Raw genomic sequence first — 72,089 nt, 5'->3', positions numbered from 1 at the left:
TAAAAGAGGTACTCTGATTTTTATAAAGCATAAACAAAATCGGTCTTTTCTGGCCGTGAAAATTTGGATGTCACAGTTTAGACTTAGCTAATGAATAGTGTTTCACTATAAGGCCCTTAACTAAGGTACGTGACTTAGCCCTAACTTATTTGTGGATAAGTTACTATGCATAATGATTTGTATAAAGTTTATAAAAGCTAAATATGTTTGGTATATGCAGTTTTGCAGAAATCATAATAAATTGTATAAAGATCGTATAAATGTGTGCAAGTAGTCCCTGAAAAGGTACCGATCTGAACTACATGCATACAAAATAGTTTTGTAAACCATAGGGTTTAAGATGGGAAAAACAGGTCTTGAATGGAACATAATTTTTCACATAAAACCATAGCATTTTGTAGTATGTTTTTCAAGAGTGTTTTTGTATAAATGAAATATGTGAGCACATGTATCCCCCCCACACCGAAATATGTAAAAAATATACAAAGGTCCCATAAGCACTCACCTTAGTTATGAGAAGTCGGTTTAGATTTGAGAATGTGATTTCTAGGAAGCATCGCGAAATAACACCAAAATAGCAACGACTTCTAACCCGATTTGGACTTGATTCAAACCCACAAAACAACACCAAAAACTTGAGTTTTGAACTAGGAAATCACCACAAAAGATTTGCAACACCAAAAGGTGGTATAAGGTGGTGGTGGCCGAGAGGTGGCTAGGGGTGGCAGTTTCCGGTGGTGGAGTGGTGGTCCTCGGTGGGGTGTTTCTTAGCCGAAAATGAGAGAAATGGAGAGGGGAGAGTAAGGGAGAGGTGAGGTCTGATGAATTGTGAGGAAATGGGAAGCCAAAGGATTCTTTTTATAGCCTAAGTGAGCTCTCACATGGCCATGCATGCCATGCTTTGTTAGAAAGTCAAACATTCAATGTAGCCATACTTTGTCCTTTGGAAGAAGAGTATACACAAGATGGTAAGGTAGAAGAAGAGAGGGGGGAAGGGTACTCACATGGGTAAGGGAGAAGGGGCTCCCTTGGCTGATTTCTTCATGCGCGCAAGCAAGGGTGGGCCCTAGTGATGTCACTCTCTCAAAAATGGCCCAAAAATGCTTCCAGATTTGTGTGACAAAATCCTGACACCTAATATTTTTTTTTTGGAAAGTTTCGTATGAAAGAGTAGAGTTCAAGGATTCCAAAAACCTGAACGGATTAATTTTCCGAGTTATAGAACTCCGGAAAATCGCGTTTAAAGATTCGCGTCTAATTGACACGAAACATCCGATTTTTCGACTTTTGAAAATATTTTTATTAAAAATATTTTGAGTATGGAATTAAATATTAGACCATAGTTTTAGTCCAAAAACGCTCTTGAAATTTCCATATGAGGTGTGCAAGTGCATTAACGGATAGAAACGGTTTTTGCAGTTTTAAGAAAATCAGTATTATATTGGTTTGGTTTCTTATAACGGTTATATCTTCTGCATACGAACTCCGTTTTGGACATTATTGATATTTCAGGAAACAGGTGAACATGTACTACGAGACTAGAGTGTTTGCTTTGTTCACAAACTCTTAATACGAAATTTTAGTTTTTCAGACGTAGTAAATAGGTTAATGTTTGAGCGTTTTGATTCGTTTGAGATTTTTCACAACTGAAAGTAAGATTCCGTATGATGTCTTATTTTAATTTAATTGCCACTTTTTATTTTTCAAATGATGCATTAAAGCTCAATAGGTCATATTACAAAGAGGTTCGTGGTGAACTGACTGTCTACAATTTTAGACCTAAATTTCGGGATGTCGCAGTATATCACGTTGGTGGGGAAGAAGACGAGGAAGAAGAGTGGGGTTGATATTTATTTTCTTTATTCTTTGTTTTAAAATAATTTTATTTGAAAATGCAAATATAATTAAAAATGATAAAAAGGTAGTTTCATACCGTTAAGGAACCAACCACGATAGAAATTGAAACACAGATACTATTTTTTAAGATTTATCTACATTTTACAACTTTAAATACTAAACTATATGCAAACATGTATCTAAAAAAGCCTTGAAATACTAAACTATATGCAAACGTGTATCTCAAAATTCCGTGGTGAAATTGGTCATGTTAGAAAAATAGGATCAAAATATCAAAAGTATATTGCATGATTTCAGGAACGGTGTATTAATTTTTTAAAAGAATTGTAAGTTCAACCTTGTTTGTCTCAAGGTACAACGAAACAGATTTGGAATAATCTAAAAACACAGGGTATTGATTTCATGCAGAACATAAGATCAAATCAGATAACATCTTGCTTTTGTTCTATGTTCTTGAAGTAATATTTTTGCAAAGAAACGTTATATTATGAAGACGATACTTTGCAAGAACCAAAAACATGAATGTATACACAAATAGGTAGTACCCCACCAAGGGTACTACCCTATGTTCTTCATATTCTCGATGTCACTTTAGCTTATATAAGCTTGCACTATGAACCTCTAAACTCGTATTGTAGCTAAAGCTCAACTTTGCTTGTCTCAAGTAAATGCCAAATATACCTAACAATTTGATAACACTAAAATCAATAGCAAGTCATCAATTTCTATTTCATGCAATTACATTGATACTAGGTGAATGCCCGAGAATTGCGCGGGTTAAAAAAATATTATTAAAATATTAAAAAATATGTATTACTTCAAATAGTTATGTTATTAACATTAATATTAAAATAATAGTTTGTACACTAAGTTTATATATTTAATCTCAACTGCTTTAAACAATATTACTGAAGGGTTTCTACCCGTTACTTGCACATAAATAAATCTGAATACAATTCTCGATTTAGTATAATTTTTTAAAATTTGTTATGATTGTTTAATAAAAAAATTTACTTATGTTACCATCTTTTAATTTTGATTATATACATAAATATTAATAATTTTATGTTACTTTTTAATTATTATTTTTAATTAATTTAAAAATCACTTTGAAAAATATTATATTATTATAAAAAATAGTTTTTAGATATAGTTTTAGTTAATTTGACAAATCTATTGAAGTTGTATTTAAAATGTTTAAACATATTAACTATTTAAAATTATATTTGATCATTTTTTAAGTTTATTGAGATTTTGGTTTACGTTTTTAATCAATACCATATTTAAAATAATAAATTAAATATATTATATTTAAGATTTAAATGTTGAATATAAAAATTATATTTAACACAATTACTTAAATTAAAATTTTAAGTATATTATATAATAGTTCTAATAATCGACCATATTAATTATATTAATTTATATTTAATGTAACTGAAAGTTGAAAAAACTAGTAGTTAAAAACATATTAGTTTATCAAAGTTGATAGATAAGTAAATTTAGTTAACATTGTAAAAAATAATAAATATATTTTAAACTATATAATTTGATTTATTATAAGATAATATAGTTTTAACACTTATATAAATAAAATAAAAGAATACAAATGATATTTATGGTGCTAAATTTTATATCTTAATAAACGAACAATAATAAAATATGTAGCTAGTATTAAAACTATTATCGTTTAGGCTTATTACTAATAAAATATTTTAAATCATGACATAATAAATAATAAATAATAAAATTCTATCACACAATGTTAAATGTAAAGAAATGAAAACATTGGGCGATTAGTATATGTATTATGCAACTTATAAATTGTAGACTTCTTGGTAATGAACTAACATTCGGAAGAAGTTAATGCATTGCAATGCATTATTATTTTTACATTATGAAATTTTAATTTATTACTAAAAACATAAACCAACTATAATTCAAAATACATAAGTAAAACATTGATTAGTTGTATTAATTTATTATTTTAAGTTTAAAAGTTCTTAAACTTTCTATTAAGATCATTAAACGACTATAAATTTTAAAAAAGGTCCCCTAATTGTATTGAAAGATTATTTTAATATAAAAGCTCGTAAATTTTCGACTAAAAGTTATTTAATATCAAACCATTACCACTCGAGATACACTATTAACTTATATCACTCAATTGATACATATGATATTTATTAATAATATTTGTTAACATTATAACATTATATATAAGAAAAATGATGATTTGGTATGCAAAATAATGAGAGTGGTTATGAAATAATATACATCTACATTAAAGTTTAGAAAGTTGATTAGGTTTAATACTTTATATTACGCTTTGAGTTTATAATTAAAGCAATATGAATGATTTTTTACAGTAAAAAGAAGGCAATGTAACCATAGTTTTATTAATACTGTGACAATTTTATTTTTAGATTTATTGGATATATATATATATATATATATATATATATATATATATATATATATATATATATATATATATAACAAATAAACCAAACATATATTGATTTTTTCCATGTATAACGAATAAAAAAAATTATGAAAAAAATACTATACCATTTAATAACGTAAAAACACTAAAAATCTATTATGACACTTGTATGAAAATAATTATTGAACACTCATAAATCACACATAAATAATATGTAGAAATGTTTGATCGATTGAGAAAAATCATCAAATTCTCACTCTTTCCTAACAATCGAGGATATTAGTTTTTCGTATTACCTCTCATCTCAAACACTATTATAGCAAGAAAAAAAATTCAATTGCAATAATCATTGATGCAATAAAATTTATTTCCTCATATATATATATATATATATATATATATATATATATATATATATATATATATATATATATATATATATATATATTTGAATCAATAACCCCTTCAAAATGGTAAATGGCTTTTATGAGAAAGTCTTGAGTGTCTTTTGTGTGAAAATTTCTCTATATATACTACTAATATGGATACTACATGAGGAAGTTAGTAAGTCATTAGTAATGTCATTAATTTTAGAACATGAAAAATCATTTTGTTAAAGCCAACTAACTATAAAACATAAGTTAAAAAACTTTTGAATGGTTGTGATTAATTTCTTGAAAGTTGAAAGGTTTTTGAGGTTTCAAAAGAATGTGGTGCAAGTATTTGACATATCCTCATTTATATTAATTTGAATGCCTCCTTTATAAGATTACAAAGATAAAGATAAAAATAAAGATAAAGTTATAAGTTTTAGACTAATGATTAATTTAAAAAATAATATATAATATGTGATATAATATAGTGGTAACCCACCCTCTCTTGATAACCTAAGTTGAACCCGTCTCCCAATATATATATATATATATATATATATATATATATATATATATATATATATATATATATATATATATATATCATACATACTTATAAAGTTAACATTTTTTCTTGAATCTCATTCATTTGAAACCCCCTTTATTTAACTAATGCAAACTCAAAAGTTTTTTTAATTATGATTTAACACTCAAAAGTTTTATAACTTATATTATGTTTAATTAGCATTTAGTGAAAAGTTTACTATAAAAAAGTCAATCTTTTGGGAAGAAATGCATACAAATCATATACAAATTTCAGAAAGAAAACAAACTTAAAGGTTTTTGTGTTGGGTTGAGGTCTTATGACCACTTTTGGAGATATGCTATTATATTAGAGCTTTTAATTTGTAAGCTTGTTATAATAATTCGTTTTTAAATTTTCTTCATTTTTGGATTATTGTAATACAGTCTTTGTATATTATGGTTTAATCGTTAATATATTGATCATATTTTATATAGGGTGATGTTGAAAATATTTAATTAAATATTTAAATATGTTTTTTTTGTAATTGTACCGTTTCAAAATGATAATTAATTAAAACTCATACATATGTTATACTTTTCATCTCTCTCTCTCTCTCTCTCTCTATATATATATATATATATATATATATATATATATATATATATATATATATATATATATATATATATATATATATATATTATCATAGAGGTCAAAATACTTCAACCAAAATTCATTTAAAATCTAATATTTCAAATGCTTTTCAATAATGATTGTAAAAATTTTAACACGTGTTATTTAATTGATTGATTAATAAAAATATTAATGTTTTGAAACTCCTAACTCTTAAACTTATATTATTTAATTTGTTAGTTAACTAAAATATTTTCCTACATAAAGATAACATTTTTATGTTTAGTTACTCATATTTGTTTATGTAATTAGAAAACAAGGTGTACATAGAATGACTATTTCAATTTCACATAGGAATCGATACCACTAGAGATGTATGTTGTCTTTAACCGGTGGTAGGAGATCCACATACCCTTTTTAATTATTTATATTAATGCTTAGTAATATCTATTTTATATTCCTATTCACCTTAATTTTTTAGGTACAAATTAAGGAAGAGAATTGTTGGCGCACCAACATAAAGTCAAACGTACGCCTTACAAAGTATGTAATTAAAATTAAATATAATATTTACTAATCGACTTATTTTAAAACTCTTGATGACATTTATGTATAATGATATATTTTGTATGACTTCATTCTTAATTTCAATGTTTAATATTTGAAAGTTCATATATGAAACCTTGGTTGTTTTGGTGTAATATAAATAGTATAATACAAAGTTTATTAGTTCAATATTGTTTATTAATAGCTCATTCAAAACAAAATTTTTCTTATTTTATCCAAAAAATATTATTGGACATAAGAAAAGTAGATTATATTAATGTTATACAAAAACTTATAATATATATTGGATATTATAAAAGTAAAAGTACAATTTATAAGGTATGAACTATATTATATAATATCAAAATATAAATTGATGGATTTTTATGTTATTTGATAATTCGGTTAATGCCCAAAACATAACTAAAAACGTAAATTTCAACATATTTCTATTTTTCCCTATAATTATTTTAACCACTTAAATGCATTATTGCGCAACGCGCGAGGTTACGCATAGTATACTTATAAAGGAAACATTTTTCCTTTCACCACATTCATTGAAACTCCCATGCATTTTTCCTTTCACCACATTCATTTGAAACTCCCATGACTTTTCAATTTCTTTCTAATAATAATTATAAGTTGGTTAATAAGATTAAATAAATATCAAACCTAAAGTGTAATAATATATAAACTAAATTTCAATATTAAAATAATACATTTACTTCTACTTGTAAAGTTATGTTTTTTAACTTTTAACATATTATACTTACTTTATTAGTTTTAATATATTGTTGGATGTAAACCATTATCATTTTAAAGATACAATTTCGGAAAAATTTGTATAAAATTATTAAATTATTAATTTAAATATAGCATTACATGGTCAACTTAAATATAATTTTAGTTTAACTTAAACAAGCCAAAAAATATTTTGTAAATAGTTAAAAGTGATAAATTGTAGTGTTTTTCTAATAATGATTATAAGTTAGTTAATAAAGTTAAATAAATATCAAACCTAAAGTGTAATCATAAATAAAAAAATTACAATTTTAAAATAATATTTTTACTTCTACTTATAAAGTTATGTCTTTAACTTTTAACATATTATACTTAATTTATTAGATTTAAAATGTTGTTGTATGTAAACCATTATCAATTTAAAGCTACAACTTTTGAACAGTTTGGACAAAATACTTAAATTGTTAATTTTAATATAATATTACAGTGTCAACTTAAATATAAATTTCAGTTTCACTTAAAAAACCAAAGAATATTTTGTAAATAGTTAAAAGTGATAAATTATAGTGATAAATGCAAAAACTAAATTGTAATTTCAGTTTAACTAAAATACTTGCTAAATATAATTTTATAATCGTTAAAAGTTTTCAAATAAGTAGTTTAAAATAACTTATAATAACAATAGTTAAAAATAACTCTATATAAATGATTATATTGTTACCTTTAAAATCGAAAAACAATGTTTGATGTTTTAAATAATTATAATGATAGGAATTAAAACATTAAGCAAATAAATTTCAAAAAATTAATTAAAAATAACAACAACTATAAATAACATTAAACCATATATTATATTTAATTTTATTCATGTGTAACTCGCAGGTAAAAGTCATTCAAAGGATTGAGATTATGCAGTTATAATAGATGTATATATTATCATACAATTAAAAATAATCAATATATTATATCAATTTAGTATACAGATTATTATATCAAATTTAACAACAACGTTATTGTTATATTTAAAAAAAAACATATATTTGTAAAGACTTCAACTATATAGGTATTTATGCGCAACGCGCGGACATTCGCCTAATATACTTATAAAGGAAACATTTTTCCTTTCACCACATTCATTTGAAACTCCTATGTCTTTTCAATTTCTTTCTAATAATAATTATAAGTTGGTTAATAAGGTTAAATAATATCAAACCTAAAGTGTAATCATATATAAACTAAATTTCAATATTAAAATAATATCTTTACTTCTACTTATAAAGTTATGTTTTCTAACTTTTAACATATTATACTTAATTTATTGGTTTTAATATATTTTTGGATGTAAACCATTATCATTTTAAAGATATAACTTTGGAACAATTTGTATAAAATACTTCAATTATTAATTTAAATATAACATTACAGGGTCAACTTAAATATAAATTTTAGTTTAACTTAAACAACCCAAAAAATATTTTGTAAATAGTTAAAAGTAATAAATTGTAGTGTCTTTCTAATAATGATTATAAGTTGGTTAATAAGGTTAAATAAATATCAAACCTAAAGTCTAATCATAAATAAACTAAATTTCAATTTTAAAATAATATCTTTACTTCTACTTATAAAGTTATGTCTTTAACTTTTAACATATTATACTTAATTTATTAGATTTTAAATGTTGTTGTATGTAAACCATTATTAGTTTAAAGCTACAACTTTTAAACAGTTTGGACAAAATACTTAAATTGTTAATTTAAATATAACATTACAGTGTCAACTTAAATATAAATTTTAGTTCCACTTAAAAAACCAAATAATATTTTGTAAATAGTTAAAAGTGATAAATTGTACTGATAAATGCAAAAACTAAATTGTAATCTCAATTTAACTAAAATATTTCTTAAATATATTTTTATAACCGTCAAAAGTTTTCAAATAAGTAGCTTAAAATAACTTACAATAACAATAGTTAAAAATTACTCTATATATATGATTATATGTTACCTTTAAAATCAAAAAACAATGTTTGATGTTTTAAATAATTATAATGATAGAAATTAAAACATTAAGCAAATAAATTTTAAAAATTTAATTAACAATAACAATAACTATAAATAACATTAAACCATATATAATATTTAATTTTATTCATATGTAACTCGCGGGTAGAAGTCATTCAAACGAATGAGATTATGTAGTTATAATAGATGTATATATTATCATATAATTCAAAATAATCAATATATTGTCACAACTAGCATTCTAGGGTTAGGTTTCCTATCCATGTGCAAGATAGTTCCTTGTTGTAACTATGTAACACTATGTGTAGTATAAGTTAATTTCAATACAATACGAATTTATACATCTAAAAATTTGTGTTTCTAGTCAAAACTTCCTTGTGTAAGCCCAAAATATAACCCAATAAGCTATATTCACTCAACTTTGGGCTTTAACCCAAACTCTCTCGTTCCAAACCCCCTTAATGGGCCAAAAGTCTCTTATTGGGCCTAAAGGGCCGATAGCCTCTCAATTTGGTTCTTTTGGGCCGAAAACCCACTTTGGGCCATAATTGGGCCAAAAATATTTACTTAATACTGTATTAGGCCATAAGACCCTTATTAGGCCTTATTGGGCCATGAAGGAATTATTTCAAGCTTCTTGGGCCGAAAACCCTTGCCATTTAGCCTTATTGGGCCGCAAACCCGTGTATGGGCCTTCATGGGCTGAAAATCCTTATTGGGCCAATGTGTTCTCGGTTGCACTTCAAATCCAAGCCCAAATTCTCTTCTTTCTCCCCTTTCCAAATCCGATCGGCCCTTAGATAGCGCGTAGCATGTCCTCGAGAGTCTGTATCGTCCTCTCGCTCTGTATGTCTGTCTGAGGGTGGAAAGCGGTGCTGAAGTGGAGACGAGTACCCATCTCCTCGTGAAACCGCTTCTAGAATCTTGAAGTAAAACGGACATCTCGGTTTGACACCACCGAGACAGACACTCCATGTCGTGCCACTATCTCGCGCACGTATATATCGGCCAGCTTCTCGGCCGAGATACTCTCCTGGATCGGGATAAAATGAGCGTTATTGGTCAATCGATCCACGATGACCCATATCGAATCTACTCCACGTGCGGTCCTGGGAAGCTTGGTAATGAAATCCATAGTGATATCTTCCCATTTCCACACGGGAATGTCCAGCGGCTACATCTTGCGGTGGGGACGCTGATGTTCGGCCTTAACCTTCCTGCAGGTCAAACACCGCTCTACGAACCAAGCCATGTCCCGCTTCATGCAGGGCCACCAATAATCAGGGCGAATATCCTGATACATCTTCGTTGCCCCGGGATGGATGGAGAACCTCGACTTGTGGGCCTCATACATCAGAACCTGTCGTACTCTGCCCCAGTACGGATTCCAGACCCTCCCATGTAGGGTCAACAACCCTCAGCTGTCATAATCAAACGAGGCCACCCGGCCTACGATCCGCTCGCACTTTTGGCGCTCTTCCTTCAGGCCCTCAACCTGCGCCTCTCTGATATGCTCCAACAATGGAGTAATCACTGTCATCCTCAAACAGATGTCTCTAATCGGAGCCGCTACTGCCTTGCGACTTAGGGGGTCGTCCACCACATTGGCCTTGCCCGGGTGGTAAAGGATCTCACAGTTGTAGTCCTTCACCACATCTAACCATCGACGTTGGCTCATGTTCAGATTCGGCTGATCCGTGAGGTACCTCAAATTCTTGTGGTCCGTGTAAATGGTATAACAGACCCCGTAGAGGTAATGCTGCCAAATCTTGAGGGCGAAAACCACAACCCCCAGCTCTAAATCATGCGTTGGATAGTTAGCCTCGTGAGGCTTCAGCTGCCTCGACACGTAAGCTATCACATGACCCCGCTGCATCAACACTGCACCCATGCCTATGATCGACACGTCACAGTAAACCACGAAATCATCGACGCCCTCTGGCAAAGTCAGGATCGGTGCCTCGCACAACCACTGTCTGAGAGTCTCGAAAGCTGCCTGCTGCTCAGGCCCCCAGCAGAAGGTCACCGACTTCTTGGTCAGTCTGGTCAAAGGAACAGCGATCTTGGAGAAATCCTGGATAAATCTCCGGTAATAACCTGCTAGACCAAGGAAACTCTGAATCTCAGTTGGAGACCTCGGAATCTCCAACTGCATCACGGCCTCTATCTTGGCCGGATCGACTAGAATGCCCTTCTGGTTGACAAGGTGCCCAAGAAACCGCACCTCACGCAACCAGAACTCACACTTGGAGAACTTTGCAAAAAGTCTCTCCCTCTTCAGTGTCTCCAACACCTCCCTCAGGTGCTCCTCATGCTGCTCCTGAGTCTTGGAATAAACCAAGATATTGTCAATAAAAACAATCACAGACCGATCCAACATGGGTATGCACACTCGGTTCATGAGATCCATGAATGCGGCTGGAGCATTGGTGAGCCCAAACGGCATCACCACAAACTCATAGTTCCCATAGCGAGTTCTAAAAGTTGTCTTCTGCACATCCTCGTCCCTGACTCGCATCTGGTGATAACCCGATCGCAGATCAATCTTGGAGAACCAAGATGCGCCTTGTAGCTGGTCAAACAAATCATCAATCCTCGAGAGGGGATAACGGTTCTTCACCGTTACCTTATTCAGCTCCTGATAGTCTATGCACATCCGATGCGACCCGTCCTTCTTCCTCACAAACAGGATCGGGGCTCCCCATGGGTAACTACGATGTCTGATAAATCCTTTGTCTAGCAGCTCTTGCAGCTGCGTAGACAACTCCTGCATATCGGGAGGAGCCAATCGATATGGTGCCTTGGCTATCGGAGCCGCATCGGGGACTAGGTCAATCCTAAATTCAACCTGTCTCTCCGGAGGTATCACAGGTAAATCATCCGGGAATATGTTCTGGTACTCTCGAACTATCAGTACATCATCGACTGTCACTTTACCCTTATCCCGTGTATCTAAGACAGAGGCGACATAACTCGCGCAACCCTGCCGAAGGTAGCGCCTCGCTCTTGCTGCTGAGCATAGAGTCAATCCACCCTGCAGCCTCTCGCACGGAATCACTATCCATCCCCCACTAAGGGTCTGAATCCTTACTAGCTGCTGCTCGCAGTCAATCACATTCCCCATTGGGGCTCAACCAATCCATAGCCACTATAACGTTATTTATGTTGGGTTTTGAGCATTCTAACATTCCTAAGGTGTTCATGCAACCCTAAATACCTTGAATCTATGTTTTCACTAATATACATGCAATGGGGTTTCCAAGGTATTAAACCTATGACTAGTATACAATTATCATATACCACACAAGAATCTAGTTAGGATAACATACCTTATAGTGGAGATTGAAGTCTTGATGTATCTAGCCTTAAGAGCTTGGCTCCAATAGTGTGGAAGCCTCAAGCGGAATCACAAATCACCATCAACAACTTGGAAGAACTTGAGAGAATATGGAGCTCACTAAAATCGGCCACCCTTTCTTTCACACACACTAGTGCCAATTTTGTGAGCCAAGGGCCCCTTTATATATTATGGAGGATTAGGGTTACATCCATGTAAACCCTAATACCCATGACCTTTCATTTACATAGGATCCATGGGTTAAAAGCTCCATGGACTATCCATGAACTTCCATACACTTTTAGCCCATCCTAAATAAACTTTGGCCCATTCCATATATATATATATATATATATATATATATATATATATATATATATATATATAAGAGTCCATATTTAATTTGCCTCTTTTGATCACTAAATTAATTCCAAATTAATTCTTGATCAATACTAATTAAATAATATGATTTCATATTAATATATTATAACTTATAATATATTAATAAATCATAAATATCCTTTTCTCATAAGTCTATCCATACAAATTGTTCCGGTGAAGTGCAACCCAAATGAACCATGCCGGGTCGGGTCAAGTCATACCAATTATAGTTATGGACATAGGCACTAATCCAACAGTCTCCCACTTGGATAAGTCTAACAACTATTATTGCAAGTACGACTTCATAACCCGACTAGCAATCGTAGTTCTTAAAGCTGTTGTCGAACTCTGAACAAATCAAATGACGCGTCCATTAGATAAGTGATCATATATTCCTCCATTCTAGATATCATATGGACTGAGACATGGATTATAATCATTCTCTCTGTGCATTTGTTGTTTCCCGATTTTCGATTTATGACAACCGACTGATTGAACAAATCAACTCAGTCCAGGCTTGGCCAAGCACTTAGGGGTGTCATCACTAAATCATCGAGGGGCCCACAGATATCGCTTTTATCCTTATGAGATAAAAGGAATGGATAAACTTCGACTCATATGTTTGTACTAACTACTTGTTGAATCGTACACAAAGGCACGTTTTATAACATCAAGTTACTGATGCGTTTTCGTACAATCAATGTATAACCAACTTATATCTCTAGGTTTGAAGAATATAAGATATTATCGTCTCATGATTCACTCGTGATAAAATCCATGAAGTGATTCAAATGAGTGTGGGTTTAATCCAATACTCAGAACTTATGAGCACTCATGAATGTTGTAGCAACCATTGTTATGTCTAATGCATCTTAGACAAATCTTACAAGCCAGATTCATGACAGTCTTAATTCACTACCTACTTCCAACGTATGACCAACTGTGGAGAGTTTGAATAAAATAATTATTCTGGAAGTCAAAACATGCAAAGTGAAACACAAGAATAATACTAATCCTATATGGCCCCAACACTTTGAGAGTAAATAAAAAACACATTTTTATCTAAGCACCATATTGATTACTCATTATTCATGTAATGTTTCGAATTATCAACTTAACACTTGAATTAAAACAATAGTCATGTCATGCTCCAAGCATGCACACTATGTTTACCTATGGTCCTTTCTTTTGTGAAGTAGATTAATTGAACACGACTCCAATGATGCTCATTTCACAATCCCAATCCCTTTTGTAAATGTAAGAATACCAAACTCTTGCCATTTACTGTAATATGTTAGATTCTAAACTTATATGCAATGATTCTCTTGTAATGACTATGCACAAAAGTCACAAAGACTTGGCAACAGACATTACAAAGTATTCCAATGGAGATCAATTCCATGGAAACGAAGTCTCATATTCAAAGTACATTCCTTTGAACATCCTTATTTGCATTAAGTTTTCTAATCTTACACAGATTCAGAGAATAACTTCCACCTATGGAAACAATTCCATATTACCATTTTGACTATCACTTTTGAACAAGAGTTGCCTCTTTTCAGAATATGTCAATATGGTCCTTTCCAAAGTTTACATTATACTTCCAATTGTCCACGAGCAACCAATCTTTGGTAAACCTCAGATTGTCCTCGACAATTGCTTAATCATTTTAGTCATATCCAGTTCTATTCCTTTTTCCCTCTTAATGCCCTAAGCATTTGAAAATTTAGAATGGATGTAATCGATCCTATACCCGAAGCATATGGGACACGATTCATGCTATAAAAAAAATTTATTTGCCATGTTCTCAAAATTCGAACTATGAAGAGGGATGTCGTAATCATAATCGAATTTTGAGAACACAACATATATATAATTTCCTTATGTTGAACCATTCCAACATAACATTCATATATATCTTTGACTAAAGTTGATTAAAATCTCAATCTAAGCTTGTAGAATTGGAATGAAGTATAAAATCATCTCCCTTAATTATAGCAAAACAACTTTTCAAAACGATTCGAAACTTTTGTTTTCTATAATTAACATTGCTAACTTGCAACACTTATCATAAATATCATGCTCCCACTAACATGATGATTATTAGCATAACACTTATGCTCCCACTAGCTTTGACATGTTCCCAGAAATCAACTGGACTTCTAGAAATCAATACTTTATTGACTTTCTTACCAAAGTTCATATTTTTGATACGAGATTGCTTTGATAAGACTTTATCAAAATCATACACCTATCCTTAGATAGCTCACATGTGTGTCTAAACAATTTTAGAACTATGAAAAGGGATGCCGTAATCATAGTCTCAATTGTTTAGACCTTTTCCATTTCTCACAAGTCCATGTTAGTGTGCCGGTTAACTACACACGCTCCACTAACGACTTTGAGACTGCAAATATCATAATTGCTATCTACTTAAAATCTACTTAGTGAAAGTGTTTCCTCACCATCATTTTCATGAGTCGGAGAGAAACCTTATGACACTTAGATTTTATGGTGTATGTGTTCCTATCCATGTGAATTTGTCAAAACCATAATCACAAGACAAGGTTAGTGACAAATCCAAACTCTTATGGATTGAACTTGTGCAGTCTTAACTTCTTGCCACCTGGCAGTACAAGGGTCTGCCATTGCTTCCAAGTTGTTATGCAACCAATTGAGAACTCTCAGAACTCATATGCAAAGCCAACTTTATCTAGAATAGGCACAAAAATAGGAATATGTCAACACGATAGGCTATAAACCTCAAGTCGTGAGCTAGAGATAAACTACAGGTTTTATTCTTGATTAGATCTTGAAATCTTTCAGGATCTTTTAGACTCCCACTGTCCTCTTGACATATAAGACTCTCTTGCCAAATATTCAAGAGATAGTGCGGATTCTTATCAAGAATAACACTTCACACAATTGGCCTTAGTTGGTCTTTGTTTTATCCAAAACATCACAACTTACCAATTTCAAATGTACAAGAGTAGAACACATTTTACTCTTACATTTGACAAGTGTTAATAAACCTTCTTTAAGATGTGTCACTCAAGTTACAATCTTGGAGTATGACTCTAAGAATTGTTTTGGAACGAAGTATGACTCATCTTCGTGATTTAACCATTTCAAAAATTCGCGATTCCTCTTCTTAGCCATAGGAATGCACTAAGATGTCTTTAGAGGATCAAATGTGATATGGTTTTATAATCACTAAGATAATCATATAACAAGATACTCAAGTACTCTCACATCTCTTCAGATTGGAGAAACATTTATCTGTCTGCCTAATTTGATTCTTCTCATTCATTCTGCAAATCATTGAAACCTTTCCAATGTTTTAGAATTACACTTAAACTTGTAAGCATAACCATATTTACTAAACTTTAGTAAATCATAATGAATAATCTTATCGATCTTTGTGGTGGACCTGACCAGTGCACAACCAAGTGTACCCGGTCCCTTTTTCCTTCACTTGACTCACATATACATGTGAACAAGGAATTAGTCTTAAATTTCCAAAGATGAAAATTAACATTCATCATACAATACAACTTGCATGATTCCTAGTTTTATCCAACTGAAACTTGGGTGATGAGAATCTTTCCTTATTTGGTAAAGTATGACACTACCACAAACGAAAGAATCAAATCCATTTTCCAATGTTGCTACCAATGGAATCATATAAACAACAATTTTTTCACAAATGCCATTGTAAGGATACTTAAAATAAATAAAATCAAAAATTTTTCTTTTATTTTAAAACTTGCGGAAAACCTTATCCTTACAATGCAAATGCATAAGAAAAACTATGTTGTTATCTATTCCTAAGCAATCTATCATAACTCTTAAGTAGCAGCTCAAAATTCTGATCATCGAAATCCATCTATTCGCGATCAGAATCAGCTTACTCTTTCTTTAAGCTTCCTTACTTTTCTTTGATTCTACAAAACATCAAAATGTAATTACATTACATCATGTATTAAGAATCTCCAAATAAGAACTTAATAGAGTTAGATAGTGGACTTTACCTGAAGTAGAGTCAAACCTTTTTGACTTTACCATCCTTATGATCTTTCAGGTAAAATGGGCAGCTTCGCAACCAATGTCCCTTCTCTTGGCAATAGAAACATATGGACTCTTTGGAAATGGTGCACGAGACTATCTCAAAGTTAGCCTTTCTCTTTACCATTAGGTCAAATGACTTGACCATGGCCGATCCCTTTCCATTGGGAAGAGAAAGCTTTTCTGGACTTTCAATGTTACCATTACCAATGTCCATGGAAGCATGGGAAGTAGATCTTCCAATCAAATTTGTTTTACCATTGCTCAAAATCATTGCTGATTCAGTAGCATCGAGCAAATATGTAAGATCATTAAGGGTCATGTCATGGTCTATCACATAGCAGTCCTTAAAGAACTCACTATATGACTTGGGAAGTGATTGAAGAACCCAATTAACAGTCAACTTCCTTAAGACTTTGACATCCAACTCTCCCGGCTTGCCAATATGTGACTTAATCTCCAAGGTGTAAGCACATATAGACTTTGCATGCCAAATAGGGATTGAGTGACCTTGAACTTGTGGGTCAGGGAGAATTGTTGGAGGAAGTGGAGGAAGTGAAGCTCTATCCAAAAGGATGAGGAAGACCATAGTTGTCTGAACTTAGACATCTATGAGGGAGAAATTCAAGTTTCAGTTGATTTAAGTCCTTAACATAACACCCAATATGAAATATTAAGGCTAGGACCCAACAAACTATTTTATAACTTGGAAGAGGGATGCCGTAATCCAAGCTACAAAATATTTGAAGGTAGGTAAATGACGATTTACCAATTTCTACCATGAAAAACAAAATAAATTATTAAGTTTTAATTGGATTTGAAACTCCTAGATCTTTTGAGATTCATTGAACTTTCAATGGCATGTTTAAATCTCGATTGTGCCCTCTCAAGTTTGTGACTGGGATGTCGAGGATCACAAACAAGGTGTGAATAACCATGCAAATTGACTTGGTACGCTTAATTTTATCACCCAATCGATGTGCCGGTTAACCACACTCGCTCTACCGATCTATGATAAAACTTAAGTCACCCTTTGCCACACATTGTCAGTCCCATGTTAGTGTGCCGGTTAACCACACACGCTCCACTAACGACTTAATAAGGGTGCAAAGTGTAATTTCATGGGTTAGCACCAAATTCACATTTTCCTAAGTAACTAAGATTGGGAATTTATAAGTATTTAGTTACTTAGTATTTATCATTATACTTTTAATGAAAGGAGAATTAGAGTCCTATCCTACCCGTTCGGCTAACGACCCTCCACCAGTCAAGAAAGCGGTGGGTGAGAGTGGACACCCATTAAACTGCCATTTTATAGGCAGTAACCTTATACATGAGGCCTACTAACGGTAATATTGACTTTTCTCTTATACATATATATAAGTATTAACTTTTAATATTATAATAGTATAAGGGTGTATTTTACACATTTAAAATACTTGGTGGTTTAATCTTATTAATTAAACTATACTCTTAATTTAATTAAACTTAAACCATGTCATTATGGAACTATTAACTCTTTTAATTAAACACTTTAATTACTTTAATGAAGTCCATAAAGTTTGAATTTTAACTTTTAAAATTCTAGGGTTTGGAATTAAAGCATTAATGTGTGTGAGACTTTACAAATTCCAAAACTTGAGGACAAGTTTTGAAACTATTCAAAACCTTTCATTTTAATAACATATGAGTTTAATGTAGGTTTTTAAAACTTTTAATGAAGAGACTCTTGAACATCCATAAATTGAGGGCAAGTTATGGAGTTCATAAAACTATTTATGAGGAAAAGACTCTTCAAGTTTCTTAACCTATGGTTTTAATAACCTTTTTAAATGTGACTTTTCATATAACTTGAGGACAAGTTACAAAAACACATATTGTGAATAAATTTTAGATTAATTTGGATTGAAAACATCTATCACAAACATGTCTAGCAATATTCATAATCTTGATTAAACTCATATGAACAAGACAATTCAAATCAAACAATTTTCAAGAACTTAGCCAATAACAAAAATTAACATAACTCTTGAAACTTTGACAATTATCCTTTATTTGGATGAGAATAAACATTACCATAGTACCAAAAACAAATTTTATGGACAAAAACACTTTGTGGTAATGATTCTAATCCAAAATAGGCCAAAAAACACGAATATATGCTGTCATGGGGTCCAAATCGTCGAGTGCATGAACAAACTCGACGAGTTGGATGCATTTGTTCATGGACTCGTCGAGTCACACACTGGATTCGTCGAGTCTGCTGTCCAGACAACAAAAATTCGTTTTTTTCAGCTAGTTGCATCAAGTATAATTGAAAACAACCCATGGCTCTGATACCACTGTTAGGTTTTGAGCATTCTAACACTCCTAAGGTGTTCATCCAACCCTAAATACCTTGGATCTATGTTTCACTAATTATACATGCAATGGGGTTTCCAAGGTATTAAGCCTATGAATAGCATACAATTATCATATACCACACAAGAATCTAGTTAGGATAACATACCTTATAGTGGAGATTGAAGTCTTGATGTATCTAGCCTTAAGAGCTTAGCCCCAATAGTGTGGAAGCCTCAAGTGGAATCACAAATCACCATCAACAACTTGGAAGAACTTGAGAGAATATGGAGCTCACTAAAATCGGCCACCCTTTCTTTCACACACACTAGTGCCAATTTTGTGAGCCTAGGACCCCTTTATATATTATGGAGGATTAGGGTTACATTCATGTAAACCCTAATACCTATGACCTTTCATTTACATAGACTCCATGGGTTAAAAGCTCCATGGACTTCCATACACTTTTAGCCCATCCTAAATAAACCTTGGCCCATTCAATATATATATATATATATATATATATATATATATATATATATATATATATATATATATAAGCGTCCATATTTAATTAGCCTCTTTTGATCACTAAATTAATTTTGATATATATATATATATATATATATAAGCGTCCATATTTAATTAGCCTCTTTTGATCACTAAATTAATTCCAAATTAATTTTGATCAATACTAATTAAATAATATGATTTCATATTAATATATTATAACTTATAATATATTAATAAATCATAAATATCATTTTCTCATAAGTCTATCCATATAAATTGTTCCGGTGAAGTGCAACCCAAATGGACCATGCCGGGTCGGGTCAAGTCATACCAATTATAGTTATGGATTTAGACACTAATCCAACAATTTCCTCGCAGGGGAATAGGAACCAGATCCACTAAAAACTGCTCATCGAATAACTGTAGTGTACAACCTCTGTGAAGCCTCGCAACCCTAACGGTCCTGTCATCTGTTATCTCCACATCAAGTGGGCAATCCACATCCCCCGTAGCTCCTATGAATCTCTTGCTGAGCGGGAGCGACACAAAAGATCGGGTGGCACCCGAATCAAACAGTACCAAGGCTGATATACCGTTCACTAAGAACGATCCTATAACAAACACATAAACATAGGCAATAATCATTACAAATAAATAGATAAGGAGAAGATACATACCCGTAACGACATCAGGAGTTGTACATGCCTCCTCTGCTTACAACTGGAAGGCTCAGCTCTTCGTCACTGGCGCCTCTGCCCGGCCCTGACGGCCGTCTATAATCCTCAATGTAGCAGGGATGGTGTCACCAACTTCCCTGCTGCTGCCAAACTCGGACACTGGGACCTCTTGTGGCCCATCTGATTGCACTGAAAGAAAATCAGATCAGATGATGTGATGGTGGTGGTAGCAGTACAATCCTTGGTGACATGCCCAGTTCGGCCGCACTTAAAGCAGCCCGAACTACCAGCCCTACACGGCCCATCGTGCCCCCTGCCATACTTGCCGCAGTGGCCTCGGCCATGCTGTCCCTTTCCTCAAAAATCTACCTTGAGCTTTTTGCCCGAGCCCTCCACGCCAAACACAAACTCTAGCTTCCTCTTCCTCTCCATCTCTAAATTAATCTCTCTCTTACGAGCCCTAACAATCATGTACTCCAGCGTCTTGCAGCTGGAGCGGCTCACAAACTGGCGGATATCACTTCGCCACATCTCATGATATCGGGCCTTCTTCATCTCCTCGTCTGCCACATACTGCGGAACGATAAGGGCCCTCTCCCTAAACTTGGCGGTGATCTCCGTCATAGTCTCTGTCGTCTGCTCCAAATCCTGGAACTCCCTAGCTAGCTGTTGCACCTCAATCACAGGTGCAAACTCGGCCCTAAACCTGGTCAAAAAATCACTCCAGGTCATGGCATCCAAAACTGCATCATCTCCAATGGCTCTCCCAACCTCCTCCCACCAGTCACGTGCATTGTCCTTCAGAAGACAGGACGCAAATCGAACCTTGTCCCCTTCGGGACATCTGCTGGTGCGGAATGCGTTGGCGACATCCGCCAACCACCTGGTGCTCGCAATGGGGTCCCAAGCCCAATGGTAGTCGGGAGCTCCACAAGCCCTGAACTCCCTGAAAGTCAGTGTTCCCGATCCCATCATGGCCGCCACCTCGGTGCGGAAAGCGCTCAGCTTCTCATCCAGAAGCACCAAAATACCCTCCTTGACCGAACCAAAGATCGTTGGAGTTTGGTCTAGAATGGTACGTGTGATCTCAGACGAGATGAACTCCCTCGTCTGCTCGTCCAGCTGCCCAGCTCCAAAGCCCGAGCTTGATCCCGCACCGGCGCCTGAACTGCCGCCTGGTCTAGTGCGTAGTGTCACCATATTGAAAATACACCACAACAAACATCAGTATACTCATCATAACTCGAGGGATCTCACACATTACAAGTTTCCTAGATTTATCTCAGCCTTCCTTGATTCGAGTACGGATCCTCTACTTTCAGTAGTACGGGCCCATACTACCTTCCACATCTATCCATACTTTCCTCAAGAACTGCCTCGACTCCACCAAGTCCCTTCTACTACTACTATTGATCTCATGCTAATCTCATCCTAGGCTTGCCCTAGGGTAATCACCAACTCACTCTCCGCTATCAGCTGCATAAGAAGTCCCTGTTATCTCCCCCTAACTAGCTCGCGAATACCATTACATATCACTAAGACTAGATAACTCTTCGAATGAGAGATCCTACCCTACAACCGTTGGACTCAAATAAGAGCTGCGAAATAGAGCTAAACCTAACCTTCTGAAATTATTTAATCCTTGCAATATGTAACTTAACATATTCGTTTACTAGTTAGTTAAAGATAACTAAGACTCCTAAAAGCACAAAGCAAGCAGCATTCAAGCATCAAGTAAACATAATCAAGCACATCCTAACCAGGCCATCATATTACTGACTAATATGTACTAGCATGCAGTTCATAAAGCTGATACACATATAACAGGCACATAAGTCATCCTTCCTAGATCCTTAGTCCTAATCTAGCATGCAATTCTCATAAAGCCGATACACATATCATAACTTAAACGTGTATGGGTAATTTGGGAGTACTTCCTTGAGCTCGGCTCAGTGCATGCACCACACCTTTTTCTCTTTTCAAAGTTATTTTTCTCTTTTCACAATTCCTTTCTCTTTTTCAAAATTCATTTTATAAAAATGATTTTCTTTTGAAAATTTTCATACCAAGTCCTCAGTTTGAGTCCAGACACACCCGAGAGTGTGCCCGAATCCCTCAAACCAAGGCTCTGATACCAACTTGAAACATCCCAAAAATACGGTCCAAAAAATTCGTTTTTAATTATTAATAAAACCATAGTTATCCTAAACACATGTTATAATATCTCAAACATCATATCAATGTATATCAAAATATCAGAGTATAAACATCCCAGGCTGAACAAATTTTGTGTGCACTACAATCTGTTGGATTAATGTCTAAGTCCATAACTATATTTGGTATGTACTTGACCCGACCCGGCATGGTCCATTTGGGTTGCACTTCACCAGCACAATTTATATGGATAGTCTTTTGAGAATAGTATATTTATGATTTATATTAATATATTATAAGTTCTAATATATTAATATGGAATCATATTATTTAATTAGTATTGATCAAGAATTAATTTAGAATTAATTAAGTGATCAAAAAGAACTAATTAAATATGGACTCTTATATATATATATGGAATGGGCCAAGTTCATTTAGGTTGGGCTAAGCTTTCATGGATGGTCCATGGAGCTTTTAACCCATGGATCCTATGTAAATGAAAGGTCATGGGTATTAGGGTTTACATGGATGTAACCCTAATCCTCCATAATATATAAAGGGGTCCTTGGCTCACAAAATTGGCACAAGTGTGTGAAAATAAGAGTGGGCCGATTTTAGTGTGCATACATATTCTCTCAAGTTCTTCCAAGGTGTTTTGGTGATTTGTGATTCCATTTGAGGCTTCCACACTATTGGGGCTAAGCTCTTAAAGCTTGAAGACATCAAGCTACATCAAAAGGTATGCCATCTAACTAGAACTTTGTAGTATAGGTGCTTCATAATATGCTAGTTAGGATGAAACCTTGGAATACTTAATATTTGCATGTATAATAGAGAAAACATAGATCCAAGGTTTATAGGGCTGCATGTACACCATAAGAGTGTTAGAATGCATAAAAACCCAACAGTGGTATCAGAGCCAGGTTGTTTTCTGTTATATTGATGCAAATGTTTTATTTTCAAGTTGAAAAAAAAAGGAAAAAAAACATGACGTTTGTCAAATTTTAAGATAATTACTTGTTTTGTGAAAAACGAATTATTTGTAAAATTTGAATCATTTGTTATATGAGTTGAATTAGGTCAAATTTAGTAAAAGATAAAATGATATGATTATTTTATTAGTTTTAAAAGTTTGATCTAAATGTTTTAAGGAGTTACATATTTTGTCATAAAATTTTGGAGCTCAAATTTTTTTTTAAAGTTGTGATCTTAAGGGTTTTTGAAACTTCCATAAGTTATGGATATGAAAGTTTTTTTAAAAAAAAAAAATTTGATTCAAAGTTTTTATGGTGTTACAAAATTTGGTGTTAATGTTTTAAAGAATTCCATAACTTGTTCTTAAGTTATGGAACATGGAAAGTTTCATCATAAAACACCATTAATTCCATAAGTTGTGGAATCCAAAGGTTTTCAAGAATTACAAAACTTGCCCTCAAGTTTTGGAATTTGAGAAAAGTTTTTTATGAAAAAAAGAATTCAATTCTAAAACTCTTGGGTTCATAACTTAAACAATTAATTAAATAGTTTTAATTTTGAGTTTAATAATTGGAATTATGATGTTTTGTTGAATAGTTCAAATTAACACTTATGGACTTTATTAATAGTTAATTAAAGCGTTTAATTAAAAGAGTATTATTAAATCCATAAATATATGGTTTGAGTTTAATTAAATTAAAAGTCTAGTTTAATTAATAGATTAAACCATCAAGTATTTTAAATGTCTAAAATACACCCTTATACTATTATAATATTAAAAGTTTAATATATTATATGTATAAGAGCAAGTCGTCTTACCATTAGTAGGCCTCATTCACGAAGCCGGTCTATAAGGGGGTATAAGTTTGTTGCCTATAAAATGGCAGCTTAATGGGTGTCCACTCTCACCCACCGCTTCCTTAACTGGTGGAGGGTCGTTAGCCAAACAGGTAGGACAAAGACTATAATTCTCCCTTCATTAAAAGTATTAATGATAAATACTAAGTAACTAAACCTTTTATTAATTCCCAATCTTAGTTACTTAGGAAAATGTGAATAAGGTGCTAATCCATGAAATTACACTTTGCACTTTGTTTAAACCGTTAGTGGAGCGTGTGTGGTTAACCGGCACAGTAACCTGGATTTAACAAAGTAGGCAAAGGGTAACTTAATATTTATCATAGTATCGGTGGAGCTCGTGTGGTTAACCGGCACATCGATTGAGGGGTAAATATTAAGGGTACCAAGTATATTTGCATGGTTACTTCACACCTTGTTTTGTGATCCTCGACATCCCAGTCACAAAACCTGAAGGGCACACTCGAGATTGAAACATGCCATTGAAAAGTTCAATGAATCTCAAAAGATCTAGGAGTTTCAAATCCAAGTAAAAAACCTAATTAAATTATTTCGTTTTTCCATGGTGGAAATTGGTAAATCGTCATTTACCTACCTTCAAATATTTTATAGCTTGGATTACGGCATCCCTCTTCCAAGTTATAAAATAGTTTGTTGGGTCCTAGCCTTAATATATCATATTGGGTGTTATATTAAGGACTTAAATCAACTTAACGTGAATTTCTCCCATTGTTGATGTATGGTTTAGACAACAATGATCTTCCCAAACCAAGCTTTCCTAATGAATATGACTTCCCGAGTTTGGCTCATGGAAGTCATACTTCTCTTCCTCCACCTCCTCCAATTATTCTCCCTAACCCACAAGTTCAAGGTCACTCAAGCCCTAATGGCAAGCAAGGTCTATGTGTGATCACATCTTAGATATGAAGTCACATATTGACAAGCCGGGAGAGTTGGGTGTCAAAGTCTTGAGAAAGTTGGATGTTCAATCACTTTCTAAGTCACATAGTGAGTTCCTTTGGGACTACTATGAAACAGACTATGACATGAACCTTAATGATCATATCTATTTGCTTGGTGCTGCTGAATCAGCAATAATTTGGAACGATAGTAAAGAAAATTTGATTAGAAGATCAACTTCCCAAAAACTTTATGGACAGTGACAATGGTGACACTGGAAATCCAGAAAAAAGCATTCTCTTCCCAATGGACAGGAATTGGCCATAGTCAACCCGGTTGACCAAATGGTAAAGAGAAAGGCTAAGTCTGACATAGTCCCATTACCAAAGGGTCCATATGTTTATTTTGCCAAAGGAAGGGGCGTTGATTGCAAAGCTGCCAAATTTACCTAAGGATGTTAAAGTCAATAAGTTTGACTCTACATCAGGTAGAGCCCATTATCTAACTCTGTTAAGTTCTATTCTGAGATCCTCATTACATGATGTGACTGGGTCACATGTTGATGTTTTAAGAATCAAAGAATAGAGAGAAATCTTAAAGGAAGTATATGTTGATTCTGATCGCGAAGGTGGATTTCGATCGCATCAAAATTTTGAGCAGTTGCTTAAGAAGTTATGATATATTGCTAAGGAATAGATAACAACAATTTTCCATGTGGATTGTAAGGATAAGTTTTTCCGCAAAGTTTTAAAATAAAAGAAAATTGTTTAATTTTATTTATTTGAAGTATCCTTACAATGGCATTTGTGTAAAATTGTTGCTTATATGATTCCACTGACAACAATATTGGAAAATGGATTTGATTCTTTCATTTGTGGTAGTGTCTAAATTTACCAAATCAGGAAAGTTCCTCATCACCCAAGTTTCAATTGGACCGAAACTTGGAATCATGCAAGTTTAATAGTATGATGAATGAGAACTTTCAAGCATTGGAAAATCAAGACTAATTACTTGTTCACATGGATGTGTGAGTCAAGTGAAGGACTAAAGGGATCGAGTACACATTCTTGTGCACTGGTCATGTCCACCACAAAGCTCGTTAAGACTATTTGATTTACTAAAGTTTAGTAAATATGGTTATACTTACAAGTTTAAGTATAATTCTGAAACATTGGAAAAGTCTCAATGTATGGCAGAACGAATGGGAAGAATCAAATTAGGCAGAAAGATAAAAGTTTCTCAAATCTGAAAAGATGGGAGAGTACTTTAGTATCATGTTTGTGATCATCTTAATGATTTAGAAATCATATCACAAATAGTCCTCTAAAGGTCATCTTAGTGCATTCTTATGACTAAGAAGAGGAGTCATGAATTGTTGAAATGGTTAGATCAGGAAGATGAGTCATACTTCGTTCCAAAACAATTCTTAGAGTCATACTCCAAGATTGTAATTTGAGTGACATATCTTAAATAAAGGTTTAAAACACTTGTCAAATGTAAGAGTAAAAGTGTACTACTCTTGTACATTTGAAATTGGTAAGTTGTGATGTTTTGGATAAAACAAAGACCAACTAAGGCCAATTGTGTGAAGTGTTTGTCTTGATAAAGAATCCGCACTATCTCTTGAATATTTGGCAAGATAGTCTTATATGTCAAGAGGATAGTAGGAGTCTTAAAGATCCTGAAAAGAATTTCAAGAACTAATCAAGAATAAAACCTGAGGTTCTTCACTAGCACACGACTTGAGGTTTATAACCTATCGTGTTGACATATTCTGTGCCCATTCCAGTTAAAGTTGGCTTTGCATAGGAGTTCTGAAAGTTCTCAATTGGTTGCATAACAACTTGGAAGCAATGGCAGGCCCTGTACTGCCAGGTGGCAAGAAGTTAAGATTGCATAAGTTCAGTCCATATGAGTTTGGATTTCTCATTATCCTTGTCTTGTGACTATGGTTTTGACGATTCACATGGATAAGAACACATACACCATAAAATCTAAGGGTCATAAGGTTTCTCTCCGATTCATGAAAATAATGGTGAGGAAACACTTCCACCAAGTAGATTTGAAGCAGATGGCAAAAGGTCTAAACAATTGAGACTATGATTACGGCATCCCTTTTCATAGTTCTGAAATTGTTTAGACATACATGCATGCTATCTAAGGAAAGGTGTATGATTTTGATAAAGTTTTATCAAAGCATCTCGTATCAGAAATCTGAACTTTGGTAAGAAAGTCAATAAAGTATTGATTTCTAGAAGTCCAGCTGATTTTTGAGTACATGTCAAAGCTAGTGGGAGCATAAGTGTTATGCTAATAATCATCATGTTAGTGGGAGCATGATAATTATTGTTAGTGTTGCAAGTTAGCAATGTTAATTATAGAAAACAAAAGTTTCAATTCGCGAGGCAGCAAGGATTGAAAAAGTTGTTTTGCTATAATTAAGGGAGAGGATATACTTCATTTCAGTTCTAAAGGCTTAGATTGAGACCTTAATCATCTTTAGTCAAGAATATATATATGAATTTCATGTTGGATTGGTTCAACTTAAGGAAATTCTATATATTGCGTTCTCAAAATTCGATTATGATTACGACATCCATCTTCATAGTCAAATTTTGAAAACATGGCAAATAAAAATATTGTAGCAAAAGACTGTCTAGAATCATGTCTTTATGTGAGACATCATGAATCGTGTACCATTTGCTTTGGGTACATGATCGATTGCATGTGCTATAATATTTGTCATTTCTAAATTTTTCCAAATGACCAGAGGCATTAAGAAGGGAAAAGGTCTAGAATTGGATATGACTAAAATGATTAAGCAATTGTCGAGGACAATCTGAGGTTTACCAAAGATTGGTTGCTCAGGGACAGTTGGAAGTATAGTGCTAATTTTGGAAGGACCATATTGACATATTCTGAAAAGAGGCATCTCTTATTCAGAAGTGATAGTCAAAATGAGAATATGGAGTTGTCTCCATAGGTGGAAGTTATCTGTGTAAGATTAGAAAACTTAATGCAAGAAGCATGTCCGAAGCAATGTACTTTGAATATTAGACTTAGTTTCCATGGAGTTGATCTCCATTGGAATACCTTATAATGACTGTTGACAAGTCTTTGTGACTTTGTACATATTCATTACAGGAGGGTCAGTGCATATAAGTTTAAAATCTAAACAGATTTCGATAAATGATAGGAATTTGAAATTCTCACATTTTTCGATAAGGATTTGGGAGTGTGAAATTAGAATCATTGAAATTATGTTCAATTGGTTTATTTCACAAAGTAAGGATCATAGACAAACATAGAGTGCATACTTGGTGTATGGCAAAGCTATTGTTTAAGAAAAACATAGTGTACATGCTTGGAGCATGGGACAACTAGTGTTTTTAATTCAAGTATAAAGTTGATAAAACCGAAACAATGAATAATGAGTAATCAGTATGGTGATAAATAAAAGTGTTTATTTATATTCATAGGGTTTGATACCATATTTGATTCATTTATTCTTGTGTTTCACTTTGCATGTTGTGACTTCCAGAATAACTAAGTCGCTCTTCCTGAATGATTAAGTTATTCAAACCATCCACAGTCGGTCATATGTTGGAAGTAGATATGAATCAAGACTGTCATGGGTTGGTTTGTAGAGGTCCAAGTTGGTGGACAAAGTGGTGCTACAACACTCATGAGTGCTCATAAGTTCTGAGTATTGGATTCAACCCGCGCTCATTTGAATCACTTCATGGATTTTATCACGAGTGATCATGAGACGATAATATCTTATATTCTTCAAACCTAGAGATATGAGTTGTTACTATGAGTTGGTTATACATTGATTGCACGAAAACGCATTTGGTAACTCGATGTTATAAAATGTGCCTTTGTGTATGATTCAACAAGTAGTAGAACAAGCCATATGAGTCGAAGTTTATCCATTCCTTTTACCTTCGGGATAAAAGCGATATCTGTGGGCCCCTCGATGATTTAGCGATGACACATGTGAGTGCTTGGCCAAGCCAGGACTGATTTGATTTGTTCAATCAGTCAGTCATCATAAATCGAAAATCGGGAAACAACAAATGGACATAGAGAATGATTATAATCCATGTCTCAGTCCATATGATATCTAGAATGGAGGAATATATGATCCCTTATCTAATGGACAAGTCGTTGACAAGGTCAGAGTTCGACAGCGGCTTTAAGAGCTATGATTTCCACTTAGGTTATGAAGTCATACTCAATAATAGTTTTAGACTTATCCAAGTGGGAGACTGTTGGATTAATGTCTAAGTCCATAACTATATTTGGTATGTACTTGACCCGACCCGGCATGGTCCATTTGGGTTGCACTTCACCGGCACAATTTATATGGATAGTCTTTTGAGAATAGTATATTTATGATTTATATTAATATATTATAAGTTCTAATATATTAATATGGAATCATATTATTTAATTAGTATTGATCAAGAATTAATTTAGAATTAATTAAGTGATCAAAAAGAACTAATTAAATATGGACTCTTATATATATGGAATGGGCGAAGTTCATTTAGGTTGGGCTAAGCTTTCATGGATGGTCCATGGAGCTTTTAACCCATGGATCCTATGTAAATGAAAGGTCATGGGTATTAGGGTTTACATGGATGTAACCCTAATCCTCCATAATATATAAAGGGGTCCTTGGCTCACAAAATTGGCACAAGTGTGTGAAAATAAGAGTGGGCCGATTTTAGTGTGCATACAAATTCTCTCAAGTTCTTCCAAGGTGTTTTGGTGATTTTTGATTCCATTTGAGGCTTCCACACTATTGAGGCTAAGCTCTTAAAGCTTGAAGACATCAAGCTACATCAAAAGGTATGTCATCTAACTAGAACTTTGTAGTATAGGTGCTTCATAATATGCTAGTTAGGATGAAACCTTGGAATAGTTAATATTTGCATGTATAATAGAGAAAACATAGATCCAAGGTTTATAGGGTTGCATGTACACCATAGGAGTGTTAGATTGCTTAAAACCCAACACAATCATCTCGAGCTCTTCCCCTTGCTACCGGAAGTACCTGAAACAAAAACTAAAAACTGTAAGCACGAAGCTTAGTGAGTCTCCCCAAACTACCACATACCATACACATAACATGCAACTAGGAGATACGGGCCCCACCCACTGTCGTGGAGATTCGGGCCCCGCCCACACTCGGCTGTCTAGGAGATTCGGGCCCCACCCACACTCCGCTGTCTAGGAGATTCGGGCCCCGCCCACACTCTGCTGTCCATGAGATTCGGTCCCCGCCCACACTCTGCTGTCTAGGAGATTCGGTCCCCGCCCACACTCCGCTGTCTAAAATGCATACAAGTATCACACAGACAACAAGTATATATGTTACTATCAAGCAGTCACATATCTATACTTAAATAATACTACGAGATTCGGTCCCCGCTCACACTCGACTACTATGATATTCGGGCCCCGCCCACACTCAGCTACTAACATATCACATATACAGACCGACCTTGGTGTTGTAGACCTGTTCCTACTGAAGGAAACTCACCTCGCAAGGCTGGCTACTGAAAACTCGAGTGAGGAATCTCTGAAGGCTGCTCCCACGACTCCCCGACTATTATTATCACAATAATACTTAGTCAAAACCTGATAATTCTCCTTAGGGTAAAATGACCATTTTACCCCTGGTCAAAGTCAGTGCTTTGGTCAAAGTCAACGTTCTGGTTGACTCAACTCGTCGAGTTGCTCCATCAACTCGTCGAGTCCTAGAAACTGAAATCACGATCTAACTCGTCGAGTCTATCCCCAACTCGTCGAGTTCACAGGCTACTCGTAGTCGCGATCTACCGAATCAACTCGAGTAGTCCCTTTACCGACTTGTCGAGTTCTGCATTAATCTAAAACGGGACAAACCAACTCAACTCGTCGAGTCCCTCTATGGACTCGCCGAGTTCCCCTGTCTGATTGAGTCATGTCAATGGATTAAGCTCCTACCTTTCAGATCCAAACTCCATACTTCATCTACACACTAGGGATACACTTTTAAGGGTAAAGTTTCCAACTTTAACCAATATTAGTCCTTCTTAATGGGTTTAGCTCAAACCCTAACTCTCTAGAACATAGATCTTGGTCCACAAGCCATAATACTCAAAACCAAAGCACATTATACTAGATCTAGGCTTTGAACATCAGCTGGACACGTAAAGTTCCTAGCTTTCCTTCCAAGCATGGCCTCTTAGGGCTAAAAAGGCCATATTAACACTTATAAGCTTGCATGGGGCTTCCATGGTCATAAAGTTTGCACCTTTATGCCATGGAACCCCTTCTAGATCCCAGATCTGATATTATAAGTCACCTGGGACGTCCAAATCCCAAAGACCAAGGTTCTTGCACCAAAACCCTCATAAAATGGAAGTAAGTAGATCTAAAGAATGAATGATCAAGTTAGAGACTTGATTACCAGAAAGTGATGAGGATCGAAGGAAATCCCTGGATCTACTATCTTCTGCTTGAACCTTCTAGCTCCTTCTTCTTCTTCTAGCTTCAAGAACACACCAAATCACTCAAGAATAGCTCACAAACTCAAAAAAATGCTCTAGGGTTTCATGGATTAGGGTTTAGGACTTGGAGGCTGGAAATAAGGCCAAAAGGTGGGGATTAAGATGCTTAAATAGGGTACAAAACCCTGAAATTAGGGTTTCACTCTGACAGACGTACTCGCCGAGTCGAGGGCTCTCGACCCGTCGAGTAGATAGCTAAAATCCCGTGTCCAAGACTCAATTCTACTCGACGAGTCTGGGGCTTCCAACTCGTCGAGTAGCTCTATAAAATGAATAATTTTGTAAATAAATACGTACCAGAAACCGGGCGTTACATCTTTGCCTTCAGGAACCATAATCCCTTCTTTCTCATAGACAAACTGTAAGATTAAACTCTAGTATCGAGCACAAGAAATCCCATCTACAACATTCGTGTGTACAATACTCTTGACAAACTCATCCCAGAGTTGAGTTGCATAATCTATCTGCAAAACATAGTAAATTCCTTCCACATTAGCATACACCTCCAATCAAGCTTTATCTAACCCCACAGTTCTTCCAGTCAAGCAACGAAGATAAATGCCAAATAAGAAATTCCACATAAAAGGCAAACTGGACTTCTTGAAATCACTGATTTTTGTAAGAATAGGTTGATAACCCATATCATTGAACATATGGATGAGTTGGGCATTCGTTACCTTATACAAAGGTTCAGCATTGGGGATATTCAGAATTTGAGAAAAGAGTTTCTAGGATAACCGGAATTTCTTGTCATTCACCAACTGAAACATCACGATCTTCATCGTCTTGCTGTAAGTAGCTGTAGATCCAGCAAGAGATAACCAGGAAAGTGGTACGGAGAATGAGTTGAACATAGCATTCGACAACACGAAATATTTGAGAGTAATAAAGAGCATCTGTAAACCCTCTGGATAAGCATCGACATCACCAAGAACTTGGTAGTTAGTGCTTTGAATATTCATGATTGTTTGGGATGAAACATCTTCAGTGGTTTGAGATGGATTACCCGCCATTGTAAGGGTTTAGAAGAACTTGAAGAATTTACAGAGAGGGAAGAACACAAATCGTTTGAGTAGATTAAGTGTGCGTAAAATTGGAATAGAATCCCCAATTCCCTTTTTATACGTACCCCATTTTTGAATTCCAAACGGTTTGTGCATTAAATGATAAACCACGTGTCACCTGAAAAAGCGGACCTAGTGTCGTAAAGATAGCCACGTCTAATGAAGTGATGATCACTTTTCTTTGAAACCCGTGCAGTAACTATAACGTCACATCCACCAGTCTGTTCGATAGTACCAATAGGATAAGAACCGTCAGAAACCTTCGAAATGGAGGTTGGGCTCTTTCACTTTTGGGTTTAAAAGCGAAGTCATATGCCAGACTTTTGAAATCATCTTTCTGAGTTGGTATTACTCAGAACCTCAAGAATTTCGTGAGTGCAATGTGTGCCAAAGAAAAAATATAAGAAGCAAAATAAGAAAATTTTGGTTCTGTGATGTCAAAAATATTTCGACACAAATGCAGTCAGATCCCAGGAAAAGATCGCTTCGTTATTCATAAAGAAAGATGACTAACTACTTGTGTGGTTTCCCGTGAGTTACAATCGAAAACTTCTAGAGAAGTATCGAAGGGCATATTTTTTTTATAGGGCTTCATGGGTTGGCTTGAAATTTCGTTACATATCACACCTAAATATAAGACTAATACATTGTAAACGAAATTACTTGTTTGACCAGTGTAGTCAGGGACAAGTATGGCTTGGAAAAATATTTGAAGTAACGAAGAATCAGATAGATACTCACACTGAAATCATATTCCACAAAACAAAAGTATGTATGGATCCTGTTTGGTAAAAATGTCATGGGTTTCGAACATTTTAGCAAGACCACGTAAAAAGAAAGAATATGATTTGGAGTATTGAAAAATGGTACTGAAACAAAAGTTTCGTTAAAATCTGGAACAAAGTTCCCCGTCAATTCCTTCAATATGTTTCGAAAATATGGGTTTCACCTCTTCACGGTCTTATGAATTGGGATCATTAACACAGAGTTTTGATATGTCTAGATCCTGATTGGTTTATGCTAGAAATCTCTTGGACATATGTCATTGTGTGTGATCGTGAAAGAACTTTAGGATGAAAAAGATTTGGTTCAAGAATCGAAAGTACCTCTACTATGATTGGACAAGGCAATTAACTCTTAACTCATATGAGAAGAGTAAGGTAGCTCTGAGACTAATGTGAATACAGCCTAATCGGGAAGGAATTTTCATGATGAAAAGTCCATTAAGGCTTTCGAAAACACATTGAGTCATGGAGGCTTGGGTCGACATGTTGCAGCATGCTTCTAGGGACATCCTAACTATGACAAAGTTTTGAAAATATACATTTCCCTCAAGCAGCCAACATGAACCAATCAAAAATCTTCGCTAAAATCTACAAAAGAAGAGATTAACAAAAACACAAAAATATTTTGGATTTTTGATTTTTGAAAGAAAATAACAAAAATAACGAAAAATATTTTTGGTATTTTTGATTTTTGAAAAAGAAAGACTAAAATAAAAATCTTTGTGTTGTTTTTGATTTTTGACGAAAAATAGCAAATAAAAAATATACCTGACTAGCGAAAATTTGAAAAATAGCAAAAGTAACGAAGATTTTTGTCAAACTATTGTGCATGATGTCGAAAGCGAAGCATATTGAAGTGTTGACTATGAACAGTAACCACTGAATCATGAACAGTAACCATTGAATCGACAGCTTTCCTCCACTTTGGCTTATCATTCTAACGAACTCTGTCCAGGAATAGAATTCGCATCCATCATTCCTAAGCCATTCCGAATTCTCACGAAAGATTTTTCATCTAAGGGTTTTGTAAAGGTATCAGCAAGCTGATCAGAGGTCTTTACAAAATGAACTTCTATGTTTCCATATTCAACGTGATCTTTTATAAAATGGTAACGAAGAGAAATGTGTTTAGTTTTCGAATGTTGCACAGGGTTATGGCAGATGCGAATGACACTTTGTGAGTCACAATACAACGTAATTTTCTTCCTGTTGATTGCATAATCACGCAGTTGACTTTGTATCCATATGATTTGTAAACTGCAAGCTGCAACAGCAACATATTCTGCTTCTGCTATGGAAATCGAAACGCATGTTTGCTTTTTCGATTGCCAGCTTACTAACATCCCATCCAATAGTTGACATCCGCCACTTGTGCTTTTGTGATCAAGATTACAACCTCCCAAATCAGCATCTGAGAATGCTTGTATGAAAAAGCCTGTCTTCGAAGGATACCACAGTCCTAACGAAGTTGGTCGTTTGAGATAGCGAAATATATTCTTGACTACAGTTAGATGAGGTTCCATGGGATTCGATTGGTACCTAGAACAATTGCACATAGAAAACATAATATTAGGTCCACTTGCCGTGAGGTAAAGTAACGAACCTATCATGCTTCAATACAATGTGAGATCAACAGCTAGTTTATCCAACGATGGACTAAGTCGTGTTCCAACAGCCATTGGTACTCTCAGCTTTGTGCTATTCGTCATTCCGAACTTTTCAAGCAGATTTCTTGTATAATTCTCTTGATTGATAAATATTGCTTCTCTGCTCTGACGAATGTTTAATCCCAGAAAATTGTTTATCTTCCCCATCATGCTCATCTCAAATTGGCTTTTCATTAAATTTTCGAATTCTCTTGACAAAGCAAGGTCAGTAGAGCCAAAAATAATATCATCGACATAAATTTGAACAAGCATGAGATGATTCCCAACTTTCTTTCGAAAGAGAGTGGGATCAACTAAACCTTGTTTAAATTTCGATTGCTTTAAGAAATTGGTAAGAGTTGCATACCAGACTCTTGGTGCTTGTTTTAACCCATAAACAGCTTTATATAAAATATAACAATGATTAGGGAATTATTCGTTAATAAAACCTAGGGGTTGTTCAACGTACACCGTCTCTTCGAGTTCACCATTGAGAAACGCACACTTGAAATCCATCTGGTAGACATCAAAATCCTTATGTGATGCATAGGCTAAAAATATTCGAACTGCCTCGATTCTTGCGACAGGGGCGAAGGTTTCCTCATAGTCTATACCTTCTTGTTGGGAATAACCTTTAACTACAAGCCTAGCTTTATTTCGAACAACATTACCATCTTTATCAGTTTTATTTTTAAAGATCCATTTTAAGCCCACAATTGAAACATCTTTTGGTTTGGGAATTAATCTCCAGACCTTGTTTCTTTCGAATTCAGCAAGCTCATATTGCATAGAAACAACCCAATCAGGATGTTCCATAGCAGCCTTAACTGATTTAGGTTCAATTTTTGAAATAAAAACATTGAACATGCAAAATTATTGACGTACATTAACTACCTCATTCTTTGCACAAAGTTGAGCTCGTGTTAACACTCCTTCATGAGGATCACCAAGAACTTGTTCCTTTGGATGACTTTTAGTCTATCTATCCATTGGATGATATGCAGGATCAAAGTCCAAAGGTGCATCTTCGAACATTTCCACAGTTTCAGATCCTTCACCTGCATTTGACAAATTATCATTAATATCATGAAATTCATCAGTTTGAACATTCGAAACATTTGTATTATTTCCAACTTGCTCCCCCTTAACAATTGGATTCTTATTTTCAGGATGCTCCCCCTCGACATCAATATTCATTCTTTCTCTCTCCCCCTCGAAAGTATGTTCCCCCTCAACTTGAGTAGAATAATTCAAGTGCTCCCCCTCCAAATGAACATTCGATACAACAGACAGACTTTCGTCATTTCTTGAAGAATTTGTTGATGAATACGTATCATTGTTATCGTGTGTGAGAGTAGATTCATTTGAATGTTTCGATGCTTCAGGCACTCAATTGTCCTCAGCATTAACTTCTGCATCAATAGCACGATCTGGAACACCAAAAATAGAATCATAATCAAAATCTAACGAATTCAAAGACTGAGATTCATTATTTGATTCATTCATTATTGGTTGTTGTTCGAAGAGCTTATCAACTTGTTTAACATAATAATCATCAAAAGTGAGATTAAATGTTTCTTCGATTTTCCTCGTTCGTTTGTTTAACACCATGTAAGTAACCGAATTGTGCGAATATCCCAAGAATATCCCTTCATCAGCTTTTGACTGAAATTTCGAAAGATTATATTTGAGATTCATTATAAAGCACCTGCAACCAAAAACATGAAAAAAAATTGACATTCGGTTTTCTATTGTTAATAATTTCATAAGGAGTAATGTTAAAACGATGATGTCGATTTTGAGTAAAACACGCAGTTGAAACTGCTTCAGACCATAAATATTGAAGAAGATTCGCATATGTGAGCATTGTTCTTGCAGATTCGCAAAGTGAACGATTTCTCCTTTCTACGACATCATTCTGTTGAGGAGTGTAAGGTGAAGAGAAATTATGCAAAATTCATTTTTCAATTAAGAACGAATCAAGAACATTATTCTTAAATTCGGAGCCACTGTCACTCTTGATCTTTCGAACCTTTTTCTTCAAACTTACTTCAATATGCTTGATGAAGTCGATCATTTCTTGAGCTGTTTCAGATTTCGGTCTGAGAAAATATACCCAAGTAAACCGTGAAAAGTCATCAACAATGACCAGTATGTATCTCTTTTTGTTGAGAGTCTCAACAGTCGAGGGTCCACATAGATCAATGTGAAGAAGTTCCAGAGGTTCAACAATCTTTGAATCAATAACGATCGGATGACCATGTATGTGCTGCTTTCCTTATTCGCAAGTTTTCAAAATTTAACACAGGTAAACCTCTAACCATATCATTTTCCACCAATTTATTCAAATTATGAAAATTCAAATGAGAAAGTCTTCGATGCCAGAGCCAGCTAACATCAGATGAAGCTTTCGAAAGTGTAGGGTTTCAAAGCACTCCATGGATGATGGCAATGGGCCCCTTTGATGAAGTGTAGGTTAAAAGCCCAAGACTTGTCTTTTCCCTATAAATAGTCATGTATTATTCACAATTAGGGTTAAGAGTGAGGCAAAATGTAGCCACCACGTTGTGAGGTTTCTGTAGAGTTAGATTCTTATTTCTTAAGTGTAATTTATTCCTCATAATTCAATAAATCGAGTGATCATTCGACCTAATCTTCATATTTATGTTTGTTCTTATTTTCCGCATCTTGTTCATCAAATCTCAATTAGGGTTTTAATCCTAACAAGTGGTATCAGAGCGGGTCTTTGAAGATCTATTGATTTTTGAAGTATCGGTTCTTGGTTTGGTGATTTTCTGCACATATATTGAAGATTATTGGTGTTTTGGCGGTATGGAATCAAGATTTTTGTTCAATCTACTGTTCATGGAAACTTATGTATTCAGTTACTGTTCATCATGGTAATTTCGATCTTATTCTCTTTTATTCTTTTTTTTTGCCACTAAAGAATTTCATGTCACTGTTATATTCCGCCGATAATGACCCAATTGTTTTTTACTTATATTTTTTTTTCCAGCCGATGTCATTGAGCCCAATCTTTTCTTTTAATCGTTTACTTTTCATTTGTTTCATCTAGAAAGCCCATTGTTTAGGTTCACTAATCGTTTTCTTGTTATTATATCGTTGTTAGAAATCTCAGTTTTCTGAATCACGAAAGTCTAACTTTATTACGATTGAACATTACGATTCTTAATTTCTATTTGATTCGCTTATTGATTCAGTACGGTTCTTGAGTTTTAGTCATCAAATCGATTTTGATTGACTTAATAAATTTTGTTCGTGTACTGTTGACCCAATTAACGATTGATAATGATTTTTATTTAATGAGAATCATCTCTTGTTATCTGTATGATCGTTTTTGATTTTGGGTCTAGTATTGTCATTCGATGTTATCAGGGGATTCATATTGATGAACCGATTGTTTAAAGGATCGATAAAGGATGGATGAAGAACGATGAACAGAACTGGGTTTGTTTGTGGTCAAAATCCGAAAAGTCAAAATTGAAGTTATAGATTTATGAGTGGTGCCCTCATTTATGAGTGTAATCGGATATGAAGGCTGAATCGATTTGCTATGATTGTCGGTTTCTTTGTTATTTATCGTGATTCTGAGTTGGGCATTCACTGTGTTCGGTATTGATTTGAAGACTTGTTCGCTATAGCTAAATGGGTCTTGCAATTAGTGATTAAAACAATCCGAACTGAAATTGTTGACTCAAAGCGAATCGACTCGCAATCGGAAATAATACTGGACTCTGGCTTCCGATTCAATCTCGATGGGTCAAAGGATAAAGTCAAAATCGCTATGAAAGCCTTACCTGTGAACGTTCGTTTACTGCACTTCTCTTTGGGGTATAATCGACGAAATTGAAGAGAATCTATGATTGGGTTCGTCTGTTACCTTGGAACGAAAGAGGGGAAAGTGAACATGTGGTTCGTCTTGGCTAAAGGTTTCACTCCTTGTTCGCATCGTGATGCTTGATTTCGCTTTTATATCAATGGCCTTGGAATGTACCTGGAACGAACTTGAGTTCGGTTGGTAGCTCTTGGAATGAAAGCACTTGGAAGAAAGAGGGGAGGACCGAAAGAGAACCTGTGATTCGGTTTGGCTAAATTTTCGCTTGTCATGAAGTTGGATTTCGGACCGAACATGGCTTTTGTATCAAGAATCTTGGACCGATCTTGGTTTCGGTTGCTTGTGCTCGGACCGAATGAACAAATCGTGGTGGTATCGTTTCTTCTTTTATCAATCGCTGTGGGGAAGAAGATAACTCAAAGTTTCCCACTTGGTCCCTGCAACTTCAAGAATTTGACGATCTGGTCCCTATACTTTTCATGCCTTAGCAGTTTTGGACCATTTCCAGATTTTGTTACAAATAAAGGGCTATATTGATGCAAAATTACCATTCCAGCCCCTGTCTTTCAGCAAGTGACAGTTTCTTCCCTATATTCAGAAAAGTTTACAAATTTAAGGGCCGGTGAACAGTTTTGGATTTTTTTTAACGCACATATTTTTTCGTGAACTGAAAAATAAAGATTCCATCAAGTCTTGGCGGTTCGGAAAGTAGTTTTTCGTGATAACGTCAAATTTTTCACAACTTTTTCGGATTTTATACTTCATTGTGTATGTCATTTTGTCGCGGGGGAGCTTAGTAAATTTTTATCCATTCAAGATCATTCTCATGACCATTTGAAGACTTTATAATCATGTTTTTGATTATAAATCGGGGCAGAATTTGGTATGGCCATTCGAAATTGGATTTGTGACTTTTCAAAGTTGAAGATTTTTTTATAAAGCTTGTGGTAGAATTATGAAGGTAGCTTTTACAGTAGACGTTCTACATCGAGCTCTGTTAAAGCTTTTACAGAGAAGTATCCTTTACAGTAGAACTTCTTCATCGAGCTCATCTAAGGACTTGTTATATCTCCGACTTCTAATATTTTCTCGATCAAGTGGCATTACGAATTTTAAAGTTGGGTTGTTACATGATCTTTTTTGATGGCTTATATCATTAGCTTATTTGAAGATCATTGTGACTTGGAGGGGGAGCTCTTCAAAGACAAGAAGTGATTTGGTTTCTTTGTTCTGAAATGGGTTTTTCATGGCGGGTTTGGTTTTCATGAAGATTTTTTTGGGATTACATTCGAAAATGAAGTTTAAAGACATTACTTCAGTGCTTGATTTATATATCTTAGATCCCGTGTTTGAAGACTATTGAAGAATCAAGATTCGTGGATTGCTTCATCTATTCCTCGTTGCAAGTTCTTTTTATTTGCTAGATGCTTGTTTTGGAAGTTAAAGCATTGTCATCCATTCCATACTTTGAGGGGGATATTGTAGGGTTTCAAAGCACTCCATGGATGATGGCAATGGGCCCCTTTGATGAAGTGTAGGTTAAAAGCCCAAGACTTATCGTTCCCCTACAAATAGTCATGTATTATTCACAATTAGGGTTAAGAGTGAGGCAAAATGTAGCCGCCACGTTGTGAGGTTTCTGTAGAGTTAGATTCTTATTTCTTAAGTGTAATTTATTCCTCCTAATTCAATAAATCGAGTGATCATTCGACCAAATCTTCATATTTGTGTTTGTTTTTATTTTCCGCATCTTGTTCATCAAATCTCAATTAGGGTTTTAATCCTAACAGAAAGTAAGCACACTGAGGGAATCCCAACGATTGGTTTGATGTCGAGAGTAAACATATCACGTTTTTGTTTTGATTTGAGCAATACTTCCTTTGTGTCAATGTTCGAAATTATACTTCCTTCTTCATTAAACACCACTTGATTTCCAGTGCCCACAACAAGTTGCTAAACACTTATCAAGTTATGTTGAAGACTTTCGCCATAAGCTACCCTATTCACCATGAATTCACATTCGTTACTTTGCCATAACCTTTGACTTGACACTTGTTATTGTTGCCAAACTTCATCACTCCAGCATTATCAAGACTTCGATAATCACGCAAATTTTCTTTCTTTCTAGTCATGTGACGAGAGCAACCACTATCGATATACCATTTGTCATCATATTGCTCGTCACTCAACACCTGTAATCAATGAAAGAATTTAGGTTCCCAAGAATGTTTGGGTCCTTGGTTATTAGATTGAAAAACATTGTGAAAAGAAGATCCTAAAATCCAATTACGAACTTTAGATTTGAGGCTATCAATAACATCAACTTCGTTAGTTAAGGAACAGAAAAGTAAGTATTCTCTAGTTTAGAATTTTCACTGACTTTTGGATTATGCTTCTCAGTTCGTTTCTCAGTAACCTTTTCTTTCGGAATGGCTCTCCATTGTTTGATAGGAGGATTTGATTCTTTGGATGAAGAACTTTCATTCGAAGATTCATTCAAATATTGTTCATACGCATCCTTGATTTGTTGTTGAGAAAATTTTCCTAACTGAAATGATTTCCTTTTTCCTTCAAGCTAATGGATAATGTTTTTCACATCTGATTTGCCTTTGACATACGAAACTTTAGGAACATGTTTCGTAGGAGGATTGGGAAAGTGTGGTTGAGTTGGTTTGAAAGTCACATTACTTTTAGCATGGATTTTATCGAACTTTTGATTTGAAAATATTGGTTTCGTTTGAGAGGAAAAACGATTTTGAACATTCGTTGGTTTATTCAAAAATCAATTTTGTCGTGAAAAATGATTTGGTGAAAACTTTGTTTATTGATTTGAATTGAAATTCCTTGATGATTGATGATTTGTGAATTACTTTTCATTTGATGTTTGAGAATTAGGTTTTGTGTGGGTTTTTGACTCTTGTGATTTAGACCTTGAAAAATCATTTTGTGGTTTGTTTGAAGACAAATCTTTTTGATTTAGAGCGGGATTTTTCTTATTTTCAACTTTCTTTTGAAAAGAAGTTTGAACCGTTTTAGACTTTTTCTGTTCAGAAGATTTATTTAGCACAACATTTGATTTCTTTCGAGACTCAATGTTTTACCAAAAAACTTCTTTCGTGCTTGTCTCTTTGAAATACCACTTTCTTTTGAAATCTTTTCAATTTGTTCCTTAAACATTTGAGAATTAATTTTGACATTGTGAGAAACATTGTCATCTTTCTTTGAAACATCTTTGATTTTTCAGATTTCTCAACCCAAACTCGTTGTGGTTTTTGTCTTTGAAAAGTGTAGGAATTCTTTGTTAAGTTGTTTTCGACAGTACTTTGGTTTGAGAAAAATCCTTCTTTTGATGCTTTCTTGTTATCTTCTTCAACCAATTTATGCATCTCAGGTTTAATATTATCACTATTTCCTTTTGTGACAAAAACTTGATTTGGAAAGATAATCTCATCTAAGCATTTGAAATTTGGATACGCAACTGTGTTTGTTTCAAGGTAATGAGAACCTTTTTCCTTCATAATTGTGTCGAATTTCTCTTTTTCGTCAATAACTTGATCAACTACAACCCTTGGAATTGTCATTTCTTTCAGAACATCTTCATTTTCATCATCGCTGTCTGTTTGACTATCTTCGACAGTCACATAGTTACGATCATGAACTTTCGAAGTTGAAGGTTTGTTAGTGTCAATTTTAACAGGAGAATCAATATATTTTTCTTTGCCTTTAGTCATTGAAGTGACATTTATAACAGACAACTGAGAACAGTCAATAACTTCCTCCTCTAAAATTTCACTAATATATCATCAGAATCATCTTCGATATCAGCAAAATTAGTTTGAGGGTCAGTTTTCGAATTCTCAGTTCTTTTCGAAATTTTCATTTGCTCGTATTTGGTCAAGGTTTCATTTACAATGCTAACTAATTCATTAGCATCCAGCCATTCATCAATTTTCACTATTCCATATGCATATCTATTATCTAGAACCTTATCAAATTCAGCAATTGTTTGTTCACACTCATAGGAAATAGAGTCAATTTTCTCCCTTTCGAATTCTAAAAAGGGAAAAAGTTTCCTATGTTGTTCCTTGCTAATATCCGAAGAATGATGCAATGCTGTCAATTTGCTATATAATCTTTTGGCAGAGTTACAGTAGATATTTCGTTGTTTTAACAAAAGCTTAACATCTGCACTTAAGCTATCTCTATCACACATTAAATTTGTTATTTGCATTTCTAAGTACTCTACTTTGATTTTCTTCGAATCCCACATCCTATGAGTTTCTAAGAGTAATGTGTTTGACTTCTTAACATCATTACTAGCAGAAATAAGTATATCGTTAACGTAAGTAATAGCGCATCAAACTCAGAAAGAATCGAATCATATGCACTAGAGGGAATATTAAAAGATTGTAAAAGATAACGTACCTAAGAAGTCATTGGTTTTGTGAGAAGATGTTGAAACAAAGCACTTCTCAGTTATCTTCTCTTCCTCTTCTTCCTCAAACTTCGCGAACATAGCCCCATGTGTAGGGTTTCGCATCTCGTCATCATCAGAACCAGATGACCAAATCTGGTATGTACCATCTTCTTCATCCACACCTTTGGCCACCAGTGACAAGTCCTTTTCTTTTGCACGAACCTCTTCCAACCTTTCAACATAATAAGCTTCGTCTTTTAACTTATTCTTCTTCTCATCACGCTTCCGAAGCATACAGTAATTTTCCATATGAGTCGCCCCATTGCAGTGATGGCAGTCGAATCCAGCATCGCCTTTTAGCTTTTTCTCTTCTTCTCTTCCTCAACACGAGCCTCCTTTTTCTCAACCTTCTTCTCATCACTCCCAGCTTTCCCAGCAGAACTTCCCCTCACATCACTTGTTTTTTACCTTGCATTGAATGGTTTCTTGAAAAACTTCTTTACTCGATTGTTAGAATAAAATGCAACAGCCTCATCATCAGAGTTTACAATCAGACTTTCATCATCCCAATCTTCCTTTTCAGTAGCCTCTTTCTCAACTTCCCTTCCTGTAACTTTCGAAACTAAAGCAAGCGGACCACCCAGACTGATCTTCGCTTCTTCAACTATTTCATTAACTTCGGATTCATGAGTTTTGAATAGATTGTAAAGATCATTCAAGGAGAAATAATCGAAACTCTGTTGATTGTTCACCATCAGGCTAACATTTCGCCACTCCTTGCGAAGCCCTATAATGAATGTGAGATTAAACTCCATTGTTGACCTGGTGATTCCATATTGATTGCACTTGTAGAGAAGCTCATTCAGACGATCATAGTACAATTCGATAGATTCACCTTCTTTTTATTTGAATTCTCTTAATTCAACCAGACAATTTTTCAGTGAATTGATTTTTGTCTTTTCACTCCCTTGATACTTTTCCTTCAGAGTATTCCAGATATCTTTTGCAGTTTTACAACTACGAACGTAATTGTAAACAACAGGAGGTAGAGCACCTCTGAGTTCTCTCATACACTTCTTCTCGTTCTTCAACAATCTTTCAGTTTGTTCATTAACATTTTGATTGTTGGAAGAAGTTCCAATACTCTGAACAGCAGGAGGTGGACGAACATCACCGAGAATACACTTCCACAATTCTTCATCGATTCCGTTCAAGTAATCCTCAATACGATCAGCCCATTGATCATAGTACTCGGGAATCAGCATCGGAATCTTCGTTGATAAACCAAGGAGATGAGAGTACGACGTCATCATGTTCATGTTGAAGTTCGCCATTGTTGTACGGAATGTTTTTGAGAAAAGCTCAAATTGGAATGAGATCAAACAGCTAAATCACTCAGAAAACACCAATCGAACACTCGATTTAACAACTAGAACGCAGAATCGACTCACAAAATAAGATCTAAGATGATTTTATGAAGCAAAAGAGCGGAAAATTGAGATCTAATACGAGACTCAAAACTTTTGCTAAAACTCAGAAAATTAGAACAATTCTGGATGAATCCTGCTCTGATACCAAATGTAGTTGCAATGAAATCGAGTATGTATTACAAGATCAGAGTAAAGTATGAATGAAGAACACAAGATCTAAATAATATATGTTTGGCTCAATAAGCTTTCAATGAGTACAGAGTGTTTTAGACAATTACACCCAAGTTCTTATCTAACTCTAGTACATCTCCCTATTTATAGGGAGCATGAAAGCAAACAAAAAATACAAGGGAGTAGACACAGTAAGTTTCGAAACCTAACATGCCCTTGTAATAAAGTTACAAACTATCAAAACTAATAATGACATTCGACACCTCACAACTATATTCGACATCTACACCAAGACACTTGCCACATCGGCTTTTCTCTCTTTTCTCACTTCCACTTCTCCTGTCCCACAACACATGGAAAACCATCTTTCTCATCCTTCTCAACGTACTCAATTTTCATATTTTTTTATTTTATAGGTTAAACTTTTACTATTTAAAAAAATACTAAAACTAAATTAAAAATTACATTTAATTAAAAAGGACACTACAACAAAAAGTAAACTAAATTATAAAAAGACAATTAAAATGATTAAATGATAATTAAAATAAACTAGTTATCTAAAGATGGAATGTATGCATGTTCAATGTAATCAGAAAGATAAGAATGAAGCTGGTGGTGTGGTTCAACGTTATGCAATTCATGCAGTTATTCTATGTCCACTACTTTGTCACTAGGGGATCATGTTGATGTACATGAGATATCGGAGCACCCTCATCTTGTAGTATCATATTGTGTAATATAATGCAAGTGTATATTATATCTTTTTGTTCTCATCAATGATGTTGATCGTGTCGTTTATTGTAATATGGCCCAATGTGCTTTAAAGACCCTAAAAGCACGATCTACTTCTTGTTTTTGTTGATTCTTGTGCCTCCTTGAACCGATTCTTTTTATTGGTTTATTGGATGTGGATATGATTTTACAAATACATCCCATGTTGGATATATCCCATCTGCACGATAGTAGACATGCTTGTAGTGCTCGTTGTTCATATTAAATGAATACTTAGTGTTGTTCCATGATATTTCTTGTCAAAATTTGGTGATTGCTAGGGACATTAAGAACATTGTTCGTATCGGCTACACCATAGATAACATGTAAAAACCATAGATCTTGCGAATTCATGGCTTCTAGTATCATTGTTAGATACTCATGATCACCCCTCCATGTACTGGCCTCTCAATCCCGTTGGGCAATCCCTTCAATTCCAATGTGTGTTGTCCATGCTACCAAGCATTCTAGGGTATCCATGTTTGGTTTTGTGTGCATTGTACAAAAGTTGAATACTGGTGGATATTGGTTGGCACAAATATTCGACTATATATATTTAGACAACACCATTACAAAAGTTTTGAATACTTTCACGTGAAGTTCTTTTTGACATATTACAACACTCATCAAATGTGTTCGGGTTGGTTTCATACGCTTTTTGACGTATTGTTGCGATGCAATTTTGTAGTATGTTGGAACTTCTCTGATGAAGTGCACACCATGTTGTTTAAAAATATGAATAATTCATCTCCGGATCACCAACAATACATGTAAACAAATTTTGGCTAATCCAAAACCTTCTGTCGTTAGCAAAGGTTGAATTAGTTGCAAAATAATATCATATCAACAATTGTTCTGCTTTTTCACGGTCTCTGTGGATCGTGGTTCTCGAATAATTGGTCGTACTTGAACTCGTATTATTTTGAACCAATACATGTGCAATACAATACATGTGCAATACGAGACAATGCACCTAAAAGATTAGCACCAATATGAACCATTCAAATTTTCTTTCAGTACTATTTTACTAATGTTTAAATTCATTTTCGTTGAAAGAGATACAAATGGAATTGAAGAAAAATGGAATCTAATTGAATTGAAGAATGTGTTACTATTTTAGAAGGTGGATGTGGTTATTTATATTTTTTTTTTTAAAAGTGGAAAAAAATTTATATATTTATTTTTGTTGGTTAGTCAATAGTCAAATGCAGTAAAGAGGGAAAATATAACATCTGAAACCCAGGTATAATTCTTTTTGGTTTTAATTCAAATTTTTGTCAAGAAAACCCTCCCCTCTTATGTTGGGCGTACGCGCCTGTACGCTCAGTATACGAAGTCGTGCATTCATCGGGCATCGGAGCCTCGTACGCAGGGCGTACGAGGAGGTATACATGGCATACGATGCCTGGTTTGAAAACCCTCAGTTGGGAACTCATTTCTATCAGCCTCCTTTTTCCTCTCAACGTCCTTAGAAACCCTAATAGCCATTGGAAGTGAATTTGTGATTGGAGTGTCAAAAGGAAGCCATTTTGGGTGTGTTTGCAAGGAGAAGAGCTTGTGGTGCAATTCTTGAACGTGGTGAGGCTTCTAGATCCATCATTTCCTTCATCTTAGGGAGCTTCTGGAGGTATAAAGTTTATACCTTGCTCATCTATTGTGTAGATCTTCTTTTGGACTTATTTTGGTCTCTTTGGTCCCTTTTTGAAAGTCTTTATGTGTCAAGACCATTTGTGTTCCCAAGGGTGTAGATCTAGACGATTTGTAGCATCTTCTATCTTAAAGGAGCAAACTTTTTGGTGTTTGTGACCTCCATGCAAGCATTAAGTCATTAATTAAGTTCTTTTGGGCTTTTGGGCTTCATTAAGCCATGCATGCACGTAAATTTGGCAACTTTACATGATTACCCACCTGAAAGAGGTCAGATCTGAGTATTGGAGCAAGTGTCTGAACCAAATTTGAGCTTAATAGTGTAGTTGGAAAATCAGAGGAGTACGCTGAGCGTAAAAGCTCGTACGCGTAGAGGGTTTCGGTATTTTGGGCCTTCTGTGTGGGCTTTGCATGTGGACCTTTGGAGCTTAGGGTTGCATCGTCGGTTGTGGCCTGGTTAAGTTAGGTGGGTCAATTTCCATTTTGGGCCTCTAGGGTTATGAGTTGGGCCTTTTGGGCCTTAGACCCATTAGTGTACATGAAGGAAAAACTTTTGGGTCATAATGGGGGGATTTGGACTTAGGATTTTGGGCCTTCGACTAGGTTGTGTCTGTTGGATTAGATGTGTAAGCCCATAACTATTATTGGTATGTACTTGACCCGAGAATAGCATGGTCCATTTGGGTTGCATATCATCAGGACAATTTGTTAGGATGGACTCTTGAGAGAAGGTTATATATGATTTATTAATATATTATAAGTTATAATATATTAATATGAAATCATATGTTTTAATTAGTATTGATCAAGAACTAATTTGGAATTAATTTAGTGATCAAAAGAGTCTAATTAAATCTATGGGGACTAATTATGATAATTAGTTATATTTATATGGGTTGGGATTATGATTCATGTTGGACTAAGTTTATGTATGGATACATAAAGAGTTGGGTCACATGAACCATGGATCATAAGACCCATGGGTATGGATTTGGGTTATACCCATGACCCTTGGAATCCTACATATAAATATGTTATTCTATAGCCAAAAATCGTGACTAGCCTTTTGAAGTGTGTGTGTATGATTTTGGGTGAATAGGAATTCTCTCTAAAGTTCCTCCTTTGTTCATGATGTGTTGTGACTTCATTTGAGGCTTCCACACTAATGGGGCTAAGCTCTTAAGGCCAAATACATCAAGACTACAAGCTACACAAAAGGTATGTTACCCTAACTAGTATCTTATATGGTTTATGTCAAATGCATGCTAGTTATAGGTTTAATGCCTTGGAAACCATTTGCATGTATAATTTGTGAAAACATAGATCCAATGTATTTAGGGTTGTATGTGAACCACAGGATGTTGTAGTATACCAAATCCCAACAGTGGTATCAGATCCATGGGTTGTTTTCAATTATATTTGATGCTACTTGCTGAAAAAAGCTGAAAAAAAAATCATTTTTTTGCTGTCTGGACGGGGGACTCGACGAGTCCTTTGAGGGACTCGACGAGTCCATGTATAAAACCATCCAACTCATCGAGTTGTTTCTTGCACTCGGCGAGTTGGAGCCCCTGACAACATATATTCGAGTTTTTTGGCTTGTTTTGGATTAGAATCATTACCACAAAGTGTTTTTGTTCATAAAATTTGATTTTGTTGTTATGGTAATGTTGATTCTCTTCCATTTATTAGATAATTGTCATAATTTCAAGTTTTGTATTACTTTATATGTTAATGCTAATTTCTTGAAGATTGATGATTTGAATTATCTTGTTCTTATGAGTTAGTTTAGATTAATAGAAAAATTATTTGATAATTTGTTTTCAATCCATATTGATCTAAGAGTTGTAGATAAAATGTGTTTTTGTAACTTGTCCTCAAGTTATATGAAAAGTCTCATTTATGATTTTTAAAACTCATAAATTTTCCATAAGTTATGAAAATGAAGAGTCTCATTCTTTTAATGTTTTAAAGTCTTCCATAACTTGTCCTCAAGTTATGGAACTTGAAGAGTTTTTCCATTAAACTACTTTAAACTCATAGGTTATAGAAATCTAAAGTTTTTGAATTGTTCAAAACTTGCCCTCAAGCTTTTGAATTTGTAAAGTTTCTCCCCATGAATACTTTAATTCCAAGTTAAACCCTTAGAATTTTAATAGTGAAAAATTCAACCCTTATACTATTATAATATTATAGGTTTAGTATTTATATATATATATATATATATATATATATGTGTGTGTGTGTGTGTGTGTGTGTGTATAAGAGTAAGTCAGTCTTACCGTTACTAGGCCTCATTCACGAAGCCGGTCAAGGGGGGTATAAGGTTGTTGCCTATAAAATGGCAGCTTAACGGGTGTCCACTCTCACCCACCGCTTCCTTGAGTGGTGGAGGGTCTTTAGCCGAACGGGTAGGACAAGGCCTATAATTTTTATTAAAAGTATAATGATAAATACTAAGTACCTAAACACTTATCAATTCCCAATCTTAGTTACTTTAGGAAAATGTGAATTTGGTGCTAACCCATGAAATTAAACTTTGTACCTTACCAAGTCGTTGGTGGAGCCTGTGTGGTTAACCGACACACTAACATGGACTAGTAAGAGTGGCAAATGGTAACTTAATGTTTATCATAGATTGGTGGAGCGTGTGTGGTCAACCGTCACATCGATTAGGTGATAAAGTTAAGGGTACCAAGCTAATTTCCATGGTTATTCACTCCTTGTTTGTGATCCTCGGCATCCCAGTCACAAACTTGAAGGGCACAATCAAGATTTAAACATGCCATTGAAAAGTTCAATGAATCTCAAAAGATCTAGGAGTTTCAATTCATTTAAAACCTAATGTTAAATTTCGTTTTTCAAGGTGGAAATTGGTAAATCGTCATTTACTTACCTTCAGATATTTTGTAGCTTGGATTACGTCATCCCTCTTCCAAGTTATAAAATATTGTGTTGGGTCCTAACCTTAATATTTCATATTGGGTGTTATATTAAGGACTTAAATCAACTAAAATTTCTCCCTCATAGATGTCTAGTTATGACAACTATGGTCTTCCTTATCCTTTTGGATAAAGCTATCCTAGTGAAGATGATATCCCAAATGCCGATCAAGATTAATCCCTTTATTGTGCATTAATGGGACTGGAAATCATACTTCACTTCCTCCATCTCCTCCAATTGTTCTCCCTAACCCACAAGTTCTTCAAAAGTTCCAGGTCACTCAAGCCCTATTGGCAAGGTCTATATGCACCCACATCTTGGAGATGAAGTCGTATATAGACAGGCTGGGAGAGTTGGGTGTCAAAGTCTCAAGGAAGTTGGCTGATGACTGGGTTCTTCAATCACTTTCCGAGTCATATAGTGAGTTCATTAAGGACTACTATGTGACAGACCACGACATGACCCTTAATGATCTTACCTATTTGCTTGTTGCTGCTAAATCAACAATGATTTGTGGCACTGGTAAAGCAAATTTGATTGGAAGATCTACTTCCCAAACTTCCATGGACATTGACAATGGTAACATTAAAAGTCCAGAAAAGCTTTCTCTTCCCAATGGAAAGGGATCCGCCATGGTCAAGTCATTTGATCCAATGGTAAAGAGAAAGGCTAAGTCTGAGATAGTCTCCTGCACTATTCCCAAAGAGTCCATATGTTTCTTTTGTCAAGAGAAGGGGCATTGGTTGCGAAGCTGTCCTATTTACCTGAGATATCATAAGGATGGTAAAATCAAAATGGTTGACTCTAATTCAGGTAAAATCCACTAACTCTATTAAGTTCCTATTTGGAGATTCTTATTACATGGTGTGACTAGGTCGCATGTGATGTTTTGTAGAATCAAAGAAATGAAAGGGAACTTAAAGGAAGAGTAAGTTGATTCTGATCGCAAAGATGGTTTTCGATCGCATGATTCGAACATCAGAAGTTTGAGCTACTGCTTAAGAGTTATGATAGATTGCTTAGGAATAGATAACAGCATGTTTTCATTTGTATTTGCATTGTAAGGATAAGTTTTTCCGCAATTTTAAAATAAAAGGAAAATTTTGATTTTATTTATTTTAAGTATCCTTACAATGGGATTTGTGAAAATTGTTGTTTATATAATTCCATTGATAGCAATATTGGAAAATGGATTTGATTCTTTCATTTATGGTAGTGTCATAATTTACCAAATAAGGAAAGATTCTCATCACCCAAGTTTCAGTTGGATATAAACTTGGAATCATGCAACTTGTATTGTATGATGAATGAGAATTTTCATCTATGGGAAATTAAGACTAATTCCTTGTTCACATGGATATGTGAGTGAAGTGAAGGACTAAAGGATCGGGTACATTTGGTCGTGCGCTGATCAGTTCCACCACAAAGAACGATAAGCCACTCGTCATGATTTACTAAAGTTTAGTAAATATGGTTATGCTTACAAGTTTAAGTGTAATTCTGAAACATTGGAAAAGTTTCAATGTATGGCAGGACGAATGTGAAGAATCAAATTAGGCAGAAAGATAACAGTTTCTCCAATCTAAGAAGATGGGAGAGTGCTTGAGTATATTGTTTTATGATTATCTTAGTGATTATGAAAAACCATATCACAATTGATCCTCTAAGGACATCTTGGTGCATTTGTATGACTAAGAAGAGGAATCGCGAATTGTTGGAATGGTTAAATCAAAAGATGAATCATACTTCGTTCCAGAATTGAGTCTTGGAGTAATACGCCAAGATTGTAACTTGAGTGACATAATCTTAAGAAGGTTTACAACACTTGTCAAATGTAGAGTAAAATGTTTCTTACTCTTGTACATTTGAAATTGGTAAGTTGTGATGTTTTGGATAAAACAAAGACCAACTAAGACCAATTGTGTGTAGTGTTTATCTTGATAAGAATCCGCAGTTACTCTTGAATATTTGTTTTGTCAAGGAATGGTTCTTGACAAGAGAATCTTATATGTCAAGAGGTCAGTGGGAGTCTTAAAGATCTTGAAAAAGTTTCTAGAACTAATCAAGAATAAAACCTGTTGTTTATCACTAGCACACAATTTGAGGTTTGTAACCTATCGTGCTGACATATTCTTATTTATGTGCCCATTCTAGTTAAAGTTGTATATACATGTGAGTTCTATGAGTTCTCGGTTGTTTGCATAACTACTTGGAAGCATTGGTAGGCCCTTGTGCTGCCAGGAGGCAAGAAGTTAAGATTGAACAGGTTCAGTCCATATGAGTTTGGATTTGTCGCTAACCTAATCTTGTGATTATGGTTATGAAAGATTCACTTGGATAGGAACACATACACCATAAAATGTAAGTATCATAAGGTTTCTCTCCGATTCATGAAAATGATGGTGAGGAAACGCTTTCACTAAGTAGATTTTAAGTAGATAGCAATTTTGATATTTGCATTCTCAAAGTCGTTAGTGGAGCATGTGTGGTTAACCGGCACACTAACATGAACTTGTGAGAAATGGCAAAGATCTAAACAATTGAGACTATGATTACGGCATCCCTTTTCATAGTTCTAAAAACTATTTAGACACACATGTGAGCTATCTAAGGAAAGGTGTATGATATTGATAAAGACTTATCAAAGCATCTCGTATCAGAAATCTGAACTTTGGTAAGATAGTCAATAAAGTATTGATTTCTAGAAGTCCAACTGATTAAGCAATTGTCGAGGACAATCTGAGGCTTACCAAATATTGGTTACTCATGGACAGTTGGAAGTATAGTGTTAAATTTTGGAAGGAACATGTTGACAAATTCTGAAAAGAGGCAACTCTTGTTCAGAAGTGATAGTCAAAATGGGAATATGGAAGTGTTTCCATAGGTGGAGGTTATTCGTCAAATCTGTGTAAGATTAGAAAACTTAATGCAAAAAGGATGTTCAAAGGAATGTACTTTGAATGTGAGACTTCGGCATACTTTGTAATGTCTATTGCCGAGTCTTTGTAGCTTTTGTGCATAGTCATTACAAAAGGATCATTGCATATAAGTTTAGAATCTAACAGATTTCAGTAAATGGCAAAGAATCTTGTACTCTTACATTTGCGATAAGGATTTGGAATTATGAAATGAGTATCATTTGAAACATTGTCAGTTGATCTATTCCACAAACAAAGGACCATAGGTAAACATAGTGTGCATGCTTGGAGCATGGGACAACTATTGTTTTGATTCAAGTATAAAGTTGATTATTCGAAACATTATATAATGAGTAATCAATATGGTGATTAAAGAAAAGATGTTTTATTTACTCTCAAAAGTTTTGGGGCCATATAGGATTAGTATTATTCTTGTGTTTCACTTTGCATGTTTTAACTTCCCGAATAACTAGGTTATTCAAACTGTCCACATTCGATCATACTTTGGAAGTAGGTATTGAGGCAAGACTGTCATGAATGGGTATGTAGTATGTTTAGATGTTTTAGACATAGTTGCAGTATTCATGAGTGCTCCTAGAATAAGATTCGAGTATTGGATTAAACCCATGCTCATTTGAATCACTTCATGGATTTTATCACGAGTGATCATGAGACGATAATATCTTATATTCTTCAAACCTAGAGATATGACTTGTTGACTATGAGTTGGTTGTACATTGATTGTACGAAAACGCATCAGTAACTTGATGTTATAAAACGTGCCTTTATGTATGATTCAACAAGTAGTTAGTACAATAATATAAGTCGAAGTTTATCCATTCCTTTTACCCTTGGAAGGACAAAAGTGATATATGTGGGCCCCTCGATGATTTAGTGATGACAAACGTAAGTGCTCGGCCGCGCCTAGACTGATTTGATTTGTTCAATTAGTCGGTCGTCATAAATCGGAAATCGGGAAACAACAGATGGATAGAGAGAATGATTATAATCCATGTCTCAGTCCATATGATATTTAGAATGGAGGAATATATGATCCCTTATCTAATGGACAAGTCATTGACTAGGTCAGAGTTCGACAACGGCTTTTAAGAGCTATGATTGCTAGTCGGGGTTTTGGAGTCATACTTGCAATAATAGTTTTAGACTTATCCAAGTGGGAGACTATTGGATTAGATGTTTAAGCTCATAACTATTATTGGTATGTACTTGACCCGAGAATAACATGGTCCATTTGGGTTGCATATCATCAGGACAATCTGTTAGGATGGACTCTTGAGAGAAGGTTATATATGATTTATTAATATATTATAAGTTATAATATATTAATATGAAATCATTTGTTTTAATTAGTATTGATCAAAAATAATTTGGAATTAATTTAGTGATCAAAAGAGACTAATTAAATCTATGGGGACTAATTATGATAATTATTTATATTTATATGGGTTGGGCTTATGATCCATGTTGGACTAAGTTTATGTATGGATACATAAAGAGTTGGGCCACATGAACCATGGATTATAAGACCCATGGGTATGGATTTGGGTTATACCCATGACCCTTGGAATCCTACATATAAATATGTTCTTCTATAGCCAAAAATCGTGACTAGCCTTTTGAAGTGTGTGTGTACGATTTTGGGTGAATAGGAATTCTCTCTCAAGTTCCTCCTTTGTTCATGATGTGTTGTGAGTTCATTTGCGGCTTCCATACTATTGGGGCTAAGCTCTTATGGCCAAATACATCAAGACTTCAAGCTACACAAAAGGTATGTTACCGTAACTAGTATCTTATATGGTTTATGTCAAATGCATGCTAGTTATAGGTTTAATGCCTTGGAAACCATTTGCATATATAATTAGTGAAAACATAGATCCAAGGTATTTAGGGTTGTATGTGCACCATAGGATGTTGTAGTATACCAAATCCCAACAGTCTCGTAATCCTAATTTGAGTTATTTGTATATTTATAAAGTGTGAGATTTTGGATTGGTAGTCAATCAACTATTGTTTTCAGCAGATTGAGGTGAGTCTTCTCATTATACCAATGGGTCGAACGCACCAATACTGGCCCATTACTTGATATGTGGTCTTATTAGTTGATACGTAATGGTTTTGTTAGTTGGCATGTAATGACTTATGTGAAGACCATAGGGGAGCACATGGCATTCCAGGTAAAGACCATGGAGTGAGCCCATGACACTTGGTTATCAGACCATGGGGGGAGCCCATGGCATTCCAGGTGAAGACCATGGAGGGAGTCAATGGCACTTATATATATATATATATATATATATATATATATATATATATATATATATATATATATATATATATATTGCATGGTATTATGTAGTGGTATGTTTTGTGTATTTTGGGAACTCGCTAAGCATTGGCTTACAGTTTGTTGGGTGTTTCAGGTACTTCTGGTTCTAAGGGGAAGGGCCCGGCTTGATGGCGCAGCATTCACTCTCCAGTATTTCCGCATCTATTATTTTGGATACTCTGATCTTTTGGAAATGATTTGATGTAATGGGACTTTGGAAAACAAAAAATGATTGTAATTTATAAATATTAAATTAAAAATTTTATCTAAATTTTTGGGCTGTTACAAGTTGGTATCAGAGCCTTGGTTTGAGGGATTCGGGCACACTCTCGGGTGTGTCACAACTCAAACTGAGGAAATGGTAAACCTTTTTCAAAAGAAACAAAAGTTAAATTTTTCTAAAAACAGATTTCTTAAGTAAAGAGGAGAATGCAATGGGCGAAATCGTACGAGCTCAAGTAAGTGTTCCCAATGCATTCGCCATGCTAGAAATATATTCTAGAAATTGATGTTCACGTGGTTATTTGCTAAGTGTATGCTTTCAAAGTTGTATATTTCTAGGATTGCATAGCCCTAGAATGATGCCTTCTGCCTTGTTTCCTATTCCTTGTTTCATTGTGGTTTTAGGGTAGAAGCTTTATTTGATAGTCTATGTGATTCTATTTGTGTATAACTTGCATGCATGGAGCAACCTGCGATAATTGATTTAGGTTTCTGGTTCGGTGAGGATTGAGAAATCCTAGAATAATCTAGGATCTGAGTTTGTGTTGTGTTCTGTAAGTCATGTTTATCTATGGTTGGGTGAATTAGAGGTATCAGGTATGGCCTTGGGAAGGTACAGGTAGGTGTGGGAGGTAGTATTGGGCCCATACTACTTAAAGCACAAGACTTGTACCCAAAACAAGGATAGACCTGGAAGCTCTGAGGAGTTCGGTGAGGAGGAATCCCTTCGAAATTCCTTATCAATTGCTCTTTATGTTGTATTTTTCAGTTGAGGATGGTGATGATTACGCGAGGAGGTTCAGGTTTGGGATCAGGATCAGGATCAGGTTCAGGCTCTGGTGTAGAGCCAATTGATGAGAGGTTGTGCGAGCTTCTCGTGGCTGAGGTTACTCGTGGCATCCTTGACGCTACCCTGGTGATCTTTGGTACTGTCAAGGAGGGGATCATGGAGATTATGGAGGAGCGGCTCAGGTATTTTCGAGCCGAGATTGGAGCAGATCAGATTGGGACTCGAACTCCCTCATTCCAGGAGTTCAAGGTGTGTGGTGCACCTGAGTTCTTTGGGGTTAAGGACCCCATCGCTAGTCGTTGTTGGGTTGCTGACATGGAAAATGCCCAGCACACACGCTCTTGCCCCGAGGCGGAAAAGGTGGGGTTCGCGTCCTGTATGCTGAGGGATCGGGCGCGAGACTGGTAGGAGGAGGTTACCCGCGAGGTAGGGTCGATGGGTGTGGCTGATATGATATGGGAGGAGTTTGTGCGGAGGTTTGATCGGGAGTTTTCACCAGCCATTGAGGTGCAACGATTGGTGAGGGAGTTCCAGGACCTTCACTAAACCACGTAGACTGTGGCGGAGATCACCGCCAAGTTCAGAGAGAAAGCATTGTTGGTTTTGTAGTACGCTATGGATGAGGAGATGAAGGAGACGAGGTATCATTCCATGCTGAGGGATGATATCCAATAGTTCATGAGCTTTTGGGGGTGCAAGACCCTGAATGACATGGTGGAGAAGGCCCGGGAATGGGAAATCGAGTTGGAGCTCCGGACGAAGCAGAAGTCAGAGCAGGTTCAGACGGTAGTGGGTCAGGATAAGAAGCCTAAGACCTCCAATCCTCCTTGTAGAGGCTAGCAGGGTCGGGGCCGATGTGTCAAGTGTAGCAGGTCGCACAGTAGAGCCTGTCGGGTAGCAGGCTCGACATGTTATGCTTGTGGCCAGCCGGGCCACATGATCAGGGATTGCCCCAAGAAGGGCTTATTTTTTTTCATTGCAACCAGACCGGTCATAAAAAGGCCGATTGTCCGAGGTTGTCTGGAGGAGCAGTGGCGGCGCCTGCGCCCGCCACACTGAGGATTACGGATGGTCGCCCAATCAAGGCGGAGGCTCCTGCGGTGAAAAGCATGGCATTTCAGCTGACCACATAGGAGGCCTGAGCGGCGCTGGACGTCGTGACTGGTATATGATCTATTTGTATCCTATTTATTTTATTGTTATGCTTATGTTGTTATGATCTTGTATATGGACCTTTTTGGTCAATGGATTGTCAGCTCATGTTCTTTTTGATTTGGGGGCGACTCGATCATTTTTATATCTTGCTCTCAGCAAGAAGTTTCGAGATGCTCCGGGGACCTTGGATTCCCCTCTTGAGGTGGAGATTGTGGATAACTGCACTATGAGCGTTGTGAGGGTATTTCGGAGGAGTATTATGAACATGTTCGGCGAGAGATTTCCTATCGACTTGGTACCGATACCTTTGAGAGGATTGAAAGTAATCATCAGGATGGATTGGTTGGGGCCCAATGGGGCTGTAATTGATTGTGAGCAGCAGCTGGTGAGATCTCGAACCCCAAGTGGGGGAGAACCGGTTATTCATGGTGAGAGAGCATCGTATGGGCCAGCTATCTATTCGGCCGCGAGGGACAGGAGACTTCTTCAGCAGGGTTGTTATGGGTTTTTGGCTTATGTCTCATATTCAAGGGTGGAGACCACGATAGATTTGAGTAGGGTACCTATTGTGCGGGATTTTCCCGATGTTTTTCCAGAGGAGTTGCCTGGGGTGACTCCCGAGAGGCAGGTTGAGTTCCGGATTGATTTGATGCCTAGTGCGGCTCTGATAGCCAAGGCGTCGTATCGTGTAGCTCCTCCCGAGATGCAGGAGTTGTCTATGTAGTTGTAGGAGCTACTAGACAGGGGATTTATTTGTCTGAGCAGTTCCCCATGGGGAGCACCGATCCTGTTTGTTAAAAAGAAGGATGGGTCACACAGGATGTGTATTGATTATCGGGAGTTTAACAACCTGACGGTGAAGAACCATTACCCGCTTCCGAGGATCGACAACCTATTTCATCAGCCTCAGGGTGCATCTTGGTCTTCCAAGATTGATCTTCGGTCGAGATATCATCAGATGAGGATCAGGGATGAGGATACATTGAATAAGGCCTTTAGAACTCGATATGGTCATTACGAGTTCGTGGTGATGCCATTCGGGCTCACCAACGCCCCAACAACGTTCATGGACCTCATGAACCAGGTGTGCAGACTGATGTTAGATATGGCTGATTGTTATTATTGATGACATCTTGGTCTACTCCAAGACCAAGGAGCAGCACAAGCAACACTTTAGGGAGGTGTTGGAGACCTTGAGGAGGGAGAGGCTTTATGTCAAATTCTCCAAATGCGAGTTTTGGTTGCGTGAGGTGCAGTTTCTGGGGCACATCATCAACCAAGAGGGTATCTTGGTGGACCCGACCAAGATTGAGGCAGTTATGCATTGGGAGGTTCTGAGGAACGCATCAAAGATCCGGAGTTTCTTGGGCCTTATGGGGTACTATCGAAGATTTATTCAGGACTTTTCCAAGATTGCAGTGCCTTTGACTCGTCTGACCAAGAAAAATTTGACCTTTCGGTGGGGTCCAGATCAGTAGTTGGCCTTCGAGATGTTGAGACAGAAATTGTACGAGGCCCCGATTGTGGCGTTACCCGAGGGATTGGATGATTTTTTGGAATATTGTGACGCTTCTTTTTCGGGTTTGGGGGTTGTCCTTATGCAGAGGGGACACGTGATTGCTTATGCCTCGAGGCAGCTGAAGCCTCATGAGGCAAATTACCCCACCCATGATTTGGAATTGGGGGCGGTGGTATTTTCCCTCAAGATTTGGAGGCATTACTTATATGGGGTCCAATGCACCATTTTCACCGACCATAAGAGTTTAAAGTATTTGATGGATCAGCCGAACTTGAATATGCGGCAGAGGAGGTGGTTAGACATGGTGAAAGATTATGACTGCGAGATTTTGTATCATCCCGGGAAGGCCAATGTGGTGGCCGATGCTTTAAGCCGTAAGGCGGCGAGTACTCCGATCCGAGATGTTTGCTTAAGGATGAAGGTTACCTCACCGTTGATGGATATGATCAAGGGGCACAGGTAAAGGGATTGAAAAAGGAGAATTGGAAGACTGAGCGGATTAGGAGCAGATTCCATTGTTTTTCAGAGACAGTTGAGGATTATTGACTCGGTGTGGTAGGGTTTGGGTTCGGACATTTAGGGGAGTGGGGCAAAATATTTTGGAGAAGGCGCATAATTCCAAGTTTTCTATCCATCCGGGTGTCACGAAGATGTACCAAGACCTGAGATTGAGCTACTAGTGGCCCTGCATGAAGCGGGAATTTTCTTGGTTTGTTGAGCGGTGTTTTACCTGTAGGAAGGTCAAATCCGAGCATCAGAGGCCTCACGGAAAGGTCCAGCCCTTACCCATCCCCATGTGGAAATGGGAGGAGATCACCATGGATTTTATCACGAAATTACCCAGGATGACGCAATGTGTTGACTCTATTTGGGTTATTATGCACAGGCTGACCAAGAGTGCTCATTTTATTCTGATTGCTGAGAGTATATCCGCCGGGAAATTAGCGGATATCTATGTGCGGGAAGTGGTAGTCAGGCGCGGAGTGCCGGTATCTATGGTCTCGGACCGCGATGTTCAATTCACCTCCAGGTGCTGGAGGAAGTTTCATGAGGAGTTGGGTACTTAGTTGCTTTTCAGCACAGCTTACCACCCCCAGACTAATGGGCAGAGCGAACGGAAGATCCATACGCTCGAGGATATGCTTCGGGCATGCGTTCTAGACTTTGGAGGGAGTTGGGATACTTACCTCCCACTAGCAGAGTTCTCATACAACAACAGTTATCATGCTAGTATTGACTGATCCTCGTATGATATGTTGTATGGTCGAAGGTGTAGGACTCTAGTGTGTTGGGGGGAGGTTGGCCATCGAGTCATGGGAAGCATCGAAGTGGTGCTTAAGACCACTATGTTGATTCAACAAGTGCGTGAAAGGCTGCGAGTCATGCAGAGTTGTCATAAAAGCTATACTGACCGACACCGATTGGATCTCGAGTTTCAGGTGGGAGATTTCATATTGCTGAAGGTATCACCTTGGAAAGGTGTCATCCGCTTCCGGAAGAGGGGCAAGTTGGGCCCTGATTCATTGGTCCATTCAGAATCTCTGCCCGAGTTGCAAAGGTTGCTTATCTGTTAGATATCCCTGATGAGCTCAACCAGATTAATAACACCTTCCATGTGTCTCAGTTGTGGAAATGTGTATTAGATGATTCTGCCGTTATTTCATTGGATGATATTCAAGTGGATGAGAGCCTGAACTATGTTGAGAAGCCCAATGTAGTTCTAGATTGTAAAACTAAAGCTCTTCGTAACAAAGTGGTGAAGTTAGTAAAGGTTCAATGGCAGCACCGGAAGGGCTCCCAATGGACCTGGGAGCCAGAGGACGAGATGAGAGAACATTACCCAGACTTCTTTGCATTAACAGACTTAGAGGACGAAGTCTAATTCTAGTGGGGGAGAGTTGTAACATCTGAAACCCAAGTATAATTCTTTTTGGTTTTAATTCATTTTTTTTCAAGAAAACCCTCCCCTCGTACGTTGGGCGTACGTGCATGTACGCTTAGCGTACGAGGGCGCGCATTCATTGGACACCGGAGCCTCGTACGCGGGGTGTACAAGGAGGTACGCAGGGCGTACGCTGCCTGGTTTGAAACCCCTAAGTTGTGGTCTTGTGCCCTATTTGTTGGATTAGGTGTCTAATCCCATAACTATAAATGGTATGTACTTGACCCGATAGTAGCATGGTCCATTTCGGGTTTCCTTCATCAGGACAATTTGATAGGATGGATATTTGAGTAAGAGGTTATTTGTGATTTATTAATATATTATAAGTATAATATATTAATTGAGAAATCATATTATTTAATTAGTATTGATCAAGAATTAATTTGGAATTAATTTAGTGATCAAAACAGACTAATTAAATTAATGGGGACTGATTAAGTCAATCGGTAATATTTATAGTTTGGACCAATGATCCATATTGATTAGGACGGACTAATTCTATGTGGAAGTCCATGAAGAGTTAGTCCATAAGGCCCATCATATGGATTGTTGGATTGCTTAAAGGCTTAAGTAAATGGACTAGGGTTTACAAGTTAAACCTTAGGAAGCCCACACTATAAATGTAACCCTTCTTTAGCCAAAATTGGGCCTAAGTGTGAAATGACATGAGATGGACGATTTCGTGCTTCATAACTTCTCTCTCAATATTCTCTGTTTGTGACTTGTTTGAGGCACAACACTTAGGGTGCTAAGCTCTTGAAAGGCCAATTCCTACAAGCTACAACAAAGAGGTAATATTCTAACTAGTACTTATGATTCTTTTTTTTTTTGAAACGGAAAATCTAACTAGTACTTATGATTTATATGCCAAATTGTATGCTAGTTGTAGGCTTTATGCTTTTGGAAATTTTTGTTGCATGTATAACTAGAGAAAACTTAGATCCAAAGCTATTAGGGTTGTATGTGCACCATAGGAGTGTTATAGTACCTAAAACCCAACAGTGGTATCAAAGCCAGGTTGTTTTCTGTTATATAGATGCATAGCTAATTGTTCAAAAGCTGGAAAAACTGAATATCTGCAATCTGGACAGTGGACTTGACGATTCCATACATGAACTCGATGAGTCCATGAAGAACATCAACCAACTCGACGAATCCATTATCAGACTCGACGAGTTGGATAGGCTGTTTGTAGTTTTTCGGGTTTTTTGGCCTCAATTGGATTAGGATCATTGCCACAAAATGTTTTGGTTCATAAAATTTGATTTTGTTGATACGGTAATGATTATCCCCATCCAATAACATGCTGATTGCCAAATTTTAAGATAATTACTTGATTTTATGAAAAACTAATTATTTGTAAAATTTGAATCATTTTGCTACAAGAGTTGAATTAGGTCAATTTATTAAAAGATAAAATGATATGATTATTTTATTAGTTTTAAAAGTTTGATCTAAAGAGTTTATGAAACCTCCATAACTTATGGATATGAAAAGTTTTTTTTAAAAGATTGATCTAAAGAGTTTATGAAACTTCCATAAGTTATGGATGTGAAAAGTCTCATTCATTAACTCCTTAAGTTATGAATTCCAAGAGTCTTCAAAGGTTACAAAATTGTTTTAAATGGCTATGAAGAGTTTCATAACTTGCCCTCAAGTTATGGAACTTGGAAAGTCTCTTTTATGGAATTCTAAAAGTTTTCTTGAGTTACAAAAACTTGCCCTCAAGTTTTGGAATTTAAAATTTGATTAAAAAAATTTTAATTGATAAATATTAAATACCAAACCTTTTGGCTTCATAACTTAAATTGAAAAATTAAAAGTTTTAATTATGGCTTTGTTGATAATTAATTAAAGTGATTAATTCAAAGAGTATTAATAAATTCATAATTATATGGTTTGAGTTTAATTAAATTAAAAGTATAGTTTAATTGATAGATTAAACCACCAAATATTTTAAATGTTTAAAATACACCCTTATACTATATATAATTAAAAGTTTAATATATTATATATGTATAAGTTAATAGTCAATCTTACCGTTAGTAGGCCTCATTCATGAAGTCGGTCTATAAGGGGGGTATAAGGTTACTGCCTATAAAATGGTGGTTTAATGGGTGTCCACTCTCACCCACCGCTTCTTTGACTAGTGGAGGGTCGTTAGCCGAACGGGTAGGATAGGACACAAACTCCCACTAAAAGTATAATGAAAATACCAAGTAACTAAACCCTTATAAATTCCAAATCTTAGTTACTTAGGAAAAATGTGAACTGATGCTAACCCATGAAATTGAACTTTGCATCCTGTTAAGGCGTTAGTGGAGCGTGTGTAGTTAACCGGCACACTAATTTGGGACTCACAATGTGTGGCAAAGGGTAGCTTGGTGTTAATCATGGATCAATGGATCGTGTGTGGTTAACCGGCACATTGATTGGATGATTTGTAACATTAAGTGTACCAAGCTAATTTGCATGGTTATTCACACCTTGTTTGTGATCCTCGGCATCCCAGTCACAAACTTGAAGGGCATAATCGAGATTAAACACTCCATTGAAAAATTCAATGAATCTCAAGAGATCTAGGAATTTTAATTCATTTAAAACCTAAATTTCATTTTCGTTTTTCATGGTAGAAATTGGTAAATCGTCATTTACCTACCTTCAAATATTTTACAATTGGATTACGGCATCCCTCTTCCGAATTGTAAAATATTGTGTTGGGTCCTAGCCTTAATATTTCATTTTGGGTGTTATATTAAGGACTTAAATCAACTAACTTGAATTTCTCCCTTATAGATGTCTAGTTCAGACAACTATGGTCTTCTCGAATCTTTTGGAAAAAGTTTTCCTCATGAAGATGATGCGCCCAGAAATCATACTTCACTTCCTCCACTTCCTCCAATAATTCTCCCTAACCCACATGTTCATCGACTTCAAAAGTTCAAAGGTCACTCAAGCCCTATTTGCAAGAAAACACTAAGATGGAAGGTTTGTGTGTGCACATGTCTTAGAGATGAAGTCACACATTGACAAGCTGGGAATGTTAGGTGTCGTTGTCTCGGGGAAGTTGGCTGTTGACTTGGTTCCTCAATCACTTCCTAAGTCATATAGTGAGTTCGTTAAAAATTACTATATGACAGACCACGACGTGACCCTTATCGATCTTACATATTTGCTAATTGCTGCTGAATCAGCAATGATTTGGCGCACTGGTAAAGCAAATTGATTGGAAGATCTACTTCCTAAACTTCCATGAACAATGACAATGGAAACATTGGAAGTCCAGAAAATATTTCTCTTTCCAAGGGAAAGGGAAAGGCAAAGTCTGAGATTGTCCCATGTCCCATTCTGAAAGAGTCTGTTTGCTTCTATTGCCAAGAAAAGGGGAATTGGTTGCGAAGCTGCCGTATCTACCTGAAGGACCACAAGGATGGTAAAGTCAAAATGTTTGACTCTGCTTCAGGTAAGTCCACTATCTAACTCTATTAAGTTCTTATTTGGAGATTCTTAATACATGATGTGATAAGATTGCATTTTGATGTTTTGAAGGATCGAAGAAAAGAAAGGAAGCTTAAAAGAAGAGCAAGCTAAGTCTGATCGCGAAGAAATGGCTTTCGATCGCATGGTTCGATGATCGGATTCTTGAGTTGCTTCTTAGGAGTTATGACGGTTTGCTTAGAAATATTTAGGAACATAGTTTTCATATATAATTGCATTGTAAGGGAAAGTTTTTTTCGCACTTTTTTACAAAATAAAGAAAAAATTTGTTTTTATCTTATTTTATAATTCCTTGCAATAGCATTTGTGAAAATTGATGTTTGTATGTTTCTAATTTTTTAGCAACATGGATTTGATTCTTTCGTTTGTGGTAGTGTCTAAATTTACGAAATGAGGAAAGATTCTCATCACCCAAGTTTCAATTGGATAGAAACTTGGAATCATGCAACTTGAATTGTATGATGAATGAGAACCTTCGTCTTTGGGAAATTAAGACTAATTCCTTGTTCACATGTATATGTGAGTCAAGTGAAGGACTAGGGGATCGGGTACACTTGGTTGTGCGTTGGTCAGGTCCACCACAAAGAACGATAAGACTATTCATCAGGATTTACTAAATTTTAGTAAATATGGTTATGCTTATAAGATTAAGTATAATTTTGAGTCATTGGAAAAGTTTCAATGTATAGCAGAATGAATAAGAAGAATCAAATTAGGCAGAAAGATAAAAGTTTCTCCAATCTGAAAGGAAAGGAGAGTACTTTAGTATCGTGTTTTATGATCATCGTAATGATTATTAAAGATCTTGAATATTTCCTGACAAGAGAATCTTATTTGTTTGTCAAGGAATGTTTCCTGACAAGAGAATCTTATATGTCAAGAGGACAGTGGGAGTCTTAAAGATCTTGAATAGTTTCAAGAACTAATCAAGAATAAAACCTATTGTTTATCACTAGCACACGATTTGAGGTTTGTAACTAATCGTGTTGACATATTCTTGTTTCCATTCCAGTTGAAGTTGATAATGAATGTGATTTCTATGAGTGCTCAATTGTTTGCATAACAACTTGGAAGCAATGGTAGGCCTTTGTGCTGCCAGGTGGCAAGAATTAAGATTGAACAAGTTCAGTCCATATGAGTTTGGATTTGTCAATAACCCTGCCTTGTGATTATTGTTATGACAAATTCATGTGGATAGGAACACAAACACCTTAAAATCTAAGTGTCATAAGGTTTCTCTCCACTTCATGAAAATGATTGTGAGGAAACGCTTTCACTAAGAAGATTTTGAGAAGATAACAGTTGTGTTGATTGCATTCTCAAATTCGATTATGATTACGACATTCCTCTTCATAGTTCGAATTATGAGAAATGGCAAAAGGTCTAAACATTCGGTACTTATTACTGTAAGTTCTGAAATTGTTTAGACACACATGTGAGCCATCTAAGGAAAGGTATATGAGTTTGAGAAGCCTAGATAAAGTCTTATCGAAGCATCTTGTATCAGAAATATGAACTTTGGAAAGAAAGTCAACAAGTATTGATTTCTAGAAGTCCAGCTTATTTCTGGGTACATTTCAAAGCTAGTGGGAGCATAAGTGTTATGCTATTAAAGAAATAATTGTTATGCTAGTGGGAGCATAATTATTATGTGAAGTATTGCAAGTTAGCAATACTAGTTATAGGAAACAAATGTTACAAATTTGCAAAGTTGCAAAACTTGAAAAATTGTTTCGCTATAATAAGGGAGAGGATACCTGTACTTTATTTCGAATCTAAAAGTTTAGATTGAAGTATTAATAAAACTTAGTCATGATTTTATATGAATATCATGTTGAAATGTTTCAACATTGAAAATTCTATATATGGAAGTATTATAGCAAAAGGCTCACGTCTTTATATAAGACATTATGAATCGCGTCCATATACTTCGGGTATAGGATCGATTGCATATGCTATAATATTCGCATGTTCTAATTTTCCAAATTCCTAGGGCATTAAAAGGGAAAGAGGACTAGAACCGGGTATGACTAAAATGGTTAAACAACTGTCAATGACGATCTAAGGTTCGCCAAGGATTGGTCACTTATGGACAGTTGGAAGTATAGTAATGAATGGACCATATTGACATTATTATGAATAGACATGATTCTATTAATAATGAGTTGTCATATGGCAAACATGGAAATGTTTCCATAATGGGAGTTAGATATTAAAAAATCTATGTGTAGGTTAGAAACTTTTATGCTAGAAGAATGTTCAAAGGAACGTACTTTGAAATTGAGACTTCGCTTCCATGGAATTGTTCTTGTGACAATCTCCAAAGGAATACTTTGTAATATCGTTGGCAAAGTCTCTATGACTTCTGTACCTCGACATTACAAAAGGAATCATTGAATGATAGTTTAGAATCTAACACATTCTAATAGTGGCAGGAATTTGGAATTCTTACACTTATGATAAAGATTTGGAATTGTGAAATGAGCTTCATTGGAGATGTTTTTCAATGAGATCTATTTCACAAAGAAAGGACCATAGGCAAACATAGTTTGCATGCTTGGAGCATGGCATAACTATTGTTTTAATTCAAGAATAAAGTTGATAAATCGAAACATTATACAATGGATAATGTGTAATCAATATGGTGATTGAATAAAAGGTGTTTTATTTATATTCAAAAGTTTTGAGACCATATTGAATTCGATTATTCTTGTGTTTCACTTTGCATGTTTTGACTTCCCGAATAATAAAATTATTCAAACTATCCACAGTCGATCATACTTTGGAAGTAGGTATTGAAGCTAGACTGTCATGAATGGGTCTGTAGATTGTCTAAAGGTGTTTAGACATAGCACAAGTTTGCTTCAGTATTCATGAGTACTCCTGTAATAAGATTTGAGTATTGGATTAAACCCATGCTTATTTGAATCACTTCATGGATTTTATCACGAGTGATCATGAGATGATAATATCTTATATTCTTGAAACCAACATATGTGAGGTGTAGTTTATAAGTCGGTTGCACATTGACATATGTAAACGCACCAGTAACTTGGTGTTATAAAACATATTGTTGTGTGTGATTTCATGAGTAAATAGAGCAAGCATATGAGTCGAAGTTTATCTGTTCCTTTTACCCTAAGAGGGATAAAAGCGATGTCTGTGGGGGCCCCTTGATGATTTAGTGATGACAACCCTAAGCGCTTGGCCAAGCCTGGACTGATTTGATTTGTTCAATTAGTCAGTCGTCATAAATCGGAAATCGGGAAACAACACATGAACAGAGAGAATGATTATAATCCATGTCTCAGTTCATACGATATCTAGAATGGAGGAATATATGATCCCATATCTAATGGACGCATCTTTGATCAGAGTTTGACAACGACTTTTGACAGCTACGATTGCTAATCGGATTTTGGAGTCATACTTGCAATAATAGTTATTAGACTTATCCAAGTGGGAGACTGTTGGATTAGGTGTCTAAGCCCATAACTATAATTGGTATGTACTTGACCCGATAGTAGCATGGTCCATTTTGGGATGCCTTCATCAGGATAATTTGATAGGATGGATATTTGAGTAAGAGGTTATTTGTGATTTATTAATATATTATAAGTATAATATATTAATTGAGAAATCATATTATTTAATTACTATTTATCAAGAGTTAATTTGGAATTAATTTAGTGATCAAAAGAGACTAATTAAATTAACGGGGACTGATTAAGTCAATCAGTAATATTTATAGTTTGGACCAATGATCCATATTGATTAGGACGGACTAATTCTATGTGGAAGTCCATGAAGAGTTAGTCCATAAGGCCCATCATATGGATTATTGGATTTCTTAAAGGCTTAAGTAAATGGACTATGGTTTACAAGTTAAACCTTATGAAGCCCACACTATAAATGTAACCCTTTTTTAGCCAAAATTGGGCCTAAGTGTGAAATGAAATGAGATGGACGATTTTGTGCTTCATAACTTCTCTCTCAATATTCTCCAGTTGTCCATGATGTTTATGACTTGTTTAAGGCACAACACTTGGGGTGATAAGCTCTTGAAAGGCCAATTCCTATAAGCTACAATAAAGAGGTAATCTTCTAACTAGTACTTATGATTTATATGCCAAATTGTTGCTAGTTGTAGGCTTTATGCTTTGGAAATTTTTTTTGCATGTATAACTAGAGAAAACTTAGATCCAAAGCTATTAGGGTTGTATGTGCACCATAGGAGTGTTATAGTACCTAAAACCCAACACTATTCAAACCATCTTATAACCTTTGGACCTCATTTCTATCAGCCTCCTTTGCCTCTCAACGTCCTTAGAAACCCTAATAGCCATTGGAAGTGAGTTTGAGCTTGGAGTATCAAAAGGAAGCAATTTTTAGTGTGTTTGCAAGGAGAAGAGAGTTTCGGTATTTTGGGCCTTCGGTGTGGGCTTCACATATGGACCTTTGGAGCTTAGGGCTGCATCGTGGGATGTGGCCTGGTTAAGTTAGGTGGGTCAATTTCCATTGTGGGCCTCTAGGATAATGAGTTGGGCCTTTTGGGCCTTAGACCCATTAGTGTAAATAGGCCAAGTTTGGTGGGGCTCATTATAAGGAAACTTCTTTTGGGCCTTATGGCCCATTATAGTTTGAACTTTGATGCTAGGCTCATTAGTGAAGGAAAGACTTTTGGGCCATAATGGAGGGATTTCGACTTAGGATTTTGGGCCTTTGGCTAGGTTGTGCCTTAATCCTAATTAGGGCTATTTGTATATTTATACAGTGTGATATTGGATTGGTAGTCGAGCAACTATTGTTTTCAGCAGGTTGAGGTGAGTCTTCTCATTATACCAATAGGTCGAAGGCACCAATGTCGGCCCATTACTTGATATGTGGTCTTAATAGTTGATACGCAATGGTTTTGTTAGTTGGCATGTAATGACTTATGTGAAGACCATGGGGGGAGCCCATGGCATTCCATGTAAAGACCATGGGGGAGCTCATGTCACTTGGTTATCAGGCCATGGGGAGAGCCCATGGCGTTCCAGGTGAAGACCATGGAAGGAATCCATGACACTTATATATATATATATATATATATATATATATATATATATATATATATATATATATATATGTGTGTGTGTGTGTGTGTGTGTGTGTGTGTGTTGCATGGTATTATTTGGTGGTATGTTTTGTGTATATTGGGAACTCACTAAGCGTTGGCTTATAGTTTGTTGGGTGTTTCAGGTACTTCTGGTTCTAAGGGGAAGGGTTCGGCTTGATGGCGCAACATTCACTCTCCAGTATTTTCGCATCTATTGTTTTGGATACTCTGATCTTTTGGATTTGATTTGATGTAATGGGACTTTGGAAAACAAAACATGATTGTAATTTATAAATATTAAATGAAAATTTGTATCTAAATTTTCGGGCTGTTACAGAAAACAAGTGCATGAAAAAGATAAAGAAGAGTGTGGGTCGTCCAACCCGCTACAATTCAATTTGGTGGTACCAATGCCTTCTCAGAATAGTCCCCACCGCGATACCATCATTCGTCTACAGTCCCAACGTCGACTCTATTTACCCTTATGGACAAAATATATACATTTATGTGTTATTAACATAAAAGTCATTAAGTTTGCCAAGTTTTGATGGTTTTGTTCTTGTGATGGTTTTTGGTATGTTAATGCTTAATATGTTTGAAGTTTTGTTCATGTTTTTCCCTTTAGTTGGTTTTTACCTACTGCAGCATGTCACTGCTTGTGTGGCGCTGACTAGGTCAGACCTATGTGATGCTGACTAGGACGTGAAGATGACGTGGCAGCTACGTGAGCATATTATGTTGATAAAAAATGAATATGCATATAGTAAGAAAATAAGCATATCGACCGTCGAATTGGTGACCTCCCACACAAGGGGTCGATGCCTTTTCCACTAAGTTGGGAATAGTTACATGTTTGCTTTGTTGAAAGTTTATACATATTATCTAAAATCCTGAAATCCTCTATTATTATTATTATTATTATTATTATTATTATTATTATTATTATTATTGTTATTATTAAAATAGGTGTTACTGTATAATAATAGCAAATGTATAAATCCATTTTTGAAAACTGATTTTAAAATACATTTTTATTTGTATAAATACATTTACAAATATGTATCATATATGTTATTTATTATTTTGATATGTATTTATGCATTTATATATGTATTATATATATTAATACATATGTATTTTATTATTTTAATATGTATTTTAACAAATAATATTATTTTCATACGTTTGAATATATATATATATATATGTGTATATATATATATATATATATATATACGTTTTTAAAATGTATAAATACATAAAAACCGTATAAATATGTATACAATCTATACAAACAAATGAATAAATATGTATACACACATTTGTATACATTTACAAACTTATTTATACATTATGAAACGTCTTTATATGTGACAACCCGAAATCTTTATTTGTAATTCAACTTAATCTATAAAGTCAGAATTGTTTTCGCTATCGCTTTATTGTATTCAGGGCCAGTTTGAGAGTCTTTAAGCCTACCACACTTAAGGGTTGGATGTTGAGAAGTGTTAGCTTGGGATTAGAGGAATGCAACCGAGCCTGGAAAACCCTTCAAAGGGTGTTCACGGCCGCAAACTAGATTCACGGCCGTGAACTCATGTTGGGCCGTGAACCCCTCCCCATAATATATATATATATATATATATATATATATATATATATATATATATATATATATATATATATATATATATATATATATATATGTTTTCCTTCATTTTTTTCATTTCTTCCCTCCTTGGCCGAAAACTCCTCAAGACTCTCTCAAGACTCATCCAACAAAAGCTCCTTTTCACCCCACAAATGTAAGTAATTCATCCCTTTTCAGTTGTTATTCATCTTCTCCATGTAGAGTGCTTCATATTCATCCATTGATTCATCACTTTCATCCCTATCTTCATGATATTCAAGTGTTCACGACCGTGAACCCTTCATAGGGCCATGAACCCTTCATAAATGGGCT

The sequence above is a fragment of the Lactuca virosa genome, chromosome 7, assembly GCF_052849685.1.
Source record: "Lactuca virosa cultivar CGN04683 chromosome 7, Lactuca_virosa_CGN04683_v6, whole genome shotgun sequence".
Lineage (NCBI taxonomy): Eukaryota > Viridiplantae > Streptophyta > Magnoliopsida > Asterales > Asteraceae > Lactuca > Lactuca virosa.
The sequence above is the reverse complement of the archived record's forward strand: the minus strand, read 5'-3'. Positions refer to the sequence as shown.